This window comes from Garra rufa, chromosome 7, assembly GCF_049309525.1.
Source record: "Garra rufa chromosome 7, GarRuf1.0, whole genome shotgun sequence".
Taxonomy (NCBI): domain Eukaryota; kingdom Metazoa; phylum Chordata; class Actinopteri; order Cypriniformes; family Cyprinidae; genus Garra; species Garra rufa.
Genome location: NC_133367.1, coordinates 24,130,659 through 24,202,193, shown reverse-complemented (window position 1 = coordinate 24,202,193; position 71,535 = coordinate 24,130,659). Strand labels below are relative to the sequence as shown.

The window sequence follows — 71,535 nt, the reverse complement described above, 5'->3', positions numbered from 1 at the left end:
ATGGCAGATGGTGTGATAATTGACCAGTTTTTGTCTGATAAACAGTTACCATACAGGCAAAAAAAGCAATTTTAGTTTGAAATCAACATGAAGCCACATTTGTAACCCCTTTTACTTCTGTAAAGTGTTTTTTTCTGGGTGGCACATATGGATGGTTTCAATTAAGATAGATTGAAGGTTAATTTGAGGATGTCATAATACCATTCACAATTGTGTTCTCATGCTACATTATCACTGTTGTCAGTGATTGCATTGTTTCTTGGTTGAAAGGCAATTTATTGCATCATTATCAGTTATTATTTGATTAAAGTGTAATGAAGACTCTTGAAGGCATATGTTCAGTTAATCAGTCTTTGGCTTTGTTCGTTCGTTTTTAAAATTAATTTAGAATATAATTAAGCATCTTAATATTCCACACACATTCATCCCATTGTTAACAACTCCATATGGGGCATGTTTTGTGCAGGGTGTGAAATGAATATATCAGTGTCAAGACACAAAAGCAGTCTTCCTTTGAATGTTAAACACTAAAAAAAAAAAAAAAATTCACTCTTTTGATAGTGTATATTCAAAAGCCAAAGAAATAATTACGTTCCAGAAGTCCAGATAAAAAAATTAAATAAAAGTCATTGTTTCAATTAAAACTGATTTGTTCAGCGACCAGTGAGTGAAAGATAAATCAGTCGCTCTGTTTGTGCCTAAGAGAAGATGTGAGAAAGCCAGACCCGCTGTGAAAAAAAAGCTGTCACAGACTTGTTTACATTGTCAGAAGTGCTTCTCTTGAGGAGTCTTTCAAACTCCTTTGTCTTTGCGCATAAGATGTTTTGTACACATATCTGTCATATTAAACCCTGACAAGCCGCTGCCTGATATGATAAAAAAAAAAGTAGGCTGAGGCATTGTGGGACAGCTTTGTTTTAAACCAAGCGCCATTATATGCAGCTCATGAGCTTACATGCTCCTCACAGAATCTGTAAGATGTTTATTTAAAGATAGATAGATATACAGGGTGGGCCATTTACATGGATACACCCGGGTGGGCCATTTATATGGATACACCTTAGTAAAATGGGAATGGTTGGTGATATTAATGTCCTGTTTGTGGCACATTAGTATCTTGAATAGTATACTAATGTGCCACAAACAGGACGTTAATATCACCAACCATTCCTATTTTATTAAGGTGTGTCCATACAAATGGCCCACCATGTAGATAGAACTGCATGTGAAGCAGTTTTCAAAAGCATTGATAGTTTGAAAAAAAAAAGTCAGACTTTCTTTCCTTTTTATGGATTTTTCCCAATGGCCAAGGACAGTTGAGGTCACTAAATCGGCTCTGCGGTAAATATGTCTGTTTGAAGTAGTAGAGAAGCTGTCTTTTATTCAAAATAAAAGCAGAATTAAATTAGACACTTTGACTGGTGAGAGTGCAGACAGAAAGAAAATTAATCACGGATCTGTGTCAAACGTAATTACATATCCCAATATTCACATAATATGCTGACGCTGCTGTGACTTTCCCTGTGGTTTGATTGATGCAGGAAATTAATCTACATCAAACGCCAAAGAACACAAAGGCAACATGTCTTTGTTTAAAACCTGTAACTGTAAAAGTCGATTACACACAATTTCCTTCTTTATTGTAATATCCAGACAATGATTCAAAACAGTTTGGTAATAAAACACATTTGCCAAGTTAATCTCTGGACAAATCCAGACCAAGTGAGAACGATCTTGCCATTAAAACCAACAGACACAAAAAGAGCGTACTAAGAGGAGTATACTATATACAGATTTTTTTTTACAGTGCGGGCAAGTCTCTGAGTTTATTATTTGTTATTACTAGCATTTTTTTTTATTTCTATATTCATACTATTCATTTATATTATTTTGTGTTCATTTATATTGTTTTTATTGTATAATATTATAATTTGAGTTATTTTCATGTTATTATTATATATTCTATTATTTGTTATTTTAGATTACATTATTATTATTTAATGGATCAACTTAACTAGTTATTTTATTGTGTATTTGTTATATTATTATAATGATTAACCAATATTATTTTAAACTCAGATCTTAATTGTTTTCTGTATTGTTATTATTGTTGTGTTACTTTGAATGTATTCATTTTTAATATAATACATATTCTATTATTACTACTACGCTATCCTCAGGATTCACAAACAAAGCATACAACATAACAACAAAAAAAAAAAAAATCATTTATAGGCTAGGCTGTTTTAACTGAAAGAAACTGTAGTTTCCAGTTCTCTAGTTTCCAGTTTCTTACTCACCACGGGACAGGAGCAGTTGGCCTTTTTCCATTACATTCGCGAAAACGAATCAATGAGTTGCTAGGCTCCAGTATACTCGGTCGCGGTATCAAACTGTATCGCAGCACATCACTTTTCATGGTAACAGCTGCATCGCCTAATTGCTCGTTTGCAGTTGAGTCTGCGTCTTTCTTCTTTTCTTTATAATCCTCCTTTTAAAAGAGCAAGCAGGTGCGAAAAGTTTGGCGTGTAGCCTCGTTCCGAACTTCAAGTTTGGTGAACTCTGACCTTCGAATCTAGTGAAACACGTGACCAACAGCAGATCGATACGTAGTAGCTGAATTAAAATAACAAGATGCTTAAATTTGACTGTGTTCATCTTGCGCGGAAAAAACTACATGCATTAAAACTACATAAAATACATTAAACTATAGACGTTTTTCCTGAACACGGAAGTAAGTCCGACTTTTAACTGAAAGAATGCTTTGCATTTCCGGTCTGCATTGTTTCTAGTCAAATTAGGGTATATTCCGAGCTAATAAACTAATGTTAAACCTATTAAAATGTTTTTTAAAAGCACATGGCTCCATAGCGCCATCACTTGGCAATGTCGCAATGACCGTCATTTGTCAGTGCCTCACTTTAGGGCCTGTCCACACGGAGACGCGTTTCGCTGTATACGTATACATTTTTTATCGTATTGGCGTTTCGTCCACACGGATCCGGCGTTTTAGGAGACTGAATCCGCTATTTTTTGAAACCGGGTCCCAAAGTGGATAAATCTGAAAACGACACCCTCGCCGTTTCGTGTGTACAGCCAATACGTATATTTTTTGAAACGATGATGTCATCACATCACGTGTCGGCTGCGTCACACGTAACAGCAACAACAATATTGGCGGACTACATGATTGCGTTCGTGTTGCTACTAAGCCTATTAGCTTTATTACAGCAAAATCTATTTGCTTCTATGCAACTGTTATGAGCAACAAGCGATAATGTTCGCATCTTCGTCCTCTTCTTCTTAGTTCATATACAGCGCGCAAGGTTATGCGCATGCTCAAAGTCTTCTTCTTCGTGTATAGCGTATCTCTATGGCAGAATTACAGCACCCCACACTGGTCTGGCATATATACTACACCGTTTTCAGTGGTTTCGTCTTTACAGAATTTTTTTTTAGAACGAGGAAAAAAAAGATCGGATAGGTAATGCACCGGCTTCGTGTGGACGGAGCTTTAATGAGTGTGTAGATGACACGAAGCAGCGGACGTTAGCTACATTAAAAACAGATGGACGCTATTTGAATGGGTTCGAATGCCGAATTCTGAAGCCTCTTGAATAAGGAATAAACATTGTCTATATAACCTAGCTACCCCCCCCCCCATTTCTTTCATATAGCCTATCATTTAACCTGAATGATTTAAAACATTCATGGACTTACAAATGAAATGTTTTTTTTAGGCAAGCATGTGGAGAAATCAAAGCGTGGGAGGTCTTCAGGGCAATGGTTATGAAACCCACTGTTTCAGCACTGGTTAGCTCTCATTACAGTTGTAAATAATTCTGCAAAAGTGCGTCTGGTGTGCTTACTGCGCTGCGGGGGGGAAAAACGCTTACACTCACTTTATGAATGAATCGCGTGTGCCGAACTATACACTCTCTTTCGATCCATGAACTTTTCTCTCAGTTAATGTACACAATCTCATAGTCTGAAGCGCCTGTCACAGCAAACCAGCACACGCTGTTGTGAATAATTAAGCGAAGCATCTTCTCATAAGAACACGCAGCATCACGAATATTTATGAGACACCGACGCGTCATCGAAGTATGAAGAACTTCAGTGTCCTTCCCTGCTAAAAAATACAGCTAAAACCAGCCTAAGCTGGTTGGTTTTATTAGGCTGGATGTAGGCTCACAGCTAATCAGCAGGCTGGATTTAGAGGGGTTTTGGCAACTTCCTTAGATGGTCAAGCTGGTTTTTGATGGTTGTTCCAGCTGGTCTCCCAGTCTGACCAGCTAAGACCAGCCTGACTAGCTAGGGAGGTGGTCAAAACCACTTTAAAACCAGCCTGCTGAACAGCTATGACCAGCTAAGACCAGGGTGGACGACCAGCTTAAACCAACCAACCAGCTTAAAAAAAACTTAAACCAGCCTAAGATGGTATAGGCCTACTGGTTTTATGTTGTGTTAGTAACACAGATTTAGTTTGGATTTCCACAACCCTGCTGAAAAAATAACAACAACAGCTAAAACTAGTCTAAACTGGTTGGTAGTTTTTAGCTGGTCATCCAGTCTGGTTTTAGTTGGTCAGGGGGGGAGACCAGGTGGCCAACCAGCTAAAACCAGCTTGGCCTTGGGTTTCCAGCAGCGTTGCTGGGAAAAAAAAGAAAAAAAAAAAAAAAAAAAACCCAGCCGAAGATGGTTTAGGCCTACTGGATTTATCTTGTGTTAGTAACACAGATTTAATTTGGATTCCTACCAACCTGCTCAAAAAACAACAACAACAACAACAAACAGATAAAACCAGTCTAAACCGTTTGGTAGTTTTTAGCTAGTTATCCAGTCTGGTCTTAGCTGGTCAGGCTGGGAGACCAGCTAAAACAGCTAGGGGAGAGCGGGGCACAACCTAACACTTTTTGAATTTCGCAGTTTATGTAAATCCACTTGGGGTTCAGAGTACAATTTTTAACCAAATTATTTTCACACTTGTCTAGTACAAATATATCGCTTTGTTTCATATTTACAGTGTATACGTTTTTCGTTATTTACCTCAAAAGATAGGAAGTGAAACGTGACAACATGCCCCGTAGGCGGGGTACATTGTAACATCTGAGAGGCAAGTTGTAACACGACCATACAGTATGACAGCTTAAAATGTTATCTGATCGAATCAAAATAATATACACAACAAACTAAAATATTTTGTCAGTAAAATACATCTGTTAACTTTTTCAAATGAAGTAATGACGTTTTTTTTTTAAAAATCAATTTTTTTACTTTGAAAATGAACACATTGCAACAATGCTTTGAACGGCCCTGATCGCAACACACAGCTGTACAGTAGTTCAAAACAATGTGGACAAATAGATGAAACACATTTAGACATTCAGAAAAACACTCCCTCCACACACAGCACTCATAGAACACGACACACATAAACCAGCCAAAATGCTTTAAATTTCTTGAAATAATAACATCTGAACATTAAACATTGATTTTCAGCCTTTATTCACCTGTTTCTTGTGGTTTCTTTTCGAAATCCTTATAAGTAAAGAGTTTAAATTGCACCGCTAATGTCAGAGAATAGCAGTTCAATAACAGCGGGGCATATTGTCACACAGTGTTACAACGTTCCCAATCTGCGGGACTGGAGTTTAAAACAGGTTAGTGGCTTCTGCTGGTTTGCGAAGCATTAATAAACTATATAAACTGATAAATAACAAATTGGAGATTAAAATAATAGCAGATTGTTCTCATTTTAAATGACAGGGTGTCTACAGGTTTGACCAAGTTAAATTTAAGACATTTTAAGACTTTTTAATACCATTTTCAAACAAAATTTAAGACCAAATTGAAAGTCCCGCAAAAGTCTAGCACAAAACTATGAAGATATTTTAAATTATTATTTTATTTAACTGATTATTCTTGGGAATATTCAACAGAAAACACTATTCCAGAAGAAGAAATTATTTTCTATTCCATGACAAAGTCAAGGCTCTCACACACTTTGAAGCCAATGTAACAGTGTAACAAACACGGATTTTGAGTCATGGATCGGATCATTTTTCGGATCAGCAAAAAAAAAAAAAAAAAAGTTTGTTTTTTCCTAATTACTGAATGCTTACTTTAGGTAGGCTACTTCTCATCCACAGCAAAAACTACTATCTGAACTAAAGTTCAGTAACAAAACAAGAACAATTACACAAATGACAAGTGTAAATGAATACAACATAAAGTTAGTAATAAAATCAATAACACTAGTATTCAGGAGGGGAAATTTAATAATTAATTGTAAAATAACTAGAGTTTCTCACTGCAGGTATTTATAGGACGCTGTCTCTTTAAGGCCAAATGCCCAAACCGAATACTGGCACGCATATCTTTCTCAGCTCTTTCGGTTCACTGAAGACATAAACGACTGTTAAACAGAATACCAAAACGGGTATTAAGACATGACTTGGTATGTACGTTTCCGTTCAAATAGCAGTTAAAGAGGAATCAATCTGTGTGAATCGCGCCGCGCGCCTCTCTCTCCTCTCTCTCTCTCTGCGCGTGCTCGCGCCAGTTGTGTGCGGCAACGTAAAAACATGTGCTAATTATAAACTTTTACTCTATGATGGTTAAACTTAACAGCTAATCTGCGATTCAAATGCGTGTAGTTGGGCGGAAACCCGCTAAATCTGGCAACACTGAGGCGTTGTCAAGCAAGCGCGTGTCTAGCAACAGAACAGATTTAGAACCTGCGCAGGAGATTCTCCTCAAAACGATAAACTTTTCCTTTTCAAAGTGTAAAAAATTTAAGACCCTTGGATTTAGATTTAAGACAAATTAAGACATTTAAAGGCCTTATTTTAGGACAACGGAATTTAAGACTTTTTAAGACTTTTTAAGGATCCGCGGCCACCCTGAAATGAATACTACAAACTGAAATGAAAAGTTTACTTCAGCCAGAAATGTACTTTTACTGTGGTAAAATAAATATTCAGCGATATCTTCAAAATGCTTTTGAATTTTGGCGCTCTTTTTTCTCTGTATAGTGTTGCTATGGCAACTAGTAAATACCGTAAATTTGGTTATGCTAGCATCTGTGGAAATAACGTGTGTTAAACCACGTGTGTTACAATTAACCCCGCGTTAGTTTGTGCCCCGCTCACCCCTACTTCCAATGTAAACCAGCTAAAACCAGCCAACCATAGGCTGGGTTTAGCAGTTTTTTTTTCAGCAGGGTTGCTGCTTAAAATTGCAAATTGGTGTGTCTTACCGTATTATTTGAATGTATTATCTTAATTATGAGCACACTGGTTTGTAGATTGTACAGTAGTACCGTTTCCTGCACATTGTTATTCTTCTAATTAACCGGAAGTCTCCCAGTTATGCTCTATTTTGTTTAAAAATAGGTAAGACACTACTTTTTCTAAAGAAACAGAATTCCCTGAATTATTGTCATTGATATCGATATCGCATTAATACCAGAAATTATTGCGCTAAGTTTTTAAGCCCATATCGCCCATCCCTCCTCAGCAACAGACCTGGAAACCACCTGACCCACATTACCCTAGCAAACATCCCAGAACAATCTAGAAAGTGTACAAAATACCACAGCAACAACCTACAGCACCCTAGAAAAACCCAGTACATTCCAGAAACTACACAAATTACCTCAGCAACACCCTAGCAACAACCCAATCTAGACACCACTTAGAAACTCAAAGTACCTTAGCAAACAGGAAGAACAAATTACAAAAAAACACTATACAAAATACCTCAGCACTCACTTAGCCACAACCCAGAACAATCTAGAAACTGTACAAAATACCTCATCAAATTACCGCAGCAACAACCCAGAACCAATCTAGAAACCACTTAAAGGGGTCATCGGATGCCCATTTTCCACAAGTTCATATGATTTTTTAGGGACTTAATGAAACGTCTATTATATACTTTGGTTAAAAATTCTCAATAGTAGTTTAAAAAAACACCCTTTTACCTTGTCAAAATCAGCTCTGCAAAAAAATCGCATTTGTAGAGCAGTTCAGATGTCGGGAGTAAATGACTACTGCTATCTTCATTATTACATCCAACAACAAAACACCTCAATCGCTAAATCTGAGACATTTTTGTCTTCCCCTGCACCTGAGTCGACACAGTGGCGATCGGAGTCGGACTGTTTCAGCTCGGTGAGGGCGGGTCTAAGGTAAGGCGCTCATGTCAATCAACTATCGTGGGAGCGGCCTCTGTCTGTGTGCCGTCACACCAACAAGAAGCTGAGAATGACCTGATTTTAAAAAGGGGATATTGCTTTTAAAGATTAAAAAAATACCACTGGGTGGATTTTTATCATTGTAGGGTGATTGTGTACACAAACTGCCAACACACAATAATGTTGAAACATGTAAAAGTGAGTTTTGCATCCGATGACCCCTTTAATAACAACTTTAAGTATCATATCAACCAGCCTAAAAACACCCAAAAGTACTCTAGCAACCTTAAAGATCCAAGAACCCATATAAAATACTCTTGCAATCATATTGGCAAGGTTTTCCTAGGCAAGCACAACCTACATTTTCTCCGAATCTAGTTTTAGCAAGTCTGTTTTATGCCGCTAGTGATGCAGAAATTACACAGACCTTCACCTTTAAATAAATTAGTTGTTTAGTTGTTCTTTGCCCCTTTTGGAAATCTAAACTCGAAGGAGAAATGCCGTGAAAGTCTGTTTCATGAATTTACAACAGGTCTGAATAAGGAGAGATTTGATGTATTTATATTTATGTACTTTCTGTGCCCATATTAAATGCAAAACCTAAATATTTCATTTCTTTTGTCTTGTGTTTCACACTGTAAGCTTAGCTGCTATGCAAATACAGACCTTTGTAAGTCTGCTGCAAATGGGCTGATTAAACCAAATGCGTTGTAACCTTCAGCCAGAAATAACCGTTTTATATTCAAACAATATGGCATTGCCTGGAATAATGTTAAAAGTTCGCCTGCTTTTGCAATGTCCTTTTGTCACACATCCAAGCTCAAATCCCCGATTACCAATGCAGTTAACGCTAACCTGACACAACATTAATCCCATCCGCACCATGTTGCATCCCTAAATATGTCCTTGATTCTGTTTCACCACCTCATTTGTAAAATCCAAATATCCACGGTCATAAACAAATCTTTAGCCTTGGGAAGCAGACATGTTGGGCAGCATCTCGAAAATCCACTTTCCCTCCGACGGTCATCAGATGGATAATCTGACGGGCGAGAGAAACGGCGGGGTGCGGTAATTCAATCCAGCCGGCGGTTTGCTTCTCAGCACTCGGTCGCTAATGTCATTACGGACAGGACTGTCGTAATGTGTCAGGGGACGAGGCGGAGGTGTCGCGGAGTCAGCGTCTGTAAGGCACACAGCTCCCTCCTCATTTAGCAGTAGATTTCCCAGCAGGCCGCCCCTGAAATGGATTGTTGGCTCTTGGCAAGGCAAACCACTCTATCTTACAAAATCTTTCAGGGGAGAACTTAAAAAATGAGAAGACGCTCTCTTTTGATTGTTAAGGCGTTAAAATTATCGTCTGCTTGATGAAGTACTCTGAAGTCAAGTCAGAGTGATCCGACTTGCCAGTTGAGTCTGCACAAATGCCACATTAAAGTCGTAATTACCAGCGGGAAACTTTGGCCTTTATGAGTTTAAGTCATTAATTAAACACTTGGTGGAAGCAAATTGGTATTGATCATAAGAAGTTGTAATGCAAATTCACACCGGACAGCTTAGGTTGTGGGCCTACGTGTTTTATGTACTGTTGGTGAAAAACAGCAAAAAAGCGAAGCTTGTCTGTAAAAAAACTTATGACCAAACTACTCCTATATTTTTCTGTTTTATTGTAAATGTAAAAAAGGTTGTTCCAAACCCATAAGACTTTCGTTCTTCTTCAGAACACAAATTGAGATAATTTCAATGACATTCAAAGCCTAGAAAAGTAGTAAGGACATTGTTAAAATAGTCCATGTGACATCAGTGGTTCAACCATATTTTATAAAGCTACGAGAAAAACAAAAATAATGACTTTATTCCACAATTTCTGTCTTTCGAAACATAAGAGTAGCATGAAGCATGCGACGCAGGAGTCAGCGTTCTGATGTAGAACGTCCATCTCTCTTAGTTCATCGTCTGTATATTCTGGTTCAAATAAGTAACGCTGGGCAAAAAACTGCAAGTCATCCTCTTTGTTGAAATGATCTTCAGACATGTTACAATAGGTTTTACGTCATGGTACTCTACTGATCTAGTGGCAAAAAAAAGGTTGTTCCAAACCCATAAGACTTTCGTTCTTCTTCAGGACACAAATTAAGATATTTTCGATGATGTTCAAAGCCTAGAAAGGTTGTAAGGACGTTGTTACATAAAATTACGGTTGAACCACTGATGTCACATGGACTATTTTAATGATGTCCTTACTACCTTTCTGGGCCTTAAGCGTTGTTAAAATAGTCCACGTGACATCAGTGGTTCAACCGTGACTCTATGAAACTACAAGAATACTCTTTGTAAACAATGAAAATAAAAATAATGACTTTATTTAACAATTTTTTCTCTTCAGTGTCAGTCTTCAATGCGCATCCACTGGAGTAGCGAAACTTATGCGACGCAGGAACAAGCGTTACGACATAGAACTTAGTCTTTTTTTAGTTCATCGTCTGTATAGTCGGGTTCAAATAAGTAAGGCAAAAAATTGCAAGTCATCCTCTCCGTTTACGAAGACTGTTTTATGTTATGGGTTTTACGTCATAGTGCTTTCATGAACACGTGGCGAAGACTGACACAGAACAGAAGAAATTGTTGAATTAAGTCATTATTTAAGTCGCATACCAAAAGTATTCTCGTAGCTTCATAAAATTACCGTTGAACCACTGATGTCACATTGACTTTTTTGACAATGTCCTTACTACCTTTCTAGGCCTTGAACGTGCTGTCTATGCAGGGTCAGACATTTCTCGTATTTCATCAAAAATATCTTAATTTGTCTTTCAAAGATGAAAGAAGGTCTTAGGGTTTGGGAACGACATGAGGGTGGGCAATTAATGACAGAATTTTTATTTTTGGGGGAATTATCCCTTTAAAACGAGTAAATTCAAGTTTCATAAATATGATTTTGTGGTGATGTTCATGTGCGTTTAACAAAACTTACTTAAATGCAACTTCAATACACAGACAAAACATCAAAAATTTACACACCAGGGTTCCTACACCTTGGTTAACTTCAAATTCAAGGACTTTTCAGGTCCAATACACTCAAATTCATACTTAATGTGGGGACATATTTCAAGTGACATCGTGTTAACTTGTAAGATACATTGTTACAGTTTTCATGTGTCAAATTTGTTTTTTTTTGCATTTATTTTTGGCCATATGACAGAGATCCGATATTCTATTTGTCATAACTAACATAAATCAAGCAAGCTAGTATGCATAGGCCATTACATTAGCGGACAGGAGGGAATAATATGGAATATTTTCCATTGCACAATATAAATTCAAGCACTTTCAACGACTTGAATCTATGTATGTTTATTTTCAAAAACCTTCCAGGGCCCTGATTTTTTTTTTTTTTTTTTTTCAGATTCACAAACTTTCAAGGATTTCAAGGACCCGTGGGAACTCTGACACTCCTTTAAGTTGACCATACATCTTGCCATATTTTGGCAGAAATTTGTAAATTGCCGAAAATGTCTGGGTTTTGGCTTTATTTTCCTATTGATGTGCTCTCTGCACTCCTTGTACATTACATATATGTGTATTTGCATTACACGATTGATCGATTGTGTACAATGCCTGCATGCTATTGGTCAAGCTACTTATTAGCCATTACCTTAAGAAAATCTGAAAGCAATAGGAAAACAAAGAAATTTAGAAATCCTGGCCAGGACATGCCCAGGAAAAAGAGGACATATGGTCACCCTACATACCTTCAATGCATCATTTGCATTTCATCAAATTGTAATGGCATTAAAGGAAGTTTGCCCAAAAATGAATATTCTGTCATTAATTACTCACGTTCATGTCGTTCCAAACCAGTAAGAGCATCGTTCATCTTCAGAACACAAATTATATTATATTATATTTTTGATGAAATTCGAGAGCTTTCTGATCTGCAACGTAACTGCTTTCTGATCTGCAACGTAACTGCAACGTAAAAGGCCCAGAAAGGTAGTAAGGACATTGTTAAAATAATCCACGTGACATCAGTAGTTCAACCGTAATGTTATGAAGCTACGAGAAAACTTTTGCGCAAAGAAAACAAAAACTCTGCCACGTGTTCTAGAATAGGTTTAGGTGCATGGATGCGATTTTTATCAATCCATAATTCATGGTTGAGGACTGAGATAGGTTTAAGACTGTTTCATCAATAGAGTGTTATTCCAGGACCAACAAAAGCTGATAAAAAGTCAAAAAGAGCATGTCTTTATTTTGATGCCCTTCGGCGAGGTTTCAGTCTGGCTTGTTTCATTTCCAAATCCCACTCCACTCATTCCACTGTTATGTCTATAAATATGAAGACATCAACAAAGTGACAAGTTGGTAATAAAATGCAAATCTGTCCTCTGTGCCTATTGCGAACGTCTGAAAAGAGTCTCGGCTTGCCTTGGGTTACTTTCCTGCGCATGGAGGCATAGCAATAACTCGTGGATTAAGAATGATGGTTCTCCGTTTAGCATTCCCCGATCCTAGCTTGTGTTCCAGCAATCACTCCTTTGGGTGGCCCAATGGCCATAGAGCGTATGACAAATGCTACAATCTTCTGTTTAGCCGAAGCGTCAGATTCTCTCTCATTAATACCGGAAATACGACCGCATCTTTAACAAGACAGATTTAGGATGAAAGAGAAGGGATTGTGTTCTTTAGATGCCGGAGACAAGATTTCTAAAAGCCTCCGGTGACCTAAAGAAAGGATTTAACTGCAGAGGAATGACTCTGACATAAAACCGAAGGTTAAGGAAGGCCACTAATCCACCGTTCTGTATTCAAGCGAAGATGTTTTCAAACGCTGAAGTGTCCTGCTTTAAAATTGAGCCCTTCTTTAAATCTGCAGACTGCATTAAATCCACCCCCTTAAGGGACGTGATGGACTCTAGTTGCACATGGACCAGCAGGTTAGGAAGAAATATAGCCAGGATAGTCCCATCAATTACTCAAGAATGCAAATTAAATGATTAATTGAGGTCTTTACCCTTGTGCGGCTTGAACCAAGAGGCGTTTGCTCCAGGTTTGCAAGGTTTAGGAAACCCTACGAAGTGGGTTAATCCAAAAGAACACTGAAGAAGCAGAAAACTAAAGGTTTAAACTACGTCGCTGTTGAAAATTGTGATTTCTCCAGCAGCGTTCGTGTCTTAAATCAAAGCAATTTGAAGATACGCCCATCTTTGAAACCCTGAGGATTTACCACAAACAACCTCGGCCTAAACAGGCCGTGTTTAAGTGGGTCATGATCTAGACGAAAGAGAAATATTTTTGGATTTTGAGAGGGCAGATACGAAGCGAGCTGACTCATCCTGTTGACGGATGTCTGTATAAACGGGTTTATGTCTAGTGCCCTTGAGGTCAAAAAATTGGATTAACGTCATGCGGTGGCAGTTCAGATAGTTGATTTTTTGCATATTAACTTCTGCTTTGCAACTGAGAATTTCTGAGAGAAAAAAATGAAGGTTTATGCAGAGATTCTTTATTTAAAGAATCAGTAGCTCCATCTAGTGGTAAAATAAGAAAGGGATTTTACGTTAAAGGGTTAGTTCACCCAAAAAAAATTTAATTACTCACCCTCATTTCGTTCCAAACCCGTACGACCTTCGTTCATCTTTGAAACACAAATTAAGGTATTTTTGATGAAATCCAAAAACATTCTGACCCTGGATACACTCTTAAAAATAAAGGTGCTTTAAAAGGTTCTTCAAGCGATGCCATAGAAGAACCATTTTTGGTTCCACAAAGAACCATTCAGTCAAGAATCTTTAAAGAACCCTCTCTTCCTTACCCTCTTATAATCTGAAGAACCTTCTTTCGCCACAAAGAACCTTTCGTGAAACAGAAAGGTTCTTCAGATGTTTAGGGTTCTTTATGGAAACATTTAGACAAAAAAGGTTCTTCTATGGCATCGTGAAGCACCTTTATTTTTAAGAGCGTAGACAGCAACGCATCTACCTTACTAGGTCATAAAGCTCTCGATTTCTTTAAAAATATCTTCATTTGTCTTCTGAAGATGAATGAAGGTGTTACAAGTTTGGAACCACATAAGGGTGAGTAAAAAAATGACAAATTTTATTTTTGGGTGAATCTCTTCAAGAAAATGTTCAAAATAATAAAACACAATCTGAAACAAACATCTGAAATGTCAAAACTGCTAACAAAATACATCCACATTTGTGCAAATGTGGACGAAATATACACCTCAAATTACACCAAGTCCTCTTTTAACATCAGAGTTCAGCAAGATTTACTTTTCAACAGACGTTCTTCTGCAAATAATCGACTCAGTGTGCCACAGATGAGCCATGGTTGCTCCACGTCGGGCGCTGCCTGTGCTGATTGGGCAACTTTCTGCGATCCTTGGTGGCATTACGCTTCCTCTTCTTACTTAAGAAGTTCTCCAGTTTCCCGCTCTTTTTCAGCTCGCTGTACTTCTCAGCCAATTCCATCTTCTTCATGTCAGCTGTGGACGGGTTTTAAAGATGTTATAAACCAAAAATTAGCATATTACCATATACTATTTGATGTTTCTTTCGTAAACAACACATAATCGCAAACACTGGTTCTCAAAACAATTCCACATGTACTGTACATACATCTAAACAAGGTAGCAAATGAAAGAAAGCCAGATTTACATTTCTTCAGGTAGAAAGGTTTATGTCCCTGGCCAACCAGCTCTCTCTGTTTACGTTTGAAATGAAGTTCTTTTTCTCTTTCCTGCTCTTGCCTCTGTCGGGCCTTCTGCTGGTTTTCCTGTTGTACACACAATTTTAACAATGTTTTACATAGCTTTCTTTGAGTTACGCAAGTTGAAATTGTCTGTATATTCGAAACGTACCATTCTCTTAAGCAAGCCTTTCATTTCTTCCTTTTTAGTTTGTGTTTTGGCTTTCTTGAAATTCTTTTCCACTATCTGAAGCAAAAAGCAGTGGGCATAAACAATGCATATCATGAAAATAAACTTGAATTTAGCATTATAGATTTTCACAGACCGTTTTTTCCCTTTCTTTGATATCATTAATGAATTTGTACGTCTTGAAAAAAACTTCAGGCTTGTACTCTCCCGAGAGGTCATCAAAGCGAGGGTCTCTTGAAATCTGAAAAAGTAGTGTGTAAAAAGTGAAAAATCAGGTCTTCACAGTTAGTTCGTATCCTCATTAATTAAATAAACGGCTGAAACGCACCCTTTTCTTGACAGGAACAACTTTTCGGAGGAAAGGCACAGGCCTTTTTGAAGAAATCTCTTGAGGTCTTAAAACACACAATGATTATACAAAACATTTACATAAGCCACAAACAGCTAGACAAAATAAACTCACATAACTGATTATTTTAGTATGACGCATCAATACAAACAATGATCAAAGGTGGTTAAAATTTTAAAAACCTAGTTGAGCAGATCAGTGTTGGTATTGGTATCTAAAACTATTACTCTATTGTCAGCATCTAAGGCTATCTTCATGGCAAAAACTGAGTTGGAATAAAACAAGATTTACAAACTCCAAATTAACACAAAAAATTATGCAAGATTTTTAAAATTAACATATGATTTAAAATCTTTTTGAGGAAAATCTTACTAAGCAAGTCCCTGAGTGAGCGTACTTCATGAAAAAGTTTTCTGCGTGCTTGCATGAAAACTGGGACAGTCCGATAAAATATTCATTCGCTGAAATAAAGTTGGAATCTAATAAAATATGAATACTAGATTTTTAAAAAAGCCTTAAAAATAAATCGGATATGCCGCCTTAGCAGTGAAATAATTTGAGGAAGGACATTCCAAAAATTAAAACTGAAACAAAAATAGAAAGATGCATTTAAAAAACTAATAAAAATAAAAAGTGCATAACAAAACGATTAAAACTTTCAAATGAAAAAACAAACAAAATAAAAACTTTATGAACTTTCTTTAAAATGTTTCCTTGTTTCCTAACTGAAATAAAATAACTAAGCTAAAGTAGTAAAATTACAATAAATACATAAATAAATATAAATAATAAAGACTGTTTAGTTATACAAGTTTATTTAACAGTAGTTTAACACTTTTAGTTAATTTACCTAAAATGAAAAATAAGTATATAAAAGCAAAATCAAAATGTGAATAAATCCTACAACAATTAAACCATATAAATAAAATTAAACACTCCACATACTTGTGTTTATTTAATCGTTTCATGGACTCGTTTTTTTCCTGAGGCTTTGTGGCACCATAAGCAATTTTATTGTATGCTTTTGTTCCAACTTTGTTTTGTAGCTTCATGATTTCCTCGAAGGACATTTCTGACAATTCTGTACAAAAACAACGACATGAGTGTAAATGTAAAACAGCTCTTTAAAACAGCATCAGCACTTAAATATTCCCATATCTTACCTTTTTTAAGGTCACCCTCCATGTGTGATTGTACTTGTGTGCTGCCTCCTTCATCTTCAGGGTTACTATCTGCTTCATCTTGATCACTCCCTGACTCATCTTCATCATCATCATCATCATCATCATCCACATCATTGTCTTCATCCTCTTCAGGTGCTTCGTCTTCCTCTGCAGATGCATCTTCATCTGTCATTTCCTCTTCATCCTCTGCTGAAGTTTGCATCGTGCTCTTTTTACTAATTAAAGCAAAGTTTCTTTCCATCTCTAAAGTGTCCTCTTCATCATCAGAACTCTCTTCCATTTCAATCTGTTTCTTAGCTGATTTAGACATTGTGTTTAGGTTTTTGTCTTTGTCAATCTGACTTTTATTTAGCTTTTGATGATTAGCATTTATGAGCTGTAGAGATGAGACATCATTATGTTATTAAAGTGAAGAAAATGTGTAAATCAACAGATTTACAAGATCATTTGTGACCCTGTACCACAAAACCAGTAAGTAGCAAGGGTATATTTGTAGCAATAGCCAATAAACACACTGTATGAGCCAAAATGATCGATTTCTCTAGTATGCCAAAAATCATTAGGATATTAATCAAAGATCACGTTCCATAAAGAAATGTACATTTCATACCGTAATTTGGACAATTTAAACATGATTTTTTTGCCTCCTCAGATGTTCAAATAGACTAAAAATCGTCCTATCCTTACAAACCACACATTAATGGAAAGCTTTTGCAGATTTTAGATTATTTATAATTCTCGACTTCGAAAAACTGACCGTTATGACTAATTTTGTGGTCCTGGGTCACATTTGTCAATATATACTGAATAATGTTGCACAAATGACATAAACTGATCTTTAGACGTTAGTTTGATTTCAAATTGGAACGGCAATATGTTGTCATTCACTCATAGTATGAAGAATATGAAAAGTTCGACTTGCTTATTAGTATTTTTTTAAATGCTCGTACTTACTTTGTTGTTGTTTTTATCCAGACATATGCTCCTAGGTAACGTTACAGCTGACAAACGTGCCGCTAAAACGGTGGAAACCTCAACACGGTATGTTCATTAAAGTTGTAATATAGTGTCTCTTGACGAAAAGAACTAACGTAAATTGACAATGAATAAGATGAATATTTGCGAGAAATGCGTTTCCCATACACACGTGGAAGTTAAAGAACAGCGCATGCGCGTCACAACATGCATGTCAAAATAAAAGTCTCGGATTTTTTATAATTCTTGTCAAAATAAATGTGTTCGGAGACAATATTAACACAATGCTGTTAATTGTATTTAGTATGATATTTTTACTAATTCATTTATAATAAGGGTTGTAGTCAAGTAATAAAAAGACGCGGATAGTAATAAACCAATATAGGCCTATGTGACCCTGGACCACAAAATCATAAATGTAAATGTTTTAAAATTGAGATTTATTCATCACCTGAAAGCTGAATAAATAAGCCTTCCATTGATGCAAGATAGGCCAATATTTGGTTGAGATCCCTGGTGAAAAAAACAGCTAAAACCAACCTAGGTAGGTTGGCTGGTTTTAGCTGGTCTTAGCTGGTCAACCAGCCTGGTTTTATAGGGGTTTTGGCCAGTCTTAGCTGGTCAGGCTGGGAAACCACCAGCTAAAACCAGCCTGACCAGGCTGGGAGACCAACTAAAACCAGCTACTTTCAGCCTAAACCAGCTAAGACCAGCCAACCAGTCTAGGCTGGTTTTAGCAGTTTTTTTTTTAGCAGGGATGCCACTGTTTGAAAATCTGGAATCTGAGGAAGCTAAAAAAAAATTCTAAATATTGAGAAAACTGCCATTAAAGTCTAAATGAAGTTCTTAGTTAGCAATGCATATTACCTAACAAAAATTAAAGTGCCCCTATTATGCCATGTTAAAGGTAGTTAATATTGTTGTAATAGTCTCTTAAAACAGGTTTGCATGTATGCAAGTTCAAAAAACACTTCAGTTTTCTCAAAAATTAGATTTAATTTTACCCCGTTTCTAAATGATTCGTAAACGACTCGTGGGAAGCAGTTCGAAGAATCAGTCTCTCTAAACCCCTCCTTTCAGTGAGCCCTCACCGCTGTGATTGGTCAGATGGTGCAGTCATTTTGGATTGGTCTACCGCTTCAGCGCAAAACGAAACGCCCATTGGCATAACTGAATGACAGCTGTGGAGACCTGTTAATGCATAGAAAAGATAGCCTCGATTTTACCCTATCAATTCGAGCCGGAGTCTGACGATGAAACGGTTGAAGTGGCACATCGACAAGAAACTGTTTTGCAAGCACGACTGGAGCAGGACGTTTCTCAGTGGGTGTCATATTATAACTGTGGAAAGTGCTTGCAATTTGCTTTTGTAAGCGAACCGGGCACACCTCTACGTTGTGAACTTCAACACTGTAACGTACAACCCATAACACTGCGTTAAGCCATCGTTTATCATTATCATTACTTAAACTAATAAGGCAGACAGACAGTCAAGCTGCATCAATCACAATTTTTAGACTACATTGCACTCACAGCTGAACAACAGAACTACAGAAACGCAAGTTAGCCGCTTACCAAGACATGTGCGGGGTTGTTACACACCAACGTACACAAAGACGTATTTTGAACGATCGCTAGAAAATACAATCATCAATTATTAATCATACTTACAGGTAGAAGTTCAGAGGAGCAAGCCGGTCCAAATAAACTGGGCACTGATCCATTTTTTAAAACCAAGTGTTTGGTGAATCTCGCGTTGTAACGTTACTCCCCAAGATTGGAAAAACAGTCATCAGTAAAATGACGCGAACACAACACAAGATTGGCATTGGACTGCTGAGGTGTTGAAAAAATTAATGTTAACCACTCATTCTTGGTAGTTTCATCTTTCGGAAGGGCATATAAAACAAATTCACTCTCACAGCGCAGGGCGTCTTCTTGACATGATGTAACGTTAATCCACGTGAAAATGGTAGGCCTACTGTTTGTGGGCGGGCAAGTTGTTTGCGAAATTGAATGTGGGCGGACATTACGCAAATGTGTAGCTCGTGACGTGTGGCCGTTACAGAAAAAAGATTCGAATTGCTGACGACTCGTTTAGGCGAATGTGAGCCGACTCTTTTTTTTGTTAGACAAAAACTTCATTTATAGTGCACTGTCGGCGTCACAACTTTGCAGATAGTTTATGTTCACATACAGCTACATGACACACTACATGAAATATCATATTTGAAAAGGCATAATAGGGGCACTTTAAGTTTTTAAATTTTTACGGTAGGAAACTTACCAAATATATTAATATAACATGATTTTTACTTAATATGTTGATTTGTATGTGGCATAAAAGAAAAAGTTTGACCCATGCAGTGTATGTTTGGCGATTGCTACAAATATACCCGTGCTACTTACAACTGGTTTTGTGGTCGAGGGTCACATATTTACAATAAATGTAATATGTTAAATTGAATACATTCAATGAACATTCTATGTTTTGGGAATTAAGCTATTTAATTGTTAGATTACATTCACCAACATTTAATATAACTGCCAGGATGTTTTTACATTTACAACATGAAAAAGGTAAAAATGGTTGTAAATGGTTGTAAACTCATATTGTTTCCATATTGTACATAATGTTCACACCACTGATCTATAATAGAGAACTTTAACCTTTAACCTCCATTAAGACTAGTTAATATGTTATCTGTTTTGACATAGCCAACACATCCATTCACATATTATGCTTTCCTTTTATTATCATGATAGTCTGTTATCTTTATTAGTTTGTAAAATGGATGTCACGGCTTGAGTTATCAGCCATGCAGTTCTGAGATGTCCCAGACCATGTTCAGAGGTACGTCCTTCATTCTTTCTTGGTAGACGCAGTCAAAACATTCACTCTGAGCCACCGTTAAAGAGTTCTTCCAGTCGCCAACTGTTCCTGTAACACAGCAGGTTGAAAGCATTGATATTATTTTTCACACTTCCACTGATTTTACACACTTTATGCTGTCTGAACCACAGAAAAAAAATGTGTGGAACTGCTGAATCATATAGAACGACTTAGTAAGCAGGAAAGGGCACAATTTTTGAAAAACTGTAAAGACATGTACAAGCAGATATTAATTAGTTTGGCCAACCAGAAATGTCTTTTGTTCCTCAGACAGTGTTTTCACTCCTCTCTTTGATTTGTTATAACTTTTGGCAGTCTATAGTACTCCAAGTGTTTTCCCCGGTCAGTTTGATTAGTACAGCCCAAAACATGACAATAATTGATTTTTCAGCAGCATTAATCAGTAAAATAGTTTTGTTCAATTCAGAGATGTTCAGTGCCATCTCTCACGGCATGAAAACACTCTATTAACATAACGATGACACATTTATGTATTTATATCTAGATGCTTTATTTGACACTGCTTGTCTTACCTTTCCGTAAAAAAAGTTCTTGTGGACGGTCTGTGACATCTTCAGAAAGGGATTCATAGTTGGCCAAAGGATCTTTCTTCATGTGCTTGAATGTGGCTGTTTCTACCACTTTATCGATCGCTGCGTCTGACAGATTCTTTCCCACAAACTCACAGATTTTCACAACAGTGGATCTGAGGTCCTGATAAAAGATTCGTGCATTTCTTCAGTCCATCTTCTCCAAAGACAATTAAAATAACTAAAAGAAAGTTTGATGGAAAAAGAGTCTTAAGCAAATCCAGTCTCACCTTGATCATTTCTTCATAAGTAAGGATCAGGATGTTGTATTTGTCTTTATTTGCGATCCATCCCTTAACATGGTCAAACCAACTGCCACCAATCACTACAAACCCAATCACAACATCAGTGTTTTTCAGTCTCTGTAGCAGCTTTGGGACCTTTTTGTACTTTAGTAAGTTAACCCGCACTTAGAAGTATGTACAAACAATGATCATGTTTTGGCTCTTACTGCATCCTGTGAAGAATTTGTCCAGCATCTCGTCAAAGCCCTCAGAAGAATCCAGGTTTTTCATGTTTTTGGAAAAATGGAAATATGACGCCATGACATCTTTAGGGTTTCTTATGACATAGATGACCTGACAGTGAAGACAGATGTATTAAAACCTGTGCATGACATCAAGCAATTGACTGATGAATGCATACATACTTTTCCTTTTCTTTGCAGCATTTTGGGCATCAGCGGCTGAAGTAAATGGGAACAGAAGAGTCTTGGAGATCGACGTGTGTTGTAATCTGTCCCTGTTAATCGATACTCTATCCAGGGCATCTGCTCCATTGTGACTTGGTTGGCTTTGTCTGGGAAATCATCTGCGTATATTAATGTTATGATCCGTTGGGTCCATACCGTACCTGAGAGACCAGAATTTTTGGTATATAACTTTTAAACATTTACCAGTATGTGGTAATGCAAAGTTCACACTGTTCCACTTGCTCAAACAGTGGCAAAGTCTGAAAATTTGCAGAATTTTAAAATAGACATGTCGTAAATACAGCCCAATAGCTCACTTACCAGATTTCGGGAAGGTAACAACAAAGATATCATCATCCTTCGTTTCAAAATCCACTAAACTGTCAATATATTCTGGAGTAAGATCATGATTTTCTACCAAAGTTATGACGGTTCCTTTGTAGGTGAACAGTTTGTCACTAAGCATTTTGTATTCCTGCTGAGCCATGTTTGAGATCTTACTGAGCCAAATCAACAACACTACTGAAGAGCGTAAATAACAGAGAAGACCTTGACATATCCAGGGCCAGATTTCACTGAGAAAAGGGCTGTTACACAACTGTTACAGCCAGTATTTATGTTATTTTTGCATATATCGCAGCCAACCTTTGGACTCCTTGCGTAAAACTAACATCACTTTAAATAGTAAATGCAGTAGTAAAGTTCAGAAATTCAAAGTCATGGTTTAATATACAAATTCTGTTTGGCCTTAGTCTATATTTCTGACACTGATATTATTATTATTTCAAATGTCATTATTTAATTAGTTATTTAAAGTTTTATTTATTTAAATTTAAATTTATTTAAATTGCTGACATCTACGGGTCATTTTGGGGAACTAAAGCGTCTTAGAAATATCCTGCTGAACTATCAGAACAATTACAAAACAATTACATTACAACAATAACAAAATGCATGAAATACAAGTACTATACAATCAATAGCTGAAACATTTAACTTAATGCATGCTATCTTACAACCATATGGAAATGTAAAATATGATATGTCCCTATATCGCAAGTCACGCTGTCATATATATGTAAAATATAATACAATATATTAATGTCACATATATACATATCTCTAGATATATATTGGTGTACGTTTATAACATATATAAATTGTCCATATTAAATGAGTACATTGACATTCATTGATACTATGTATATGATAATTATTTATATAAAAATGTACATTATGACCATATCTGTCACTGATATATGTTTAATTTATATATGCCATTTTATTTAAACAGCATACATACATTTCACATGCTTGTTTTCCTTTATTAATTCCTTATATTTCCCTTATTTGAAAAGCTTAAACTTTTAATAAGTATAGAATTAGCACAATTATTTAATAAATTATTATTATTATTTTACATTATTTTATTTTATCTTTGTACCTTTTACCTTTAGCTTAACTGGCTCATAAAAACAAATAAAATACTACACAAATTCTATTAAGCAAATTGAACAATATTTTTTTTTTCATATCATCAATACGCCTTATTCAGCCCGCTGCCATTTTGAATCGAAAACGAGGCTGTGAGGGATAGCAGTCCAGCAGCGCCCACTGTGGCGCGTTGTTGCGTACCGGGATGTAGATCGTATATCCGTAAAATAATAGGTCATTTCACATTTTTCCACAGGACAAAGAGCTCCAGAAGACGTGGATTGATCGACAGGACAAATAACCTAACTTTCAGGTAACAATATTGCATTTTTTTTTGAGAAAATGACTGTGGAAAGACTGCTAATTTCTAATGGGAGCATGTTTATCTTCCTTTAAACGCTTACATAGAGTTTTTCAAATGATGTTATATAGATTAAAATGCTTAATGGTTTGTGTTAAGAGCCTGCAGCTAGGTCATAAGCGTCTTCCCGACCTTTATTATGAAATTACGATAAACATGACATTTTCCTTGTCTAAAGCAAGACAGAAACAAAAAAATAATGTTCTGAATATCATTTAGCTATTTTAAAAGGGGTTGACATCAAACACTACATGGCAAACTAATAAATAATTGTTATCTTTTGATCTCTTTGCAATCAATCAATCAAATTTTATTTATATAGCGCCTTACAACAGCCAGAAAGGTGCCCAGGGCGCTTTCCAGAATAAGATCAAGAATCACAACAGACAACAATAAATACAAGCACAAAAAGGAACATAAAGCAGCAATCGAGTCAGAGGCTACGTGTCGAAAGCTTGACTGTAAAGATGTGTCTTCAATTGTGATTTAAAAACACACAACTCAGTGTTACTGCGAAGCTGTGCCGGAAGTGCGTTCCACAGCTTAGGGCCCTGGACGGCAAATGATCGGCCTCCAAACTTTTTATAGTTGAACTTGGGCGTAACTAGTGCGATGTGTTCAGAGGAGCGCAGAGTTCTTGCTGGTTGGTAGACCTTAACCAACTCCGCGAGGTAGGCAGGGGCATAAAAATAAACTTTCAACCCACTGTTTTTTGTATGACTTAACATGTTGTCTGAAAGAGGCTTACGATCTAACGTTAACTGCAGGCTCTTAACACAAACTATTAAACATGTTGATCTTTAAAACATCATTTAAAAAGAATATCTTTTTCATTTACAATCGCAAGGTTTTCTTTTCGTGAGGTCTTTGAGTCCAGGTAAACACAGACGGAGCTGAACCCTCCTTAAGCGTCCTAATTCCAGTCAGTGTTTTTTAAAAACAATCCTGAGTAAAATGTTGAGCACTCTTGTGTTCTTTGTAATCTATTTAGTTTAGTTGTTGTAGTAATACATCACATGTTAGCTCTGCGTAAACGTTTAAAGGAAGATAAACATGCTCGCATTATAAATTAGCAATTAGCCAACCGGCTAGTTTCCACAGTCATTTTCTTAAATAAATGCAATATTGTTACCTGAAAGTTAGGTTATATGTCCTGTCGATCAGTCCACGTTTTCTGGAGCGCTTTGTCCTGTGGAAAAATGTGAAATGACCTATTATTTTACGGATATACGATCTACATCCCGGTACGCAACAATGCGCCACAGTGGGCGCTGCTGGACTGCTATCCCTCACAGCCTCGTTTTCGATTCAAAATGGCAGCGGGCTGAATAAGGCGTATAGCCATACATCAATATCATACATTAATATAAGAAAATATCTCATATATACACTACATACAGTATGCTGATACATACAGAATCACAGTTGATATGTCTACACATGCAAAAAAAAAAAAAAAAAAATCTAGGGACCCCACATTTTATTTAAACATTTCTCTTGACTGCACTGATGCATCTATGCAAACCTGGGTTGTCCACTAGCACTGAAAGAAAAGAAACTTGGGTGCTTTTAACAAAGCTTGGCAGAGCTGCAAAAATTTTTGTCACTGATGTCAGACATAAAAACATTAAACTGTTACATAATCATTGAGAAAAGTCATGCTATAATCGCATCGGTGCTGTTCCAAAGGCATGTACAAGCATTTCTGTTCAATTGCTGAGGCATGTACAGCAGTTAGGTGAGACAGCACCTTCTTCACTGGATAAAAGTGTAGCGGATTTTGAACACAAGCTGAAAAGCTGTGCTTTCCCTCTTCAAAAAAGCGACCAAAGGCATAAAAAGCACTGCCATTCCCAACATCTGTCTGCATGAATGTCTTAATTGAAAAGAATGTGTTGTCAGTTTTTACATGAACTACACTTGAGTTCCTAGTACTTGAACGGCGGTAGGCCTGGGAATGAACAATCACACCGTTGACAGTCCACAACCTGCTTCTCTACCCGATCACCAACACTATGCAAAGCAATGTAGTCATCATGTGCCATCATTTTTTTCTTGGGTGGTTCAAAAGCTGTAACTCCTAAACACTTGACTGCATGCTTTCGCTCTCGTTTTCGCCTCAATAACTGACTAAGAACAGCACTGCACTCTGAAGAGGGATTTTTCAGTGTTTGACTGGCATACAGTGGAACGGCTTTTTTCCAACCAGAAAACTTTACATATTTTGATGGGCACAGACTGGGTGCTTTTAACCATTTCTATCAGCTCCATGTTATAAGCCTCAAATTGAAATGCCAAATGGGCCCATAATGGCCCCCAATTCTGGACACTTCTTGAGAGATGGAGGCAGAGGTGAACATTGTAGGTGACATTGCTTATACCATAAAGGGGCTCCATCTCAGATACAAACTGCTGCTGAGATGAAATCGATGTGGTAAGCAGCAAAGCTATGCCACTCGCAAGTTTCAGCCATGGTTAAGGTATCTCTCAGGCAGGGCCGTAGCAGGAAATTTAAAAGTGGGGGGGACAGTATGGTGATGTTACCCAAAGGTGATGTTCATACAGTATAATAAATTCTAAATAGAAGAACAATGGGCATTTTACAACACCAAAGTGGCAATTTCCCCAAGAGATTCATGCTGTGATAGGCTAAGTGTTAGTTCACTCAAATCTAAGTAACAAATCTGAGAACATGGGCGGAAATATTGGCGCTAGGTCAAAAAAGTGCAGGGAACAGAATCACCTTTTTTGTGTCATGGTTTAGAACTTTAAAAATTTATTGCACAGACCACAGCTTGTCAACAAATAAGTCTAAATATAAATTATGCTTCTGAAGAAATGTACCAAAAATAAACAAATAACAACAACAACAATAATAATAATAATACTGTTGTGCAAAAAAACCCTGATATGTAAACAGGTAATCAAATAAAACTCCATGTCCATATCTAACAAAAGTTGCACGTTACATAAACATTTTTGCCTTTCATCTCAGCGAGGGAAAAGTAGTGCTTATACTTCTAGTTTGCAAAAGCTACTTTTGAACTTGTTGGACTTGCCATTGTTGTGAGCCGTTTCTCAATATATGTTCTTCTGTACTTGTGTTCTTGTGGACTTGTGAAACGTCATCAGTTGTCGCCCAAGTACTGTTCCATTTCAAAGTTCACATCTAGCAAGTACAGTTCAAATCCCTGGATGTGTTCTTGCTTCGCCCCTTTTATCAAGGATGCACCAAGAGGAGAATTGTGCGAACCTCTCTTGTTGTTTCCAATGCCATTTGTTGATTTAAACATTCATAAAGACTTAAAAACCATCAACATGAACATTCCAACAAGTTTAGTTGTGCAACAATATATAAATCAATCATAGTACTGCATATATACACAGATGGATCTAAAGATCCAGGGCCTGGAAGAACAGCAGCTGCAGTACATACTGTACATAAATTTAGCATCAACATTGCCAGAAGAACTTCTGATCATGTTTCTGTATACACTTCTGAATTATTTGCCATATGTCTTGCATTGCAGTGGGTTGAGGAGGTTCGGCCTTCAATACTGTGGTTTGTACAGATTCAATGGCGGCTTTGACAAGTTTACAGAAAATCAGAGACACGACAGGATATACTGTATTATATGAAATCTTACAGAGTATATATAGAATAAGGCAGCTAAGGTTATTGATTTATTTTCTGCGGGTGCCGGCTCACGTTGGAGTAGAGGGGAATGAGAGAGTTGACCAACTTGCTAAGAAGGCCCTGGAACAGCCGGGTCGTTTGAAATAAAGACGCCAATTAAACCTTTGTAAATTTATATAGTAGGCCTAGGGGTGGGCGGTACACCGGTGTCATAGTCATCACCGGTGTGAGATAGCGCCACGACATGGATTTTCTAATACCGTCAATACCGGTATATTTAAAACATTAAATTTTCTTCAAACGTTCAGTTGTGGTCTGAATACCTGTCCTTATACTATCTTGTTGTAAATAAAAAAGTAAAACATATTCGTATCAGCTTTGCAGGTGGTAGGTAAAAGGGGAGTGGCCATTAAACGGCTGGTGAAACATCGTGAAGAAAGGTCGGCCCTGTAGCCTATACCAGGGGCGGAGTGGCAATCGGGACGACCGGGACTTTTCCCGGTCGGCCGGCCAAAGGATTTACACAGCGGATCACAAATTGAGCAGGCGCGAGGCGAACGCGACCGGCCTGTTTACGTTTACTTTCGATTTTGTAAAGGGAGCAGCACATCTTATAATAGATATTTGTCAGTGAGTACAAGATTGCAACAAATCCTCCAGTCTATTTTTGTCATCTCTCTTTACTTTCGACCCGTGATCGTTCAAATCTAAAGGTCATTGTACACTGAGTCCGATTTTCGTATGTGTTTTTTTTTTAGTTTTCTCATATTCGCCATCCTTATCAAAATGCTTATTATGGATGTGAAAATGCAGAACATCAAACATGATCCAAATTTTTTTATGACGGATGAAAGTTTCAGAGGCAGTGTGTAAACTCGATTAACATAACCTGTATTTTTTTTAACGTGCAAAAATGTCGGACGAAAATTTCGTACTCACGTGTGCAAAGACATTAACTCCAGCAGCTCATGTTGGATGCAGGGTTGCCAAGTCCGCGTTTTTCCCCACAGAATTGGTCTACTTTTAAACTGTTGCCATGGGTTGATTTCCCCCAGTTATTTAAAGGTTTTAAATATTGCAGAAATTAAATTTAAAAAAATAATTTTTGTTTTGTTGTACACTGTTAAGTAAGATCTTTAGGTTTTTTGCAAAATAAATATGTTGAGAATGCATAATACTCTCCCATGTCTCTTTTTGATAAGGATACCGAAAATGTACCAAAAAAAGTAATACCGTGATATTATACCGGCACCGTTCAAAAGATGAAAAATACCGTGATATTAATTTTAGGTCATATCGCCCACCCCTAAGTAGGCCTACTAGACACAATTTTCTATGAAATACATAGAACTACACTTTATTGGCTGAATAATATTTACCTTTTGAATGTTGAGCGCTATTAACTGTTGAATAAATGCTGACAACGGACAAAATGCCCGATTTCCCAACACGTTGAACTGAGCAATGCCATTGTACCATTTTAATAGGCTACTTTATACGCATATAGCTCAGTAATGTCAGTTTTATGTATTTTCTGAGACGGTTTTGGGATTTTTGTTAAGAAAATGGTATCCCTTCCTAATAAATGTCTTGAATATTTTGATGATGTCCAATGCTTCTCTTTCTTTTTGGAATTATTAGGCACAATTCTTTCAAATGCCTAGCTCTGTTTAATATCCTTAATTATAAAATTTCTAGCACTATTTTTAAACATTTTTTTCAAGCAATAATATATAAATTATCTCATGTATATGTTTGTTTAAAACCAGGGATTAAAAACGAATTCCGAAGTAAAAACTGTATTTTTTCTTTACATTTCCACAGAGCGAAACGAACAAAATTAAACATTACTTAATAAATTCAAATCACTATAATTTGATACAACTATTATAGCTATGCAAATTATCACTTGAAATTTGTTAAAGAGTTGTTGATCCCAATTTTTAACCATCGATAAACATCCTTCCAAAACCCCATTGTGACTGAACAAGAGAAAAAAAGGTGTTCAATTGTTTCATGTTCTGTCATACAAAAAAAAAACAAAAAAAAAACACACGGATTAACTTCAAAGTTGAACCTTTTACTTATGGTTTCAGCAGCAGGATAAATATTATTTATTAATTTGAACTGAATTTATTTTACCTTGGGTGATATTGGCCATTTAAGTATTTGTTAATGTAACTTGATTATCTGTTATCTTTTATTTTCGTTGGCTTTTTGATATCATAGAATAGCTTTTCTTTAAACACACTTCCAAGTATTTTGTTGTTACATTTTCTTTCACCAAATTTCAATTCACCATTTTTTAAATCAGGAAGTTTAACAGCCACATTTGAATTTGTAAGGATATATTGAATCATGAATTTTAAGGGAAGTGGAATAGCTCTACTGATTTGGTTAAATTCTTTATAAGAGCATTTTAAATTAAACTTTTCGACAAAGGAATTAAACTGCAACAGACTGCCATTTTCATCCATCAAGTCCGTAACATATAGAACATTTTTTTTCATACCATTCTTGTTTAAATAATGTCTTCCTGTTAATTAATATGGTTCTATTATTCCACAAGGTGGAGCTATGCGGTGTGAAGTTGTGAGTGAACATCATTTTCCAGTCGAGAAGTATTTGTTTATGGAAGTCAGACAGTTTGATTGGTAGTTTAGTTATTTCAAAGTCACACCTTAACAAAAATTCTAATCCACCAACATTTTGGAAAATATATTTTGGTATGTGGAACCATATGGTATTTGGTTGTGTCAAATAAGCTTTAACCCAGTTCAACTTTAAAACACCTATCGTGGATTCAAAGTCAGCAGCTTTCAGCCCACCATGTTTATAGTCTTTAACCATCACAGACTTTTTAAGGTAGTGTGTCTTATTTTTCCATATGAAATAAAAAATGATTGAATTGACCTTAGTTGTTCTTTAGACATTATTAATCCTAGGTATTTTAGTTCAGTTTTGACAGGTATGGAGTCTATATTTGTCTCAGCACATGGATGAAGACATAGCAGGTGTTACGCCAGGCCAGCAGAGGGAGCCCTTACCCCCACTGACTGTTGCTGCTCCATCTGCTGCCTCTATGGTTACTTCCTGTTTGTCTACCATAAATACAAGCTCAGGACACACACACTCTGCGAAGTATTGATTTGCATTTGCGGACTTTACCAAGCGTTATTCCTTGCTCCCAGGTTTTCCTAGTCTCCTTGTTTTCCCTAGCCATAGTTCTGTTTTTGTTTTCCCAGTCTTAGTCATAGTTTTCTAGTTTCTTGTTTTCATTTCATTGTTTCCTTTGGACTGCCCACCTGGATTTGTACCCACGCTTGTTTATTGGATTACGCTATTGGATTATCTTTGCTGTTCATGTTTGCTGGTGTTTTCGACCCTGTCTGCCTGTCTACGATCATCGTAATAAAGCCTTGCATTTGGATCCTCACTCTCGGTCGTCCCGTTTGTAACAGAATACTTCGCCACGCCCGGATCCAGCGGCTTTATCCACCAGCAGTTCACCATGAACCCAGCCACCCAGATTATCCGTCTCCGTCAAGGTGAGCGTCCCATTGAGGAGTACATTTTGGATTTTATTACACTGGCAAAGGCTACTTCAATGGATGAGGCCTGTTTAATAATATTTTTTCGTGGTGGACTTTCCGAGCCATTCGGTTCCCTGATGCCACTACACCAGCCTGGCTGGACCCTCCAGCAATACATTTATTTAGCACTGCAGTTGTTTGGCTCTCCGTTCACTATGGGTGTTTTAGAGGAGCTACAGCACAAGATGTCTGCCAGCTTAAAGCCTCAGCATAAGATGTCTGCTAACTCTGAGCCACAGCACAAGATGTCTGCTAGCCCCGAGCCTCAGCACAAGATGTCTGCTAGCCCAGAACCACAGCACAAGATGTTTGCTAGTCCTGAGCCACAGCACAAGATGTCTGCTAGCCCCGAGCCTCAGCACAAGATGTCTGCTAGCCCAGAACCACAGCACAAGATGTTTGCTAGTCCTGAGCCACAGCACAAGATGTCTGCTAGCCCCGAGCCTCAGCACAAGATGTCTGCAAGCCCAGAGCCCCTTCACAAGATGGCTACCTTTCATGAACCTGTTCACAAGATGGCTACCTTTCCTGAACCTGCTCACAAAATGGCTGCCTTTCCAGAATCTGCTTTCGGAATGACTATTCTTCCTGAGTCCGCGTTCAAGATGGTCACCCAATTGGACTCAGCTCACCAGAAATCTACCACGTCTGACTTCTCTCGCAAGATGGCTGCCACCCCAAGGCCCGATCACAAGATGGCGGCCATCCCCAAGCCTGTTCACAAGATGGCTGCCACCCCCAAGCCTGTTCACAAGATGGCCGCCATCCCCGAACCTGATCACAAGATGGCTGCTGTTCCTGAGCCAATTCCCAAGATGGCCGCCCTTCCCGAGTCTGTTCACAAGAAGGCCACCGTCCCAAAGCCCGTTCACAAGATGGCTGCCCGTTCTGAGCCAGTTCATAAGATGGCCACCTTTCCTGAGTCTGCACCCAAAATGGCCGCCCATCCAGATCCTGTTCACAAGATGGCTGCTCTTCCAGACCCCGCTCACAAGATGGCCGCTTTTCCTGAGCCTGTTCACAAGATGGTTGCCACGCCCAAGTCCTCCCGCAAGATGGCCGCCACGCCAGAGCCTGCTGCAAAGATGGCCGCCACGCCAGAGCCTGCTGCAAAAATGGCCGCCACGCCAGAGCCTGCTGCAAAGATGGCCGCCACACCAGAGCTACCACCCAAGATGGCCGCCTCGCCAGAGCCTGCACCCAAGATGGCCGCCTCGCCAGAGCCTGCACCCAAGATGGCCGCCACGCCAGACCCACGTCAAGCCATAATCCTGATGCCAACGCCTGCTAATGCTACGTCAGCCAAGCCGGCGCCTGCTCACGCCACATCAGCCGAGCCAGCATCTGCTAACGCCACTTCAACCAAACCATCGCCTGTTAACGCCATGTCTGCTGCTCCTGTACAGTCAAGTCACGACACAGCTCCTGTTCTTGTCAAGTCAAGTCACATTGTGGCTGCTGCCTCTGCAAGGTCAAGTCAAGTTACAGCTAATGCTCCTGTCAGGTCAAGTCAAGTTACAGCAGTTGTTCCTCCTGAGCCAAATCAAGCAGCACTTCCTGAACCAAATCAAGCAGCACTTCCTGAGCCAAGTCAAGCAGCACATCCTGAGTCAAGGCAAGACACCCCAACACTTCCAGAATATAAGCAAGTTACCACAGCGCTTACAGAGTCACATCAAGACACAGCAGTACCTCCTGAATCATGTCCAGCCGCCGCTGTCCTAGCAGAGCCAACTCAAGTCACAACCACTCCCTCAAAGCCATGTCAAGTCACAGCTGCTCCTGTCACGTCAAGTCACAGCTGCTCCTGTCACGCCAAGTCAAGTCACAGCTGCTCCTGTCACGCCGAGTCAAGTTACAGTTGTTCCTCTCACGCCAAGCCAAGTCACCGCTGTTCCTGTCATCCCAAGTCAAGTCACTGCTATTCCTGTCACGCCCAATCAAGTCACAGCAGTTCCTTCCAGGCCAAGTCACGTCTCGCCCGAACATCCAGAGCCGGGACATGTTTCGTCTGATCTGCCAGAGCCTTCGCTCCCAAGCCACGCAGAGCCAACGCTCCCAAGCCATGCAGAGCCAACGCTCCCACGTCACGCAGAGCCAACGCTCCCAAGCCTCACGCCCACTGACCCGGAGGGCATTCCTCTGCCAACTGCGCTACCTGCTATGGCTATCGCCATTTTGAGTGTGTGGGCTGTACACTGCGCCCCAGTGCCCTCTTCTTCCCATGAGTCCGCCCACAAGTTTGCTCTGGAGACCTCATCTACACGCATGTCCACTGCGCCTATACCTCTTTCGGAGGTGGCGTACATAGCGGAACTTCACGCTCTGCCCGCACCGCCAAGGCTTCACGCTCTGCCTGCACCGCCTATGCCCCCTGCTCTACCTGCTCCGCCAAGGTTCCTTGCTCTGCCTGTTCTGCCAAGATTCCGTGCTCTGTCTGTTCCGCCAAGATTCCGTGCTCTGTCTGCTCCGCCAGGACTCCCTGCTCTGCCTGCGCCGCCAAGGCTTCACACTGTGCCTGCACCGCCTAGGCTCCCTGTCGTCTCTGACACGACCACGAAAGCCATTCCTGAAGTTCTCGTCTGCCTAGTCACGACTATGGAGGCCACCTTCCCCCATGAACTCTCTACCTCTCTCCTTGCTCTGTCTGCCTCCTCTGTCTCTGCTCTCCCCAGGTCCCAGTCCATGATGCGGCCTCCTGTTCCGCCCTGGAGGGCTTCTGCGCCTCCTGTTCCGCCCTGGAGGACTTCTACGCCTCCTGTTCCGCCCTGGAGGGCCCCTGCGCCTCCTGTTCCGCCCTGGAGGGCTCCTGCGCCTCCTGTTCCGCCCTGGAGGGCTCCTGCGCCTCCTGATGCGCCCTGGAGGGCTCCTGCGCCTCCTGATTCGCCCTGGAGGGCTCCTGCGCCTCCTGTTCCGCCCTGGAGGGCTCCTGCGCCTCCTGCTCCGCCCTGGAGGGCTCCTGCGCCTCCTGCTCTGCCCTGGAGGGCCGCTCCGCCTCCTGCTCCGCCCTGGAGGGCTCCTAAACCCCTTGCTCCGCCTTCGGCTCCGCCCTGGAGGGCTTCTACGCCTCCTGCTCTGCCCCGGAGGGTCGCTAAGCCTCCTGCTCCGCCCTGGAGGGCTCCTAAGACTCTTGCTCCACCTCAAAGGACTGCTCTGCCTCCAGCCCTGCCCTGGAGGGCTCCTGAATCTCCTGCCCTGCTCTGGAGGGCCTTTGCCCAACCTGTTCTGCCTCAGTCTCCTGGCCCCCCCCCACCGCTCCCCTGGACTGTTTCTTCCTGTTGTTTTTTGGAGCGTCTGGAAGCCGCTCCTTGGGGGGGGGGCTATGTTACGCCAGGCCAGCAGAGGGAGCCCTTACCCCCACTGACTGTTGCTGCTCCATCTGCTGCCTCTATGGTTACTTCCTGTTTGTCTACCATAAATACAAGCTCAGGACACACACACTCTGCGAAGTATTGATTTGCATTTGCGGACTTTACCAAGCGTTATTCCTTGCTCCCAGGTTTTCCTAGTCTCCTTGTTTTCCCTAGCCATAGTTCTGTTTTTGTTTTCCCAGTCTTAGTCATAGTTTTCTAGTTTCTTGTTTTCATTTCATTGTTTCCTTTGGACTGCCCACCTGGATTTGTACCCACGCTTGTTTATTGGATTACGCTATTGGATTATCTTTGCTGTTCATGTTTGCTGGTGTTTTCGACCCTGTCTGCCTGTCTACGATCATCGTAATAAAGCCTTGCATTTGGATCCTCACTCTCGGTCGTCCCGTTTGTAACAGCAGGCCTAATTCACATTTTTTTCAGGTTTAGACATAATCCTGAAGCTTTGGAAAAAACTGATATTATATCCAGGACTTTTCGAATTAAAGATTTATCTTTCAAAAAGATTACTGTGTCATCTGCAAATTGACTTATTCGATATTCGTAATTGAAAATGGTTCTCCTGATATAGTAACGTTAAGTCCATTGGTTTGTGCAACGCCGCGTGAACTCAAAGCTCAAAGTTGTGGTAATTACAGTATTTACGGCATATCACCCCATTGAATTGACGTCTACAGCAACAGTAGTTTCTTTTAAGTTATAATGCGTCAAACAAATAATATAAGACAACAGACAATACAATAATATAATTCTGAACATATAGCAAATGCAAATACTTAGCATAACTGAGGTACAAAAAGAGCATTTTGAAATTACATTTATTAGAAAAAGCATTATATTGTAGATATGCTGATATATATGGTATATAACACTGCACTTTTAATTTGGGGGGAAATTCAATGTATTAATCTCAAACTAAACCTTGTAAGTTTATTTATTTTTACTTTTCTTACTAGAACCCAAAAAACTTCACTTTCACCTACATCACCTTCTCCTGATCCTCCTTTGCCAGACATCATAGCACAATTAAAGGCAGAAAATGAAGCCCTCAAAATAGAATTAGAGAACCTAAAAACAAATGTTATCAGTTGTAAGTGTTTATTAAAATAATTCCAAATATTTATAAACTAGTTTTAAAGGTTGAAGATGTATATTGATATTCAGTAGTCCCTATAAGTTTGCCCTACTGAAAATCTTATTTTTTTTTACTTTTTTGCTCCCTAGAAATGCCACAGCTCCTCAGTGCTGGGTAAATGGCTTGAAGCGAAGGAGCAGAGTCCACAGGAACAACTGGCATTACCTTCCACCATACAGGACACTGTGAGTATGCTGTTTGCCTAATCTGTACTGAAGTAACAGCTGTAACAGCAATATCTCCAATGATCTGTCCTGTGTTTTCACCACAGACCATGTGGTTATAAAAATGTAAACTGCATACTACATTATATAACTGTAACCGTTCAAATTAAATTGTACATTTATTCATCCACTTTGTAATTAAAAGAATCTGAAAGTACTTCATATATCACTTGCTTATAATTAAGAAGACGCTGTTATCCATGGGTTATTAATAATGCTCAAGTGATTACTGTCACAGTTCTGTCAGTTTATGTCATTGGTTTCTCCCGTTGTCTCCCCCTGTTGATCTGTGTATTTTGGTTTAGCCCTAGTTATTGTGATTCTTGCACATACACACACACACACACACACACACACACACACACGTTTGTTTTTGTGAATTGTGGGGACATTCCATAGACTTAATGGTTTTTATACTGTACAAACGATATTTGCTATCACCCTACACCTTCCCTACACCTAAACCTAGCCCTCACAGGAGACTGTGCATATCTTTACATTCTCAAAAAAACGTATTCTGTATGATTTATAAGCCTTTTGAAAAGTGGGGACATGGGCAATGTCCTCATAAGTCACCCTCTCCTTGTAATACCTATGTCATACCCATGTTATTACACAAATTTGTGTCCTGATATGTCACAAAAACAAACACACACACACACACACACACACACACACACACACACACACACGTTGGGTTTACATGTTTTATGGGGACATTCCATAGGCGTAATGGGTTTTATACTGTACAAACCGTAATTTCTATCGCCCTACACCTACCCTACACCTAAACCTAGCCCTCACAGGAGATTGTGCATACTTTTACTTCCTCAAAAAAACTTATTGTGCATGATTTATAAGCCTGTTTCCTCATGGGGACCTGAGAAATGTCCCCACAAGGTCAAAATCTACTGGTATTCCTATCCTTGTGGGGACATTTGGTCCCCACAACGTGATGAATACCAGGTACACACACACACACACACACACACACACACACACACACACACACACACACACACACACACACACACACACATGTTGGGTTTACATGTTTTATGGGGACATTCCATAGGCGTAATGGTTTTTATACTGTACAAACCGTACTTTCTATCACCCTACACCTACCCTACACCTAAACCTAGCCCTCACAGGAGATTGTGCACACTTTTACTTCATCAAAAAAACTCATTGTGCATGATTTATAAGCCTGTTTCCTCATGGGGACCTGAGAAATGTCCCCACAAGGTCAAAATCTACTGGTATTACTATCCTTGTGGGGACATTTGGTACACACACACACACACACACACACACACACACACACACACACACACACACACACACACACACACACACACACACACACACACACACACACTCATTTACATTGAAATATGGTGGTTTATAAATAGAGTTTGACTATTTACCTTATCCCCATTTTACTAAAACAGGCTGTCCAAGAGTTATGTTTAAAAATGTAATTTATGGTTGACTAGTTAGGTAGGAGTGGAGTTAATTCTGATTTTATTCTATGTTGCTCTTTCCTATGTGGCAACCTTTAAGCTATATCTATCAATTTAAACAGCAAAAGTAACAATAAGAGAATTCAACAGAAAAACGAAGCTCCAGTGAGCTACAAACACAGACCACTCTGCAGCAAGGCAAACAGGAAGCCAAAGCACGTGTCCCCACACATGTACGTCTCTATTTATAGAGTAATTGGTTGAGGATTTCAAAACAAGTAAGTATTTTATATTTCCTTTAGTCTAATTGCTATTTTAAATTTTGATTGACAACTATTCATTTAACTTAATATATTACTTGCCTGCTTAATATATTAGACCCTGCTTAAAATGTTTAGTTTTTGCAATAAACAAACCTAATGAAACAGGATTTGCAACCCATTTTAATTAGTTTGATTGCAATTTGATTGTGAGAAGTGAACAGTTATCTGTTATCTTTATTAGTTTGTAAAGTGGATGTCAGAGCTTGAGTTTTCAGTCATGCAGTTCTGAGATGTCCCAGATCATGTTCAGAGGTACGTCCTTCATTCTTTCTTGGTAGACGCGGTCAAAACATTCACTCTGAGCCACCCTTAAAGAGTTCTTCCAGTCGCCAACTGTTCCTGTAACACAGCAGGTTGAAAACATTGATATTATATTTTCACACTTCCACTGATAGACACTTTCTGCTGTCTGAACCACGGAAAAAATGTGTGAAACTTAGTAAGCAACAACTTAGTAAGCAGGAAAGGGCACAATGTTTGACAAGCTAAAGTTCATAGGTGGTAAAGATATGTACAAGCAGATATTAATTAGTTTGGCCAACCAGAAACACCTTTTGTTCCTCAGATAGTGTTTTCAGTCCTCTCCTTGATTTGTTATAACTTTTGGCAGTCTATAGTACTCCAAGTTTTTTTCCCAGTCAGATTGATTAGTACAGCCCAAAACATGACAATAATTGATTTTTCAGCAGCAATAATCAGAGCAAATATGCAAGTTTTGTTCAATACAGTAGCATTGTTTATGTTCAGTGCCATCTCTCACGGCATGAAAACGCTCTATTAACATAACGATGACACATTTATGTATTTATATATAGATGCTTTATTTGACACTGCTTGTCTTACCTTTCCGTAAAAAAAGTTTTTTTTAGACGGTCTGTGACATCTTCAGAAAGGGATTCATAGTTGGCCAAAGGATCTTTCTTCATGTGCTTGAATGTGGCTGTTTCTACCACTTTATCGATCGCTGCGTCTGACAGATTCTTTCCCACAAACTCACAGATTTTCACAACAGCGGATCTGAGGTCCTGATAAAAGATTTTTGCATTTCTTCAGTCCATCTTTTCCAAAGAGAATTAAAATAACTCAAAGAAATTTTGATGGAAAAAGAGTCTTAACCAAATCCACTCTCACCTTGGTCATTTATTCATAAGTAAGGATCAGGATGTTGTATTTGTCTTTATTTGCGATCCATCCCTTAACATGGTCAAACCAACAACCACCCATCACTACAAACCCAGACACAACATCAGTGTTTTTCAGTCTCTGTAGCAGCTTTGGTACTTTTTTGTACTTTTGTAAGTTAAACTGCACTTAGAAGTATGTACAAACAATGATCATGTTTTGGCTCTTACTGCATCCTGTGAAGAATTTGTCCAGCATCTCGTCAAAGCCCTCAGAAGAATCCAGGTTTTTCATGTTTTTGGAAAAATGGAAATATGACACCATGACATCTTTAGGGTTTCTCATAACATAGATGACCTGACAGTGAAGACAGATGTATTAAAACCTGTGCTTGACATCAAGCCATCGATTGATGAACACATACACACTTTTCATTTTCTTTGCAGCATTTTGGGCATCAGCAGCTGGAGTAAATGGGAACAGAAGAGTCTTGGAGATGGACGTGTGTTGTAATCTGTCCCTGTTAACCGATACTCTATCCAGGGCATCTGCTCAGCTGTGATTTGGTTGGCTTTGTCTGGGAAATCATCTGCGTATATTAATGTTATGATCCGTTGGGTCCATACCGTACCTGAGATACCAGAATTTTTGGTATATAACTTTTAAACATTTACCAGTATGTGGTAATGCAAAGTTCACACTGTTCCACTTGCTCAAACAGTGGCAAAGTCTGAAAATTTGCAGAATTTTAAAATAGACATGTCGTAAATACAGCCCAATAGCTCACTTACCAGATTTCAGGAAGGTAACAACAAAGACATCATCATCCTTCGTTTCAAAATCCACTAAACTGTCAATATATTCTGGAGTAAGATCATAATTTTCTACCAAAGATATGACGGTTCCTTTGTAGGTGAACAGTTTGTCACTAAGCATTTTGTATTCCTGCTGAGCCATGTTTGAGAGCCAAATCAACAACACTACTGAAGAGCGTAGATAACAGAGAAGACCTTGACATATCCAGGGCCAGATTTCACTGAGAAAAGGGCTGTTACACAACTGTTACAGCCAGTTATTGTGTTAGTTTTGCTTAGATAGCAGCCAACCTTTGGACTCCTTGCATAAACCTAACATCATTTCAAATAGTAAATGCAGTAGTAAAGTTCAGAAGGCCAATAATAAATGCAAAGACAAAAAAAATGGTATGTAAAATGGTGAAAAACAAACAAACAAAAAATTCTTGCCACACACGACATGTACATCCAGTCAAAACAATGTAGTTAACAGTGTAGGACTTGATCACACACAGATCTAGATGTTTAATTTACAATAACTCTCACGGTAATCATGAACCAGTTGCTCTTTTAAGTCGGTTCTTTTCAGTGAATCGCTTCCATTAGTTTCTCTTGAATTGGTTGGTGATTTTGTCTGAATAATTTGAACAGTTCACTCGCGGACTAAATCGTTTGGACCAGGATCTTTACATTTTTAACTGTGTGGTCGAGTGTGTGACACACATCTAGAGTCTTACATGGAGCCGTTGAAATGGGGATTGTCAGGTTTGTCGAGTGCGGTTGACTTCTCTCTCTTTTCGTGCCGCTTTTCCCATAAATGGGTCACCTGATCCTTCCTCTAGAGAGCCGATCAAGCAAAAAGGCCGGGATTATTAAACTTCTCTGACACTAAAGATCTGAATTCAGATTGTGAGTATGTAATAACAAACCCTACACTACTGAGAAGTAATTTTTAGAGTAGCCTTATTGGTTGAGAATTTCAAAACAAGTATTTTACTTGATTTAGTCTAATTGCTATTTTCATTTTTGATTGATAACAATTCATTTAACTTAATCTAGTACATGCCTGCTTATGAATATTGAAATGCTGACCTTTTTCTGTCATTGAAACGAGATAGACCCTGCATAAAATGTTCAGTTTTTGCAATAAAAAAACATGAAACAGTCTTAATGAAACAGGATCTGCAACCCATTTTGATTAGTTTGACTGCAATTTGATTGTAAGAAGTGAAAAGTCATAGTTAGTTATTTTCAGATTTAATTTTTAAGAAAAGTTTTACACAGAGAAAAGATTTTTCTTTGTTAATAAGGTGAATGAATAAATAAAAAACTGGCCATTGCTATTGATTACTATCTGTTTTGATATGGTTGTGAAGCCAACACATGCATCCACATATTTTATCGTCCTTTTATCATTGTGATTATCATTTATTAGTTTGTAAAACGGATGGCACAGCTTGAGTTTTCAGCCGTTCAATTCTGAGATGTCCCAGACCATGTTTAGGGGTACGCCCTTCATTTTTTCTTGGTAGATGCGGTCAAAACATTCACTCTGAGCCACGGTTAAAGAGTTCTTCCAGTCCCCAACTGTTCCTGTAACACAGCAGGTCGAAAACATGAAGATAACTTTTTCCTCACTGCCGCTGATATGTCAGACATTTAATAATGAACTTTTCAATAATGAACAATTTCAAATATCTTCTGTCACTCCTAGAACAGATGTTGCATTAATAATAAATATAGACTGTCCATAGTCCTACTGTAAATGAGACATGCAGAGAAAATAATAATAATACTTAGAAAATATGATCATGCTTAAATATCCAACTCTTATTTTTTTCTCTTTTGTCTGACCTTTGCGCATAAAAAGTCCTTTTGGATGGTCTGTGACATACGAAGGAAGAAACTCATAGTTGGCCAAGGGGTCTTTCTTCATGTGCTTGAACGTGGCTGCCTCCACCACCTTATCGATCGCAGTGTCTGACAGATTCTTTCCCACAAACTCACAGATTTTTACAACAGCGGATCTGAGGTCCTGATAAGAGATTTGTACATTGCACTGGTCAGTCTACATAGATTCATTTCTAAAGCGAAGTACAATAACTCCAAAGAAAGTTTAATGAAAAGGTCAAAGAGTCATAAGCCAAACCAGTCTCACCTTGATCATTTCTTCATAAGTAAGGACCAGGATGTTGTATTTGTCTTTATTTGTAATCCATCCTTTAACATGGTCAAACCAACAACCACCAGCCACTACAAACCAGATGCAACATTAGTGTTTGTTTACAAACTTTGTAGCAGGTTCAAAACCTTTTTAATGTCGTTTTTTTCAGAATCTGACATGCAAAAATGTAATAAATAAGCCATATATTGGTTTTGGCTCTTACTGAACCCTGTGAAGAATTTTTCCAGCATCTCATCAAAGTTCTCAAAAGAATCCAGGTTTTTCATGTTGTTGGAAAAATGGAAATATGACACCATGATGTCTTTGGGGTTTCTCATGACATAGATGACCTGACAGTGAAGACAGACACATTAAAACCAATGCATGACATCAAGCAATCGACTGATGAACACATACTTTTCCTTTCCTTTGCAGCATTTTGGGCATCAGCGGCTGAGTTAAATGAGAAGAGAAGAGTCTTGGAGATGGACGTGTTTGGTAATCTGTCCCTGTTACCCGATACTCTAGCCAGGGCATCTGCTCAGCTGTGATCTGGTTGGCTTGGTTCGGAAAATCTTCTGCATATATTAGCGTCATGATCCGTTGAGTCCACACCGTACCTGAGAGAGTGGCATAGAGTCCAGCATAAAATAATTAGCTTGATTCAATTTGTTATGCAGCCTTATTTTTGTGGCAATGCAAGTTCACACTGTTCTGCTAGCATAAACAGTGGCCAAGTCAATGTATGCTGAAAGTTTGACTACAGAGTTTTGAAACAGACCTCTCATAAATACAACACTTACCAGATTTTGGGAAGGTAACAACAAAGATATCATCATCCTTTGTTTCAAAATCCGCTATACCATCAATATATTCTAGAGTAAGATCATGATTATCTTCCAAAACAAAGACGGTTCCTTTGTATGCAAACATTTTGTCAGTGAGCATTTTGTATTCCTGCTGAGCCATGTTTAAGTTCTTACTCATCTGAATCAACAAGATTAAAGAGTGTAAATGGTGGAGAAGCCCTTGATAGCCCTGGATATATCTCAGTGAAATCAGCTATTACACAATAGCCAGTTACAGTTTTATTTAGAGCTTGCATACTGTAGGTCAGAGCCAACCTTTGGACTCATTGCGTCAACCTAACATTTTACATAGGAAATGCAGTAGTAAAGTTCAGAAGGCCAGTAGTATCACAAATATGAATGCAAAGACATGGTGTAATGCACAAATTCTAGTTCTAGAAATATTGTTCTAGATACACTGAGAGATTAAACATGAATAAAATGGTCATAACCAGGCTCAGAAGGAAAGGTTTTATGTGATGTATCTTTGTCATGTCTTTTCATACAGGATAATTAAAGCCTAAACTTAACCTAACACTGAAAAAAAGACTTTTAAAAGCCATGCAATAGTTAAATAAGCAATAAGGGCAGATCCTCAGCTTGAGGTGATCATACGTACAATTTTCCCGGAACACGTTTTTCTATGTTGCCTTCTAAGGGTATACTCACACTAGGAACGGTTGCCTTGAACCTAGCTCAAGTGCGATTGTCCCCCCTCCACACTCCCCTGAACGCCTGCACTCAAATTGCACTTTACGTTGATGCTATCAGAATTATTGTAAATGCAAGTTTACGCAATCGTGTTGCACGTATCAGAATTTCCGTGCTCCTGTGCGGTTAGCGCTCACACTACATGCGAACCGTGCCCAACTGAACCATGCTCTGGCCTACCTCTTCTACCCGAGGGCAGGACAGAGGGATTACACTACTCAAATATCTTTGTCCACTCAAGCCCAGAGCTCAGTCCTGTGTTGGTGGCAGCCTGTGAGCTCCCAGCCTGTCCTGTTTCAACCACAGAAGCCATTCTTAAACCCCCTGTCTGTCCTGTTATAACCATGAAGGACGCCCTTGAGGTCTCTGTTGGTTTTGACACAGCCTCTGAGGCTGTGTTTGAACTTACAGTCTGTCCTGTCCTGGTTACGGAGACTGTCTCTGAACTCTCTGGTTATGCTGTCCCGGCCAAAGAAGCCATCCCTGAGCTTTTCGCCTGCCCTGTCATGGCCAAGGAGGCAATCCCGGAACTCCTAAGGGAAACCATCTCTGAATTCACTGAATTGTCTGCCTATTATGTAACTACCATGGAGAGTAGTTCCCAAGCTTTATGCCTGTCCTGTTAGGGCCACAGAGGCCATTGTTAACCTCTATGTGCTCTTTATTATAGTTTTGCTGTGGAAGTCTTTAGCTCCATTGGCTCTGCTGTGGGGGTCTTTTGCTCCACTGTGGAGATCTCTGGTCCCGTCTGCTCTACTGTGGTAGTCTTCAGCTCCACCATCTCTACCCTGGTGGTCCTCAGTGCCCTGCCCAGGTGGTCATCTGCTCTGAAGCCATTCCTTTGTCAGGAGGGCTGTGTTACAATCCAAGTATGCGTTCTCTTGTCTTGTGCTTTTTCAGTCACTATTTGTGAAGTCCTGTCTGTTGTGCTGCAATTCTGAGCTTTTTCTTGATTTCTTTCTTCATGAAGTTCTGCCCACACATCTAGATTTAGTCTTACACGGAGCCTAGGTTTTAAACAGGGATTGTCCAGTTTGGTGAGCGCAACTTTTCTCTTTTCAAACCTCTTTTCCCACATACGGGTCACCTAATCCTTCCTCTGCAGAGCCGATCATGAAAAAGAACTGGGACTAGCAAACTTTTCTGACACTACATGAAGATCTGATTTTAGATTAGGATCTACAGTCTGATATAACAAATCCTGCACCTCTGAGAACAAAGTTTGTGCTTGTCATAGTTTGTAATTGGTTGAGAGTTTTAAGACAAGGAAGTTTTTTTTTTTTTTTTTTACTTTATTTAGCATAATTGCCATTTTCATTTTTGGGTGCACTATTAATTTAACTTAATCTATTAATTGGCTGCTCATGTATATTAAAATACTGAGCCTTTTCTTTCAGTAAAAAGAGACGGACGCTGCATAAAACTAAACAAAAAAAGAACAATGTCATAATGAAACAGGATTTGCAACCCATTTTTATTAATTTGACTTCAATTTGATTGTACGAGGTGAAAAGTCATAGTTCATTGTTATTTTCAGATTTAATTTAAATAAAAATATTTAGAAAGAGAAAATGTTTCTTTGTAAAAAGGGTGAATGAATGAATCACTCACTTACACGAAGTAAGCAGGCAAGAGTCAGAATTTATAAAATATATATATATTGTCACGGGTGAGAAATCACACAACAAGGTCGCTCGGTGAAATAGCCCCGGAGGGTGGATTTATTAAATACTTTTTTTTAAAAGTGAGGGAAGAAATAAGGTGAGTGCTGGCTTCGTGGCTGGTGCTCCTGTGAAGTCCTCGTGCTCGTGAAGGTGGGTGTCCAGGCGTGCTCAGTCGGTCACTCTCTGTCTTCTGTTTGACGAGAGAGAAAAGGTTAGTTTCAGCATGAGACAGTTGTCTGTCGAAATGAGAGCGGCGGCGGCTTTTCAAGCCGCTTGATGATGGGCTGCAGCTGTGACCGATCAGCCCGTGATGAGGACGTGCAGGTGCCGTGCGTCTGTTGCCAGGGCGACGCTGATGAGCCCAGAGAGACTCGTCACAATATATATATATATTTTTTAAATGTAGTCAAAGTTTAGAAGACCATTGATTTTGACTGCTTGTTTTGATATGGTCATGTAGTCAAAACGTTCATTCACATATTATGCCTTCCTTTTATTATTGTGATAGTGTTTTATCTTTATTAGTTTGTAAAATAGAAGTCACAGCTTGAGTTATCAGCCATGCAATTCTGAGATGTCCCAGACCATGTTCAGAGGTACATCCTTCATTTTTTCTTGGTAGACGCGGTCAAAACATTCACTCTGAGCCACGGTTAAAGAGTTCTTCCAGTCCCCAACTGTTCCTGTAACACAGCAGGTTGAAAAATATTAATGTAACCCACTGTATTTCCCACTGCCACTGATATGCCACACTTAGCACATTTATCATGAACTTTTAAAAAAGTCTTCTGTCACTTCTAGAACAGATGTTGCATTAAAAATGACTAGATTGTCTATAGACCTGAATAAGACATACACAGATAATAATAAATCTTAGAAAATATGGTAGTGTTTAAATGACCAACTCTTAATTTTTCACTTTTCTCTGACCTTTGCGCATAAAAAGTCCCTTTGGATGGTCTGTAATATTCGAAGGAAGGAATTCGTAGTTGGCCAAGGGGTCTTTCTTCATGTGCTTGAACGTGGCTTCCTCCACCACTTTATCGATCGCTGCTTCTGACAGATTCTTTCCCACAAACTCACAGATTTTCACAACAGCAGATCTGAGGTCCTGATAAAAGATTTGTACATTTCATCTGTCAGTCTATAGAGATTAATTTCTAAAATGAAGTACAGTAACTTCATAAAAAGTTTAATGTAAAGGTCAAAGAGTCGTAAGCCAAACCAGTCTCACCTTGATCATTTCTTCATAAGTAAGGATCAGGATGTTGTATTTGTCTTTATTTTGAATCCATCCTTTAACATGATCAAACCAACAACCACCAACCACTACAAACCCAAACACAACATAGGTGTTTTTCACACATTCTAGCAGGTACAAGACCTTTACTTTTTAGTACCAAACATGCAAAAAGGAATAAATAAAATAAGCTTTATTAATTTTAGCTCTTACTGCATCCTGTGAAGAATTTTTCCAGCATCTCATCAAAGTTCTCAGAAGAATCCAGGTTTTTCATGTTGTTGGAAAAATGGAAATATGACGCCATGACATCTTTAGGGTTTCTCATGACATAGATGACCTGACAGTGAAGACAGGATTAAAACATGTGCCTGACATCAATCCATCGATTGATGAACGCATACACACTTTTCCTTTTCTTTGCAGCATTTTGGGCATCAGCGGCTGAAGTAAATGGGAAGAGAAGAGTCTTGGAGATCGACGTGTGTTGTAATCTGTCCCTGTTAATCGATACTCTATCCAGGGCATCTGCTCCATTGTGACTTGGTTGGCTTGGTCAGGGAAATCTTCCATGTATATTAGCGTCATGATCCGTTGGGTCCATACTGTACCTGAGAGACCAGCATAGAGTCAAGCATAAAATAGTTATGTTGGGCTGGAATTAATTTTTGGTATATAACTGTAAACATTCATGTAAAAATGGTATTGTCATACATACAGCCCAACATCTCACTTACCAGATTTTGGGAAGGTGACAACAAAGACATCATCATCCTTTGTTTCAAAATCCTCTAAACTGTCAATATATTCTGGAGTGAGATCATAATCGTCCTCCAAAGTTAATACGGTTCCTTTGTAGGTGAACAGTTTGTCACTAAGCATTTTGTATTCCTGTTGAGCCATGTTTGAGATCTTACTGAGCCAAATCAACAATACTACTAAAGCAGAGTAGCGGAGAAGACTTGGTCAGATTTCACTGAGAAAAGAGCTATTACACAATTGTCTGTTACACTGTTGTTTATTTCTGCTTAGTTCAAGGCCAACCTTTGGACTCCCTGCATCAACCTAAATCTTTGTTATCTTTTCAAATGGTAAATGCAGTTGTAAAATTCAGAAGGCCAATAATATCATAAATATAAATGCAAAGACTGGTGTACTAGACAAATTTGATTTGTATTTGGTCCATGTTTATGTTTTCAATAATAGTCTAGATCAGTGGTTCTCAACCTTTTTGAAGAGCCCTTGCTGTCCAACACAGTATTCAAGTCTACCATATAGTGTATGCTATTTCTGCTGTACTTACGACAGCGCTGCTTCATAGTTAACACAAACTGGAAGTGTTGATGTTTGATTGTTTTGTGATTACAGAAGTTTTCCAGAACCACTGTTCTAGATATACTAAAAGAATAAAACATTGATAAAATGGTCATAAACAGGCTCAGAAGGAAAGGTTTCATTTGATTTACCTTTCTCATATTTCTTTATATGGGATAGTTTAACCCTAATTTAGATCTAATATTGTAAACAACACTGTTAAAAGTCACACAGTAGTTAAATAAGAGATGGAGGGCAGAAAGTTCACTTTGTCCCAGGTTAAAACCATCATAAAAACATTCTTTACATTTATAGAGATCAATGCACAAACTACATTACCTTCATAAAAAGCAAACAAACGAAAGCATGAGCAACTCATTCACATTGTCAGTTTTGCTGAGAATGAGTAACATTATCACCAATTAACAGTAGTCTACAGCGCATCTTTTAGGCTAAATAAATTAGCCTGCTTCTGATAACCCCTTGACAAACTGCCAGCAAAACCTGTACAAAACTATCAAAACCTTTCTTCTACACATAAAGATTTGATTAAAAGCTAAAACTTTCCTAAAGAAGAGCTCAATCTATAGACAAAACTCTGCTGACATGTATTATGTATATAATAACTACTAATTTTTCACTTTTGTCTGACCTTTGTGCAAAAAAAGTCCTGGACAGTCTGTGATGATCTGGGGAAGAAATAGTTGGCCAAGCTATATTCATGTGCTTGAATATAGCTGCCTCCACCACTTTATCGATTGCTGCGTCTGACAGATTCTTTCCCACAAACTCAGATTTTCAACAGATTTGAGGTTCTAATAAAAGATTTGTACATTTCATCAGCCAGTCATATATACCCAAAGAAAAGTAAAATAATGCCAAAGAAAGTTTGATGGAAATGTCTTAGCCTCAGTCTCACCTTGATCATTTCTTCATAAACAAGGATCAGGATGTTGTATTTGTCTTTATTTGTGACAGGTAACAACAAAGACATCATTGTCCTTTGTTTCAAAATTCACTAAACTGTCAACATATTCTGGAATAAGATCACAGTTGTCTTTAAGCATTTTGTATCTCTGCTGAGCCATATTTGAGATCTTTCTAGTGATGTAATCCTTGTTAATGAGGCTTCGAAGATTTTGTCGAGAATGTCAGGTACTTCCAATCGGAGCTTAGAGGCTTGAATAGTTTCAGTGAAGCGATGTTGGTGACGTTTGAAACATATATTGTTTTTAAACTTCTACTGCCTTCTGTCCAGTCCACATTAATCATTTTCACCCTCTTTTATCCAGTCTAAATTACACCATCATTTCCCTACACTGTAAAACATTTTCACCAGATTTAACTTAAAAACCTAATTTCAGCAGCTGCCTTAGATTTTTAGGTTAAATCAGCTTAAAACTGATTTAAATGATTTGAGTTGATTTAACTTAACATGTTAAGGCAGCTGCTAAAAATAAGTTTTTAAGTTGAAACTGGTGAAAACTTTTTACAGTGTATGTTCAACAAAAGCACTGCCCAGTTACAAAATGACAAAATATTATGAAACATCACTGAGCATAAAAACATTAAGATTTATTTACTATTTACATTTGTTTACTATTTACTATGCAAGTTCTGGGCCCCGGTTCCCTGGTTGAGAACCACTGTTCTAAATATACTAAAATAATACAACATCAATAAAATTATCATAAACAGGCTCAGGTTTCATGTAGTTAAATAAGCAATGAGGCAGAAAGTTTACTTTTAGGATTTTGTCCCAGGTTAACCCCATCATAAAAACACTTTTTTGCATAAAAGTACATTTATGTACTTATGACTTGAACTTAAAGGTGTTTGCTGACATCTACTGGTCACTTTAAGGAACTGAAGCATCGTAGAAATATCAAAAGGTCTACAACCACTTATATATATATATATATAAAAAAGAATTGTAAGTTAACCCTGCTGAAAAACGCACATGCTGGTTAGGTATGTTACCCAAAAATTATATTTCTATTCTATTTAAATGCTGTTCTTCAGAACTTTCTATTCATCAAAGAAACCTGAAAAAAAAAAAAAACTTTTTTTGAGCAACAAGTCAGATTATTATAATAATTTCTAAAGAATCATGATGAATGATCAGATGAAGGAACTGGAGTAATGATGCTAAAAATTTAGCTTTAAAATCACAGGAATAATTACCTTTAAAACATATTCAAATAGAAAACAGTTATTTTAAATAGTAAAAATATTTAAAAATGTACTGTTTTGCTGTACCCTGTATCAAATAAATGCAGGCTTGGTGAACAGAAGTTACTTTTTTAAAAACATAAAAATCTTACTGTGCAAAAACTTAAATGTTTCTCTTATTTCCTTTTATAGCCTTTAATTGACTAAGAAATCAGACACACTGCTGGACAATAACCAACAATAATGATTTGTTTAGCATATAGCTACTACAAACACGTGCCCCGCGTGATCTGCGCCCCGTAATACGCTTTAGTCAAATGTGTCATGATAGAAACATTAAATGACGGACAGCTATATCCAGTTCTTAGCCATTTTGAGAGAGAGATAAGTTGCATGTGTGAATTTATAAAATACAAATAACATAAAATGTTCCGAGACTGTTGTTCTAAGAACATGTTCTCTTACAATTGCGAGAAGCGCAATCGTGTATAAATAACATAAAAAAGGTTCGGAAAAAGTTGTTATAAGGACGTTTTTTTTCGTGCCATTACGATAACCTCAATCGTATACAAATAACATCAATAGAAAGTTCAGAGACAGTTGTTCTAAGAACGTTTTCTCTTACCATTACGAGAACATCATGTAGCCTGCAAATAACATAAAATGTTCAGAGAATGTTGCTCTTACAAGATTATAAATCAACCATTAATGTTATCGGAACATATATTAGAACTCTATAAACTTTATTTTAAGAATGTTCTGTTCTAACCTTCCTTTGAAAAAACGTTAATGACAGTTGTGGGAACATTTCCATTTTAGCTGCGTCAGACAATCTCCGTTTTAAACCCAGGCTCCATGTAAAACTAGATTACGGTGACCAGACGTTCCAGTTTTCTGGTGTCCCCGAAAATGTCCTCGTTTCACAGCACCTTCAAAACAACCCGCAAAAGTGCGGAAGACTAATATAGCCTGTTGGCAATCAAAGACCTGAAATTAGTGGCTGTATACCATATTCACTATTCCCTACATTAGTCCACTCATACAGTTCACTTGAAGGAGTGAATGAAAAAGAGTGAGTGAATTCGGACACCGAATTGCACCGGAAGCACTCCCGCTTTTTGCTTGCTGTTTAATAATAATTTAAAACCGGCAGTTCCAGTGGTAAGATTAAATGATTTATCTTGAACTCTGTCACGGAAATTACGTATAAACCCTAGTTAAACAATTAAATAATCAATTTACAACAAATTTGTACCTGTGTTTTTCGCTGTATTACGCAGTGGACCAGCGCGTTGTAAAATGAACGGATGGATTAAGCTGCGGGCGCCATTTCTGGCGAGACGCGGGAATTATAGGTAGGCCTATTCAATTGGCGTGTGACTCTCACAGCGCATTATGGGTTAGCCGTTACATTTACAGTTACATTTACATTACAGTTAAATTTGCAGAAAGAGCATACTTAGGGCTAAAACGCTAAATAATAAGCTTAAAGGAACCGTATGTAAGAAATTTATTTCAGTTAATCATAAAATGGCCCTGACATGTCACTAGACATTAAGAAATCATGTTCATTTCAAATACTTATATCACTGACAACAGTGGTCCGGCCAGGATATTGTCATTTAAAAGTGACAGTTGCAGCCCACAACTGATGTTATTGTTGTCATTTTGTGTTTTGGTCTGAGGCTCCACCCTCCAGCTATCTACCAATCACGAAGTCAGTAGAGTTTCATCATCCGGGTGGCCAGCTCTGCTCTAGTTACAGCTGCAGCTACGAACGTGTCGGATAAAACATGTACAACGTTATGAAACCTAAAAGACCTCGTTGTGAATCCGAAATACGTCGTGACAAAGTCCGAAATAAAACAAGGATTTGTATAGGAGATGCCTTTGAAAGATGGAGATGGCTGAAAACGGAGAAGAATTTGAAGACAGACGCCAACGTTGCTAATTTTCTCCTGGACAGGTAAGATTCATCTATGTTTGGCTAACTTTGCTTCCGTACACAGTGGATTTTCCACAGTCACCCGTGTTAAATGCGTTCATAAAAAGCTTTATATCGCACCACTAGCAGGGTATGAAAACAATCTATGTTCCGACTGAAATGTGGTATTACAGTACATCTTTACGAAATATTTGGCTAATCGCCATTAGAACATTTTTGCGATACATAATTACTTCGCAAAACATCTCTCGTGAAGCATAAACAATTAACAGAAGAAAAAAAAATTACTGTGTAGGACTCGTCACTTGCCATTAGAAGCTCCTTAGCAGCCTACGTTCCTGCTGGATCCTGCAGCTTAGCTGGCAACCTCAAGTCAGGGGGGATAGATACACCGTTCTACAGTATTTTGAAAGTGATTGCAGTACCAGTTTTGGCCACAATCCTACATACGGTTCCTTTAATTATTAGGACACAGGTCAGCATTTTTTGAATAGTTTGCACCATTTTAACCACCTTCTTGATTTATATTTTCAATTCACTTCAAACAGTCTTGCAAACCCTTTAAGTAAAAAAAAAAAAAAAATACAGTTAGTTTAGAGCTTTAACTTAGTTATTATTATTATTATTATGTGTTATTGTGGTTGTAGACCTGATATTTCCCCAAATAGTATATAGATGCTTCAGTTCCTCTAAATGATTAGTAGATGTCTGCAGACACTGTCAGGTTCAAGTCATAAGTTGCTCATGTAGTTTGTGCATCAATCTCTATATTGCTTCGCGCATATTCTCATCTACATTTGAAACTACAAAAAAGTGTTCTTCCCGATGGGGTTAACCTCAATACCCTAAAAGTAACTTTCTGCCTCATCACCTATTTAACTATGACTTCCTTCCTCAGATCATCACAGACTCTCCAAAAGGATTTTTTTTTTGCACAAAGGTCAGACAAAGGTTTATCATAATCATACAAGCATTATCATTATTCAACTTTATAGACAGTCTAATTATTAATGTAACATCTGTTCTAGAAGTGACAGAACACTTTTGAAATTCTTCATTATTTCATTAGTTCATTATGTATGTAATAAATATCTAATATCAGTGGCAGTGGGAAAATGTTATATTAATGTTTTCAACCTGCTGTGTTACAGGAACAGTTGGGGACTGGAAGAACTCTTTATCGGTGGCTCAGAATGAATGTTTTGACCGTGTCTACCAAGAAAGAATGAAGGACGTATACCTCTGAACATGGTCTGGGACATCTCAGAATTGCATGAGCTGTGACAACCATTTTACATCAAATCACATACTTCATGACCATGATCCTTTCTTTATTTGTAACTGACACACTTCTGTTGAGTTAGCATATTTACTTAAAAATGGTTTAGTGTCTTCGAAAAAGTCGGTTAGGTAGGCTAACTCTATAGCAGAGGTTAGCACTGAGATACACACAGAAACTTGTTATTAACTTATTATAAACAGCTTTCACACTGAATTCATTATTTATGCTTCATTATATTTCTTAGCGTATGTTTTTTGAAGTCAGCTTCATTGTTTGTAGAGAAAGACACAAAACCAAGCATGTAAATGTTTAAACATGTTCAGCTTATTTTCACTTGTGGACTATATGTACATGTCTTTTATTTGAAATATCTTATTCTATTAATGCTTTATAGTTTAATCTACATTCAAAACTGCAAAACAATAAAAAAAACGCTCTGCTCTCATTTCTTATTGAACTACTGTGTGACTTTGTTCTTTTCGATGTTAGGTTTAACATTAAGGTTTAAACTTAATGCTGAAAGTTTTCATTTACAAATTACATCACAAGGATGTTCTGAGAATATTGTTCCAAGAACGTTTTCTCTTACTATTATGAGAACCTCAATTAGCATCAAAAAACGTTCTGAGAATGTTGTTATTAGACCTTTTTCTCTTAACATGACAAAAACCTCAATCATGTACAATAACATAAAAAAGGTTCAGAGAATGTTGTTATAAGAACGTTTTTCACACCGTTACGAGAACCTCACTGCTCATCGAGATTGAAGGGATCCTAAATTCTAAACCCCTCGGTTAACTATCTGCTAATGCTTCTGATTTGGATCCGATTACCCCAAATTCATTCTTTATGAGGCGGCCTGATTCTTCCCTTCCTCAAGTGATGTACCCTCTAAGTGAACTATTGAGTCGACGATGTTGGCCTAATTATAGCAGATAACTCTGGAGGCGGTTTATTAAGTTTTACTTACATGGACCTGGACTTGCAGCAAGTAGCTGCCAGAGTCACCCAAAATCAAGGTGGGAACTACTGTTATGATTGTAACAATCTATCATTTTCATAGGGCCCTATGGTCAGGTGTCAAGTATTCCCTGGGGTAGACAACAGAATCAGGACTGTTGAAGTGAAAGTTGGAATGGGTGAAAGAAAGGTAACTTGATGCTTTCTTCATCTTTAGTGTTGTGTGCATACAGTGCCTTGCAAAATTATTCATACCCCAAAATTTTCACATTTTGTTATGTTGCTGTCTAAGAGATGGGTCATTTTTGTGCTTCTGTGTGCTTCTGTGTGCTTCTGTGCGCTCAACGGAGATAAACAATATGAAAGGAGTGTGAGCATAGAGGGAGGGGGCTTCAAAGAGGATGACTGGTGCAACTCAGCACCACTATTCTCCCGAGAACATCTGGTCTCCCCCGGCCTTCAGATAGACAAGTTTATACTAGCTTAGAACAAACCGTTTATTATGACTTTCTATGGGCGCGAGGGCATGGTGACCAACTTTTGAGATGACAAGTAACAAACTATAATTTCTTGAAATTGGAATGATGTGCACCCACATGGGGAGATGGTCGAGCCTGATCGACTTGACTCTCTCTCTCACTTGGAGGTTGTCTTAACTGCACCTAAATTTAAAGTATAAAAGATGGGACTTCTTGCTGGCATAGTGGAAGCTCAGCCGTGGGACAAGCGCGCATCGCCCGGCATTTCTCGGACATACGTGTTGGTCTTCTACTGTGACTGCAACGGACTCCCCAGTCTTTGAGAGGGAAGATGATGGCACGTCTCTGAGTTGTAAATATGGTCTTTATTCTTCAATTTTGCTTGTAGTTCAGCATATAACTATGCAGCTTTGTCTATCCTTTTATGCTTTGACTTGTTGATTATTATTGATATCATTATTGACTATTCTTATCATAATTTGATCAGCTGTATTTTACATCAATAAACAGTTGAACTGCTTGATTAGTATGGTGAACGGACCTTTTATTGGCACCTCCCCTTGTCGATACACACCGCACTGTGTCTCACCTTGAATTATGAAACAGAAACCATACTAAAACATGCTGCCTTATATTAAACTACTTTAAATTACCTTTTTTCCCCCACATCAATCTACACTCCCTACTCCATAATGGCAAAGCAAAAAATAGGTTTTTAACATTTGTGCAAATTTATTAAAAATAAAAAACTGAAAATATCCCATTGCATAAGTATTCATACCCTTTTCTGGGACACTCGAAATTTAGCTCAGGAGCATTCATATTGCTTCTAGATGTTACTACACTTCGAGTGGACTTAAACTGTTGCAAATTCATTTGAATGAGTATGATTTAGAAAGGCACACACCTCTCAGAAAAGGTCTAACAGCTTAAATTGCATTTCAGAGCAAAAAGTCCTGAGGTCAAGATAACTGCCTGTAGAGCTCAGTGACAGACTTGCGTTAAGGCAATGATCTAGGGAAGAGTTCAGAAAAAAAATCTGATGCATTGAAGGTTCACAGAAGCATGTAGCCTCCATTATCCATAATGGAAGACGACTGGAACAACTAGGACTCTAGAAAATGTCTGCCAGCCCCCATCCAAGCTGACAAAGCTTGCGAGGTGAAAAGGTGAGGCAAAGAATGGCAGATAATTGCCAAATGCAGATGTGCAAAGCTTGTCACATCATACCCAAAAATACTTGAGGCTGTAAAGGTGCTTCAACTATGTACTGAGTTAAGGGTATGAAATTGAATACTTCTGCAATGTACTTATTTCAGTGTTTTATTTTTAATCAATTTGTAAAATTTGCAAATCAGGTTTTTGATTTGTCATTATTATGGTGTATGGAGTGTAAATTGATGTGGGGAAAAACTAATTTAAAGCAGTTTAACATAATGCTGCAACAAAACAAAATGTGAAAAAAATGAATGGGCATGAATACTTTTGCAAGGCACTGTATAATATATGAACCAAAGAAGAAAATATATGTACTTCAGCTCATGTTAACTGTTATCTTTCGGAACTTATATTTTGTTCGATTGATATTCATTGTTTAAAGATACTTGTGATTAATTTGTGTTCATATATTGTTTGCTACCTTTCATTGTAAGAATTTACTGAGTTTATTGTATTGTTTTATTCAAATTTTGTTATTATGCTTGTTTCAGACCACACATACATGCACTCACAGAAATACCAGTGTACTCAACAATCATTGAACATTGATGGGACTGCTGTAGAGAGAATAAAAAGCATCTAAGAACTTTAAGCTGCATCTTCATGTCTCTGATCGGACGTCTGTGGTGAACTGGTCCCCCACTGGCAACCCCAACTGGTTTTAGCTAAATCAATTTTCTTGTTTTGTGATTCCAGACGTTTCCAGAACCACTGTTCTATATATAATAAAAAACATCAATGAAATGGTTATAAACAGGCTTAGAAGTATAAGGTTCTCATAATGTTATTACAATTGTAGATTGGGATGTTCCTGTAACGTTGACATAACAGAGAAAAAAATTGAAATTGTCATAGCAGGTATAAAAGATTCAAACCATGTAATAAAAATACGTACTATTTTTGCAGCACTGTTTTTACGTACCTTACTGCACGTTTCGCGGCAGTTTCAAAAAAATTTCCACTGAGAGGCGCTAAAACACAGGTTCAATTAGTAAACCTTGGCACGAACCTTGCAGAAAAACACTGGTAACAAGTGGAGGTAAACGGGTAAAATTTATGGAATAAGAGAAAAAACTATTTTTGTGCCTTTTGATGGCAAAATCGGAATGCAAATAATTTCTATAGAATAGTCAAAGATGCCATTCAAGGCGAAACACAGACGTTTAAATGGACATAGTATGGATGAAAATGATAATATTCACATGCTGTTCATAGAGGATGTATTGTATTAGCCCTATAGTTACAGCATTAACTATAATTTAAACCTATTTCTATTAACATTTTTCTCGCAAATGCAAGGTTTATATCTACTAATTGTACTGATTTTAGAACATGATTTAACAAAACTAGTGTGTTTGTTAATTCTGGGGCAATAAAACCAGAAGTGTGGGATATAAACTCTGAACCGAGAGTTGTTGTTTTTTTCCTTATTAGAGTTGTGAGATAATCTCGGAATCGTGAAGTCAGAATTTCGAAATATAAAATCAAATTTACCTTTTTTATTCTTTTATTCCATGGACTGCCACTTGAAGCGTCCACAAATAAACTTTATCCCTGTTTTAGATCTGTAATACTATCCGACTAACAGTGCTTATGGCTGGGTGACAAGGGGCAGTCGTGGCTTAACGGTTAGAGAGTCAAATCTCAGGTCCGGCAGGTGAGACTGAGGTGAGACCTTTGAGCAAGGCACCAAACCCCCAACTGCTCCCCGGGCGCCACAATATGGCAGCCCACTGCTCCGGGTGTGTGTGCACTTGGATGGGTTAAATGCAGAGCACAAATTCCTTTTCCCTTTCCCTTCAGGAGCAGCCGTGGCCTAATGGTTAGAGAGTCGGACTTGCAGGTTCGAGTCTCAGGTCCGGCAGGGATTGTAGGTCGGGGGAGTGAATGTACAGCACTCTCTCCACTCTCAATACCACGACTGAGGTGAGACCCTTGAGCAAGGCACCGAACCCCCAACTGCTCCAGGTGTGTGTTCACAGTGTGTGTGTGTGTGTGTGTGTGTGTGTGTGTGTGTGTGTGTGTGTGTGTGTGTTCACTACTGTGTGTGTGCACTTGGATGGGTTAAATGCAGAGCACAAATTCCTAGAATGGGTCATCCTTGGCCTCACATCACCTCATTTCCTTTCCTTTCCTTTCCTTTCCTTTCCTTTCCTTTCCTTTCTTTTTCTAAAATGAAGTACAGTAACTTCATAAAATGTTTGATGTAAAGGTCAAAGAGTCATAAGCCAAACCAGTCTCACCTTGATCATTTCTTCATAAGTAAGGATCAGGATGTTGTATTTGTTTTTATTTTGATCCATCCTTTAACATGGTCAAACCAACAGCCACCAACCACTACAAACCCAAACACAACATAGGTGTTTTTCACACATTCTAGCAGGTTCAAGACCTTTACTTTTTTAGTATCATGCAAAAATGAATAAATAAAATAAGCTATATTGATTTTGGCTCTTACTGCATCCTGTGAAGAATTTTTCCAGCATCTCATCAAAGTTCTCAGAAGAATCCAGGTTTTTCATTTTGTTGGAAAAATGGAAATATGACACCACGACATATTTAGGGTTTCTCATGACATAGATGACCTGACAGTGAAGACAGGATTAAAACATGTGCCTGACATCAATCCATCGATTGATGAACGCATACACACTTTTCCTTTTCTTTGCAGCATTTTGGGCATCAGCGGCTGAAGTAAATGGGAAGAGAAGAGTCTTGGAGATGGACGTGTGTTGTAATCTGTCCCTGTTAATCGATACTTTATCCAGGGTATCTGCTCCATTGTGACTTGGTTGGCTTGGTCCAGGAAATCTTCCATGTATATTAGCGTCATGATCCGTTGGGTCCATACTGTACCTGAGAGACCAGCACAGAGTCAAGCATAAAATACTTATGTTGAGCTGGAATATGGTACATATATTGGTATATAACTGTAAACATTCATGTAAAAAAATGGTATTGTCATAAATACAGCCCAACATCTCACTTACCAGATTTTGGGAAGGTAACAACAAAGACATCATCATTCTTTGTTTCAAAATCCACTAAACTATTAATATATTCTGGAGTGAGATCATAATCGTCTTCCAAAGTTAATACGGTTCCTTTGTATGTGAACAGTTTGTCACTAAGTACTTCGTATTCCTGCTGAGCCATTTTTGAGATCTTACTGAGCCAAATCTGTAGTGTCGTGCTGAATGATTACATAGAGGCCTATCCAAAATAAATGACCTTTTATTCTCCAAAGGACGAGTACAACCAAACAGCTTTTCATTTATCCCGAAGAGTGCATTCCAACAACAATAAAACCTATAAATGATAATATAGTCCCTCCTTGTGGATACTTTATGAACTGCACCCCAACCTTAAAGTATTATAGCCAAGATACCCCCCCCCCCCCGCCATTTTGATTCAAACAATACTGTGAAATATTCTGACACCCCAAAATAAGTAACTCTTTAGACAGAAGCATTAGAAAAGCATTAGTGAAATAAGAGAAAAATATTTTCCTTTTTTTTTATAGAAAAATGCACATTTTTCCAGGATAATTCTAATAACGTGTTTATAGCTATGTTTCTGCTATTTAACAAAGTCCTGGAGACGACTAGGGGGGCGTCTCTCCCTTGCAGAATGCCGCAATTGCGAAGCACCTGTTGTATCCAATATGTCAGGCAACTGAAGCTCCTCCCCAGCTTCCTTTTCATTCGTGACTGGGCTTAAAACCTCTACGAGGGCGGTCTCCATTTCTGTAGAACCAGGAATTTCAGGCAGTGGGGACCCTTTGTCCGAAGGTACTGTTAACCGAGTGAAATCCATTTAGAATGTGCATCTACAATTACCAAAAACATCTTCCCCAAGAAAAGGCCCGCATAATCCACATGAATACGGGACCAAGGAGTCTCAGGCCACTCCCAGGGGTGCAGTGGTGCTACAGGTGGCCTTTTACCGTGCTCCATACACTCCTCACACAATTGAGACTCCTTTATCCATTCACGGCCACCAAAAATAGGATCGAGTCAATCCTTTCATTTTTGCCATTCCTGTGTGTGACTGGAGTAACAGCTTTAAAAGCATTGCACGCCCTTTAAAGGGCACCACAACTCTGGCTCCACAGAGCAGACATCCATCCCGCACACTCAATTCCAACTTCCGTTTGTGGTATGGGGTGAACTGTGGATCCACCTGAGCTGGCCAACCCTTCAGCACATAATTATGAACTTGTGACAGTACCACATCCTTATTTGTCCAATTTTTGATTTGAGTGGCACTAATTGGTTCGAATTCCAGCATGTCCAACATCAAAACTTGATCTGGATTCCCTTGATCTTGTTCCACTTCCGGAAGAGGAAGTCTGCTTAGGGCGTCCGCATTTACATGGTTGTGTTTGGAATTATACACCATTGTGTATTCATATGCACTCATCAGCAGAGCCCATCTTTGAACTCTAGGAGACCCCATCTGTGGAATGGGTTTCTTTTCCCCGAAAAAGAATATCAGGGGTTTATGGTCAGTGCAAATAGTAAACTTGCGACCATATAAATACTTGTGGAATTTTTGAACCCCGAAAATGATGGCTAATACATTATTCTAATACAGAATAATACATCAAGATGGCGGCGCGTGCACACGCAGCGGCTTCTCTCTCTCCCGACCAAACAGTGTTTTCATGTTTTTCGTCCTGTAAGTCGCAGTGTTTTTGTACGTCTTCGTCGCGTTTATCTGCCCTTAAGCGCATTTATAGCCGAACATTTCTCGACATCGGCAGAAACAAAGTTTTTAAGTTGAACTCTGTGGACGCTGAAGAGCTGAATGATCTGGGTCTGCTCCGGAGGCCTACTCAATGCCCCACTCCTGCACCTCGCCCACAATGGAGGTGCCTCAAGCGGGTGAGAGGAAGCAGAAGAGGGGTAAGCGTGGAGGTATCCGAGCTAGGCTAGCGGCTAGCCCACACAAACCCGCTATCCCTTCCATCGTTCTGGCCAATGTACGCTCATTAGACAACAAACTGGACTACATCCGACTACTACGTTCATCTCAAAGGAATGTAAAAGACTGTTGTGTTTTTGTGTTCACGGAAACATGGCTCAGCGACAGTGTCCCGGACGGCGCCATTGAGCTCGACCAGCTGACATGCTATCGTGCCGACAGAGTTGTCGTCACGGGGGGTAAGACAGCTCACCCTGATGCTTATCTCATCGTGGCTGGGGATTTCAATCATGCAGACATAAAGATTGTGTTTCCAAAAATACAGCAACACATTGACTTTCCAACACGGGGAAATAACACACTGGACCTTGTTTTTACCACCCAGAGAGGAGCTTACAAAGCTTTCCCCCTCCCCCACCTCAGCGCCTCTGATCACATCACTGTTATGCTAATGCCCTCTTACAGACCGCTTGTTAAAGTCACCAAACCGGTTCGTAAGCAGATACAAGTGTGGCCAGAGGGGTCTTCAGAGGTTTTACAGGACTGCTTTAACACCACAGACTGGAATATATTTAAGCAGGCTGCCACTTACAACAACACCACTGACCTCCAGGAGTACACAGAGACTGTTACAGCCTACATTAACAAATGCACTGAGGATGTAACAGTCACCAAAACCATCGCTGTCCGTGCCAACCAAAAGCCATGGATGACAGGGGAGGTCTACAGGCTGCTGAAAGCTCAGAACGCTGCCTTCAGAGCTGGAGACGAGGCGAGCCTGAAGACAGCTAGGGCCAAACTTTCCCGTGGCATCAGAGAGGCTAAGAGACAGTACTCCAGAGGAATATCTTGTCGCTTCAATGACAGCAGAGACACACGGAGCCTGTGGCGGGGCATACAGACCATCACAGATTACAAGCCCCCTCCACAGACCTGTGACAGCACCATCTCCCCGCTGAACGATCTGAACACCTTCTTGACTCGCTTTGAAGTGCAAAACAGCACCACAGCACAGAAGACCCCACCCCCTCCTGGTGACCAGGTGATGACTTTGTCCCCAGACAGTGTGAGGAGATCCCTCAACAGGATCAACACTCGCAAAGCTCCGGGTCCTGACAACATTCCTGGTCGTGTACTGAGAGACTGTGCAGTGGAACTCACTGATGTCCTCACAGACATCTTTAACATCTCACTCTCCCAGGCTGTCGTCCCCACCTGTTTCAAAGCAACCACGATCATTCCGGTGCCAAAAAAGTCATCTCCTTCCTGCTTTAATGACTACCGTCCAGTTGCACTTACCCCCATCCTCATGAAGTGCTTTGAACGGCTAGTTATGCAGCACATTAAATCTGTCCTTCCCCCCTCACTGGACCCCTTCCAGTTTGCATATCGGCCCAACCACTTGACCGATGATGCCATCTCCACTGCACTCCACTCAGCACTCACACATCTGGACAAAAAAAGACTCATATGTCCAAATGTTGTTCATAGACTTCAGTTCAGCATTTAACACTATAATCCCACAACAGCTCACACAAAAACTGATCCAGCTGGGGCTCAACACCTCACTGTGTAACTGGCTGTTGGATTTCCTCACAGGAAGACCACAAGCAGTACAGGTCGGCAGTAACACATCCAGCACTATCATTCTAAACACGGGGGCACCTCAGGGATGTGTGCTGAGCCCCCTCCTCTTCACTCTGCTGACCCACAACTGCACTCCGTCACACAGCTCCAACCTCTTCATCAAGTTTGCGGATGACACGACTGTGGTGGGTCTCATTATCAACAGGGATGAGACAAACTACAGAAGCGAGGTGAGCCGCCTGGCCACGTGGTGCGGAGACAACAATCTCTCTCTGAATGTGGAGAAGACGAAGGAGATTGTTGTTAACTTCAGGAGAGTGCACACTCAGCATGCTCCTCTGACCATCAACGGTGCGTCTGTGGAGAGAGTGAGCAGCACCAAGTTCCTGGGTGTGCACATCACTGAGGATCTCTCCTGGACAAACAACACCACTGCACTGGCCAAGAAAGCACATCAGCGTCTCTACTTCCTCCACAAACTAAGAAGAGCAAGAGCACCAGCCCCCATCATGTACACATTCTACCGAGGAACCATCGAGAGCATCCTGTCTAGCTGCATCACTGTGTGGTTTGGAGCCTGCAATGCGTCCTGTCAAAAAACTCTCCAACGCATAGTCAGAGCAGCTGAGAGGATCATTAGTGTCCCTCTCCCCTCCCTCCAAGACATCTACAGCACACGTCTCACCAAAAAAGCCCTCTGCATAGCAGCCGATCCCACCCACCCAATGCAAAGTTTCTTCAGCCTGCTGCCATCAGGGAGGAGACTGCGGAGTCTCCAGGTCAGGACCAGCAGACTGAAGGACAGCTTCACCCATCAGGCTGTCAGGAAGCTGAACTCTCTCCCTACTCTGCCCCCACTCCCCTCACTCCCCTCTTCTGCCCCACAAACTTTCTGAACTCTAACACACACACACACACACACACACACACACACACACACTGACCTGCACCAGTCACTTTGTGCAAGCTCTGTTGCACTATATTGTTTACATTGTTTACATGGTTTGCACTCTCTACAATGTGCCCTTACTTGTATATTGTGTATTTCATTTTATATATTATGTTTATTTGTATTTATTCATATTTTTTAAATTCTACCTTTGTATTTAATGTTACTGTTTGTATTTAATGTTACTTGTATGCACCATGGTTCTGAGAGTAACGCAAATTCAATTCTCTGTATGTCCTGTACATGTGGCAGAATTTACAATAAAGTTGACTTTGACATTGACTTTGACTAAAGCTTCTTTATCTAGTTGGGAATATCGTCGTTCTGCTGGTGTCAATGTACGGGATGTGAACCCTAGGGGTTTCTCAGTGTTATCTTCCATTCGATGTGAAAGCACAGCTGCCACGCCATACGAAGAGGCATCACAGGAGAGAATCAAATCTTTCTCCGAAGAATAGTGTACTAACACATCCGCAGACTGTAGGAGTTCCTTTGATTGCTGGAAAGCCTTGGTTTGGGAATCGCCCCAGCACCATTTAGTGCCCTTTCTTAACAGTCTGTGGAAGGGATCTAGGACACTGGACAAATTAGGTAGAAACTTGTTGTAGTAATTCAGCAATCCCAAGTAGGCTTTTAATTCCGTGACATTGGGAGGACACGGAGACTCTGTCACTGCTTGCACCTTGTCCTTTAGTGGGTTTAAACCCTGGGCATCTACCAGATGGCCCAAGTAACGCACTTCTTTTTGTAGGAATTCACATTTGTTTCTTTTTAGGCGCAGACCAGCATCTTGTAGCCGAGTGAGCACAACATCCAGGGTTTGCAAGTGCTCTTCGTCTGTCACTCCTGTGACCAGTATATCATCAAGATAGACAGCCACATGGGTTAATCTTCGCAACAACCCTTCTATCATTCTTTGAAATATCGCTGGTGCCAAAGCCACTCCAAAGGAAAGGCGGTTGTATGTAAACATTCCCTTATGGGTGTTGATGGTGAGATACTGCTTGGAATTTTCATCCATTACAATCTGCTGGTAGGCATAGCTCATATCCAGCTTTGAAAAGGATGAGCCCCCAGACAAGGTTGTAAAAAGGTCCTCCACTCATGGTATGGGATATGGTTCCAAAGGCGAGGCCTGGTTTATCGTGAGTTTATAATCTCCACACAGTCTAATGGTATTGTCAGGTTTGAGGATGGGTACAACCGGCGCTGCCCACTCTGAGTGCTTCACAGGGGTGATTATGTTTTCATTCACCAATCTGTTGATTTCTGCCTCCACCTTAGACTGCATAGCAAAAGGTACCGATCTGGAACGGAAGAACTTTGGCACAGTCCCTGGTTTGACATGTATAGTCGCTGTCATCCCCTTGAGAGTTCCTAACTCCTCTTTAAAAACTTCCTCATGACATTGTAATATTCCCTGCAATGTCGCTTTAAGAGCCTCCTCACTTTCCTTTATTCTCACATTTCGGATCTCTCCCCAAGACAATTTTATCTGCTCCAACCAGCCTCGACCTAGCAAACTAGGTCCTTCTCCCTCAACCACAATGAGGGGAAGTTTTTTTCTCTGTTGATGGTACATGACATCCACGTAAGCAGCTCCTATTACCTTAATAGTTTCGCCTGTATACGTTTCTAGTTTGATCTGCACAGGTTCTAATTTAGGGCTCCATGATTCTTTCCAGGTGGATTTGAAGCAGGCTTCATTCATTACCGTCAAGCCACACCCTGTGTCCAGTTCAAAACTTACATTATGTCCATTGACATTTAGTTCGACTGTATACGGTTTCACCTTTTGTAGTTCGGAACAGTGCAGGCTGTCAAACTTGTATGTAAGGCAACCAAATGTAAAAGAATCTTGGAAGACATTTCCCAGATCATTCACATGCACTTTATTCGACTTGTGTAACTTGTGAAAGCAGCCACATGATTTGTGCCTTTACATCTATAACACTGCCCCTGATTCGGAGGGTATTCTTTGTTACGGCGTGTTGGCATGAAGGAGGTTTTTACTTTGTGACATACCGCTAAGGAGGGCTTCTGCAAATCTTGAATGTTTTTATCCGCTGATTCAACAGACAGAGCAATTTTCAAGGCAGTATCAAAAGTTAAATCTGCTTCCACTAACAGACGTCTTTGAATTCTATCATCATTAATGCCGCACACGATCCGATCTCTTAACATTTGCTCAAGTGTGGCTCCATAATTGCAACTTTGAGCCAATCTTCGCAGCTCTGCCACATATACGATTACCAACTCTTCTGGCTTATGAGTTCGTGAATCAAATTTGTACAAAAATATCTATTGATCCTCGTTGCCAAAATATATGTTGTGTCGTGCTGAATGATTACATAGAGGCGTATCCAAAATAAATGACCTTTTATTCTCCAAAAGACGAGTACAACCAAACAGCTTTTCATTTATCCCGAAGAGTGCATTCCAACAACGAAAAAACCTATAAATGATAATATAGTCCCTCCTTGTGGATACTTTATGAACTGCACCCCAACCTTAAAGCATTATAGCCAAGATACCACAAAATCAACAATACTACTGAAGCGGAGTAGTGGAGAAGACCTGGTCAGATTTCACTGAGAAAAGAGCTATTACACAATTGTCTGTTACAGTGCTGTTTATTTCTGCTTAGTTCAAGGCCAACCTCTGGACTCTCTGCATCAACCTAAATCTTTGTTATCTTTTCAAATGGCAAATGCAGTAGTAAAATTCAGAAGGCCAATAATATCACAAATATAAATGCAAAGACTGGTGTAGTACACACATTTGATTGTATTTGGTCCATATTTATGATTTCAATAGGCTCTCAACCTTTTTTGAAGTTAAATACTATGTTGTCCAACACAGTGTTCAAACGTCTACCATATAGTGTATGCTATTTGTGATGTATGTATGACAGCGCTGCTTCATAGTTAACACAAACTGGAAGTGTTGATGTTCAATTGTTTTCTGATTCCAGAAGTTTTCCAGAACCACTGTTCTAGATATACTAAAAGAATAAAACATTGATAAAATGGTCATAAACAGGCTCAGAAGGAAAGGTTTCATTTGATTTACCTTTCTCATATTTCTTTATATGGGATAGCTTAACCCTAATTTACATCTAACATTGTAAACAACACGATTAAAAGTCACACTGTAGTTAAATAAGAGATGGAGGGCAGAAAGTTCACTTTGTCTCAGGTTAAACCCATCATAAAAACATTCTTTTCATTTATCTCTCCATTTGCCCTGTCATATCCAACAGAGATATTCTGTGTCTTGGGTTAGCGCCAGCCTGTGAGTTCCCAGCCTGTCCTGTTTCAACCACAGAAGTCATCCTTGAACCCACTGTCTGCACTGTTATGACCTTGAGGTCCCTGTTAGTTTTGACGTGGCCCGTGAGGCTATTTTTGAACTGAATCTGCCCTGTCAGGACTATGGAGGCAGTCTCTGAACTCACTGGTTATCCTGTCACGGCCAAGGAGGCCATCCCTGAACTCTCTGTTTGCTCTGTCAAATCCAAGGGAGACCATCTCTGAATTCTCTGAACTGTCTGCCTATTATGTAACTAACGTTGACAGTAGTTCCCAAGATTTATGCCTGTCCTGTTCAGTGTTGTAGTCGAGTCACCAACTGTCGAGTCCGAGTCGAGTCTCGAGTCCCAGTGTTTGAGTCCGAGTCCAAGTCCGAGTCACCAAAGAAGAGTCCGAGTCGAGTCCAAGTCGAGTCACCATTACCAGAGTTCGAGTCCGAGTCGAGTCTCAAGTCCCCAGTGTTCGAGTCTGAGTCGAGTCTCGAGTCCCGTATTCGAGTCTGAGAGTGCCTACATGTCTCCACTCTGGGACCTTCAAAAAACTGATAAAATGTATTAAAGAGGTTCTACATTAAACAAAAATCAATACGATATGCAGAGAGAGAGAGAGAGAGAGAGAGAAAGAGAGAGAGAGAGAGAGAGAGAGAGATTGTGTGTGTGTGTGACCGAATTATTTAACGTGTGTGTGTGTGTGTGTGTGTGTGTGTGTGTGTGACGGCAAGTGACTGGTCAGAAAGCAACGTGTAACGTTAGTCTGACATGTTTCTTGTCGACACCACAGGATTTTAAGAGTCAAAATTGCAAAAAAATGTTTAATCTGACACAGTGACTATCGCAACAGACAAATATCGCAAAAATCTGATCTGGCACAGTGAATAGTAACGTTAAGTTATCAACAGACAAAAAAATGCTGTAATCTGAACCAGACATACATTAACCCTAGCTTCTTCTGTTTGTTATCATATATGCATTAGTCAATAATATTTTTTTGAAAAAAGCTAACGTTAGGCAATGGAAAGCATTTTACTTACTTTTCTGGGTGCATCCGTGACAGGTGTCTGTTAAAGTTTGAGGTTGTCCCAGTCTTTTCCTCAATTGTGCGATTACACACACAACATTTAGCGCTGCTCTTTCCAGCATTAGAAGCAAAATTCACGTAGGCGAACTTCACGATCCGGGGCACGTCTTTCTGCATTTTACAAATGTGAACATTTAGCCCGCGAATCATGCATCATGCATTGCACGAGCGTAAAAGTGAGTGACGTCAGTGAGTGTGTTGTCAAGCAAAGAGAGCGAGAGGTAGCAGTGTCTGTGAAGGGAGATCGCGGCCGGTCTTGGGCACGAAACAGGAAAAGTGTAACACCTTATATAATTTTTTTATAAAATATTTTGTCAAAAACAAAGTGATGAATGCTCAAGTCCGATTGTATATTTCCTCGAGTCCGAGTCCAAGTACGAGTCATCAATCAGAGAGTCCAAGTCGAGTCACAAGTCCAGAGAGTGGATTCTCGAGTCGGACTCGAGTCCAAAGAATAGTGACTCGAGTCGGACTCGAGTCCGAGTCCAGGACTCGAGTACTCCATCACTGGTCCTGTTAGGGCCACAGAGGCCATTGTTAACCTCTATGTGCTCTTTATTATAGTTCTGCCGTGGAAGTCTTTAGCTCCATCAGCTCTGCTGTGGGGGTCTTCTGACTCCACTGTGGGGATCTCTGGTCCCGTCTGCTCTACTGTGGTAGTCTTCAGCTCCGCCATCTCTACCCTGGTGGTCTTCAGTGCCCTGCCCAGGTGGTCATCTGCTCTGAAGCCGCTCCTTTGTTGGGAGGGCCGTGTTACAATCCAAGTCTGCGTTCTCTTGTCTTGTGCTTTTTCAGTCACTCTTTGCGAAGTCCAGTCTGTTGCGCTGCAATTCTGAGCTTTTTCTTGATTTCTTGTCAATGGAGTTCTGCCTACACATCTAGATTTAGTCTTACATGGAGCCTAGGTTTTAAACAGTGATTGTCCAGTTTGGTGAGCGTGACTTTTCTCTTTTCACACCTCTTTTCCCACATACTTTTCTAAAACTACCTGAAGATCTGATTTTAGATTAAAATCTACAATCTGATATAACAAATCCTACACCTCTGAGAACTTACTTGGCTGCTCATGTATTTTGAAATACTGACCCTTTTCAGTTTTCAGTACCCTGCTGCATAAAGCTTTTTAGTTTTTGCAAAGAAAAAAACTAAACAATGTCATAATGAAACAGGATTTGCAACCCATTTTTATTAAGTTGAATTTGAATTTGTTAAATTTGATTGTAAGGGGTGAAAAGTCATAGTTCATTGCTATTTTGAGATTTAATTTTAATGAAAAGATTTACAAAGAGAACATTTTTCTTTGTAAACAAGGTGAATGAATGAATCACTCACTCACAGGAAGTAAGCAGGCAAAAGTCAGAATTTAAATAATAATAACAATATGTTTTTTTTATGTAGTCAAAGTTCATTGATTTTAATTACTTGTTTTGATATGGTTGTTTAGCCAAAACGTTCATTCACATATTATGCTTTCCTTTTATTATTGTGATGGTGTTTTATCTTTATTAGTTTGTAAAATAGAAGTCACAGCTTGAGTTATCAGCCATGCAATTCTGAGATGTCCCAGACCATGTTCAGAGGTACATCCTTCATTTTTTCTTGGTAGACGCGGTCAAAGCGTTCACTCTGAGCCACGGTTAAAGAGTTCTTCCAGTCCCCAACTGTTCCTGTAACACAGCAGGTTGAAAAATATTAATGTAACCCACTGTATTTCCCACTGCCACTGATATGACACACTTAGCACATTTATCATGAACTTTTAAAAAGTCTTCTGTCACTTCTAGAATAGATGTTGCATTAAAAATGACTAGATTGTCTATAGACCTGAATAAGACATACACAGATAAAAATAATAATACTTAGAAAATATGGCAATGCTTAAATTACCAACTCTTATTTTTTTTTTTTTTTTTTTTACTTTTCTCTGTCCTTTGCGCATAAAAAGTCCCGTTGGATGGTCTGTGATATTCGAAGGAAGGAATTCATAGTTGGCCAAGGGGTCTTTCTTCATGTGCTTGAACGTGGCTTCCTCCACCACTTTATTGATCGCTGCTTCTGACAGATTCTTTCCCACAAACTCACAGATTTTCACAACAGCAGATCTGAGGTCCTGATAAAAGATTTGTACATTTCATCTGTCAGTCTATAGAGATTCATTTCTAAAATGAAGTACAGTAACTTCATAAAAAGTTTGATGTAAAGGTTAAAGAGTCATAAGCCAAACCAGTCTCACCTTGATCATTTCTTCATAAGTAAGGATCAGGATGTTGTATTTGTCTTTATTTTGAATCCATCCTTTAACATGATCAAACCAACAACCACCAACCACTACAAACCCAAACACAACATAGGTGTTTTTCACACATTCTCAGGTTCAATACCTTTACTTTTTTAGTATCATGCAAAAATGAATGAATAAAATAAGGTATATTGATTTTGGCTCTAACTGCATCCTATGAAGAATTTTTTCAGCATCTCATCAAAGTTCTCAGAAGAATCCAGTTTTTTTGGAAAAATGGAAATATGACACAATGACATATTTAGGGTTTCTCATGACATAGATGACCTGACAGTGAAGACAGGATTAAAACATGTGCCTGACATCAATCCATCGACTGATGAACGCATACACACTTTTCATTTTCTTTGCAGCATTTTGGGCATCAGAGGCTGAAGTAAATGGGAAGAGAAGAGTCTTGGAGATGGACGTGTGTTGTAATCTGTCCCTGTTAACTGGTACTCTATCCAGGGTATCTGCTCCTTTGTGACTTGGTTGGCTTGGTCAGGGAAATCTTCCATGTATATTATCGTCATGATCCGTTGGGTCCATACTGTACCTGAGAGACCAGCACAGAGTCAAGCATAAAATACTTATGTTGAGCTGGAATATGGTACATATATTGGTATATAACTGTAAACATTCATGTAAAAAAATGGTATTGTCATAAATACAGCCCAACATCTCTCTCACCAGATTTTGGGAAGGTAACAACAAAGACATCATCATCCTTTGTTTCAAAATCCATTAAACTATCAATATATTCTGGAGAAAGATCATAATCGTCTTCCAAAGTTAATACAGTTCCTTTGTATGTGAACAGTTTGTCACTAAGCACTTTGTATTCCTGCTGAGCCATGTTTGAGATTTTACTGAGCCAAATCAACAATACTACTGAACTGGAGTAGTGGAGAAGACCTGGTCAGATTTCACTAAAATAAGAGCTATTACACAATTGCCTGTTACAGTGCTGTTTATTTCTGCTTAGTTCAAGGCCAACCTCTGGACTCCATCAACCTAAATCTTTGTTATCTTTTCAAATGGCAAATGCAGTAGTAAAATTCAGAAGGCCAATAATATCACAAATATAAATGCAAAGACTGGTGTACTAGACAAATTTGATTGTATTTGGTCCATATTTATGATTTCAATAATAGTCTAGATGAGTGGTTCTCAACTTTTTTGAAGTTAAATAACACAGAATTCAAAAGTCTACCATATATATATATATATATTTCCAGAACCACTGTTCTAGATATACTAAAAGAATAAAACATTGATAAAATGGTCATAAACAGGCTCAGAAGGAAAGGTTTAATTTGATTTACCTTTCTCATATTTCTTTATATGGGATAGCTTAACCCTAATTTAGATCTAACATTGTAAACAACACTGTTAAAAGTCACACTGTAGTTAAATAAGAGATGGAGGGCAGAAAGTTCACTTTGTCTCAGGTTAAACCCATCATAAAAACATTCTTTTCATTTATCTCTCCATTTGCCCTGTCATATCCAACAGAGATATTCTGTGTCTTGGGTTAGCGCCAGCCTGTGAGTTCCCAGGCTGTCCTGTTTCAACCACAGAAGTCATCCTTGAACACACTGTCTGCACTGTTATGACCTTGAGGTCCCTGTTAGTTTTGACGTGGCCCGTGAGGACATTTTTTAACTGAACCTGCCCTGTCAGGACTATGGAGGCAGTCTCTGAACTCACTGGTTATCCTGTCACGGCCAAGGAGGCCATCCCTGAACTCTCTGTTTGCTCTGTCAAATCCAAGAGAGACCATCTCTGAATTCTCTGAACTGTCTGCCTATTATGTAACTAACGTTGAGAGTAGTTCCCAAGCTTTATGCCTGTCCTGTTAGGGCCACAGAGGCCATTGTTAACCTCTATGTGCTCTTTATTATAGTTCTGCCGTGGAAGTCTTTAGCTCCATCAGCTCTGCTGTGGGGGTCTTCTGACTCCACTGTGGGGATCTCTGGTCCCGTCTGCTCTACTGTGGTAGTCTTCAGCTCCGCCATCTCTACCCTGGTGGTCTTCAGTGCCCTGCCCAGGTGGTCATCTGCTCTGAAGCCGCTCCTTTGTTGGGAGGGCCGTGTTACAATCCAAGTCTGCGTTCTCTTGTCTTGTGCTTTTTCAGTCACTATTTGTGAAGTCCTGTCTGTTGTGCTGCAATTCTGAGCTT

General features: G+C 39.1%; 5 protein-coding genes and 2 pseudogenes across 5 annotated transcripts; all 7 read right to left on the bottom strand.

Annotated features, from left to right (window-relative positions):
• Window positions 1-13,684: 13,684 nt before the first annotated feature.
• rrp36 (ribosomal RNA processing 36) lies at window positions 13,685-17,785 on the bottom strand. The gene is made up of 8 exons (XM_073844468.1): window positions 17,571-17,785; window positions 16,596-16,992; window positions 16,378-16,513; window positions 15,412-15,478; window positions 15,220-15,324; window positions 15,066-15,140; window positions 14,863-14,980; window positions 13,685-14,690 (listed from the first exon to the last, which is right to left on the bottom strand). Exons 2-8 carry the CDS (start codon window positions 16,924-16,926, stop codon window positions 14,512-14,514), a joined length of 1,011 nt encoding a protein of 336 aa, XP_073700569.1. The 5' UTR covers window positions 16,927-16,992; window positions 17,571-17,785; the 3' UTR covers window positions 13,685-14,511.
• A 2,151-nt stretch (window positions 17,786-19,936) lies between these two features.
• Window positions 19,937-22,339, bottom strand: LOC141338575 (amine sulfotransferase-like). The gene is made up of 6 exons (XM_073844165.1): window positions 22,087-22,339; window positions 21,724-21,926; window positions 21,526-21,652; window positions 21,305-21,399; window positions 21,018-21,198; window positions 19,937-20,532 (listed from the first exon to the last, which is right to left on the bottom strand). The coding sequence occupies exons 1-6, from the start codon at window positions 22,250-22,252 to the stop codon at window positions 20,405-20,407; spliced, it is 900 nt and encodes a 299-aa protein (XP_073700266.1). The 5' UTR covers window positions 22,253-22,339; the 3' UTR covers window positions 19,937-20,404.
• Window positions 22,340-37,251: 14,912 nt separating this feature from the next.
• LOC141338576 (amine sulfotransferase-like) lies at window positions 37,252-40,319 on the bottom strand. Its single transcript, XM_073844166.1, is given in 7 exon segments — window positions 37,252-37,648; window positions 38,153-38,165; window positions 38,167-38,334; window positions 38,441-38,535; window positions 38,662-38,788; window positions 38,860-39,062; window positions 39,223-40,319. Coding segments are annotated over 5 exon segments (519 nt in total). The 5' UTR covers window positions 38,777-38,788; window positions 38,860-39,062; window positions 39,223-40,319; the 3' UTR covers window positions 37,252-37,520.
• Window positions 40,320-40,466: 147 nt separating this feature from the next.
• LOC141338574 (amine sulfotransferase-like) lies at window positions 40,467-42,436 on the bottom strand. Its single transcript, XM_073844164.1, has 6 exons — window positions 42,193-42,436; window positions 41,807-42,009; window positions 41,613-41,739; window positions 41,384-41,478; window positions 41,080-41,260; window positions 40,467-40,818 (listed from the first exon to the last, which is right to left on the bottom strand). Exons 1-6 carry the CDS (start codon window positions 42,374-42,376, stop codon window positions 40,691-40,693), a joined length of 918 nt encoding a protein of 305 aa, XP_073700265.1. The 5' UTR covers window positions 42,377-42,436; the 3' UTR covers window positions 40,467-40,690.
• A 2,211-nt stretch (window positions 42,437-44,647) lies between these two features.
• Window positions 44,648-46,851, bottom strand: LOC141338997 (amine sulfotransferase-like). Its single transcript, XM_073844613.1, has 6 exons — window positions 46,590-46,851; window positions 46,261-46,463; window positions 46,066-46,192; window positions 45,847-45,941; window positions 45,543-45,723; window positions 44,648-45,295 (listed from the first exon to the last, which is right to left on the bottom strand). The coding sequence occupies exons 1-6, from the start codon at window positions 46,753-46,755 to the stop codon at window positions 45,168-45,170; spliced, it is 900 nt and encodes a 299-aa protein (XP_073700714.1). The 5' UTR covers window positions 46,756-46,851; the 3' UTR covers window positions 44,648-45,167.
• Window positions 46,852-47,507: 656 nt separating this feature from the next.
• LOC141338053 (amine sulfotransferase-like) lies at window positions 47,508-58,378 on the bottom strand (annotated as a pseudogene).
• Window positions 58,379-68,611: 10,233 nt separating this feature from the next.
• On the bottom strand, window positions 68,612-70,209 carry LOC141338744 (amine sulfotransferase-like; annotated as a pseudogene).
• Window positions 70,210-71,535: the final 1,326 nt, after the last annotated feature.

Bases quoted from the DNA above. Each gene is read 5' to 3' on its own strand.
- rrp36 (XM_073844468.1), bottom strand. From the start codon at position 16,926: ATGTCTAAATCAGCTAAGAAACAGATTGAAATGGAAGAGAGTTCTGAT. The intron at 16,514-16,595 runs GTAAGATATGGG...GTTTTTGTACAG, and splicing joins GGAGGGTGACCTTAAAAAAG to AATTGTCAGAAATGTCCTTC. The intron at 14,691-14,862 runs GTAAATCTGGCT...ACCCGTCCACAG, and splicing joins ACCTTTCTACCTGAAGAAAT to CTGACATGAAGAAGATGGAA.
- LOC141338575 (XM_073844165.1), bottom strand. From the start codon at position 22,252: ATGGCTCAGCAGGAATACAAAATGCTTAGTGACAAACTGTTCACCTAC. The intron at 21,653-21,723 runs GTATGTATGCAT...CTTCACTGTCAG, and splicing joins TGCTGCAAAGAAAAGGAAAA to GTCATCTATGTCATAAGAAA. The intron at 21,199-21,304 runs GTGAGACTGGAT...ATCTTTTATCAG, and splicing joins CTTATGAAGAAATGATCAAG to GACCTCAGATCCACTGTTGT.
- LOC141338574 (XM_073844164.1), bottom strand. From the start codon at position 42,376: ATGAGTAAGAACTTAAACATGGCTCAGCAGGAATACAAAATGCTCACT. The intron at 41,740-41,806 runs GTATGTGTTCAT...CTTCACTGTCAG, and splicing joins TGCTGCAAAGGAAAGGAAAA to GTCATCTATGTCATGAGAAA. The intron at 40,819-41,079 runs GTCAGACAAAAG...GCTGTGTTACAG, and splicing joins AGGACTTTTTATGCGCAAAG to GAACAGTTGGGGACTGGAAG.
- LOC141338997 (XM_073844613.1), bottom strand. From the start codon at position 46,755: ATGGCTCAACAGGAATACAAAATGCTTAGTGACAAACTGTTCACCTAC. The intron at 46,193-46,260 runs GTGTGTATGCGT...CTTCACTGTCAG, and splicing joins TGCTGCAAAGAAAAGGAAAA to GTCATCTATGTCATGAGAAA. The intron at 45,296-45,542 runs GTCAGAGAAAAG...GCTGTGTTACAG, and splicing joins GGGACTTTTTATGCGCAAAG to GAACAGTTGGGGACTGGAAG.